The following is a 72,089-nucleotide window of genomic DNA, read 5'->3' as shown; positions in this document are numbered from 1 at the left end:
CAGCTAAGTCAACAGTAAGCTAATATGAGTGCAGAGCACGAATGACGGTGGCCGAGAGTCGGACTGAAAAATAGAAAAAGGAAAAAATTCAGAATATTCTTCTCTCGCCTGGTATCATTGAGGATGCGCTAGGACGTGTACACGTCCTTTGAACGCGTCGGTTGGAATCCCTAGGACGTGTGGACACGTCGGATGGACGGAACCAGTTAATGATGCGTTGCTCGCGGAGTTAGTTTCAGTCGGATATACTCGAGGGGGTTCATGTTGTGTTCAAAGGCGCATACTATACTCAATGGGTTAATATGCTGCATTACTATGTGGGCGTATAAGTGTGTGCAAGACCCACACGTCATTCGCTGACGTGGCAGTCAGCTGACCAATTGGGCGGGCTACTTAAGCTCACTAGACTGCATGCTCTTCCTGCCTTTCTTCTGCATATGGTTCCTGGTTGTTATGCACTGATTGCTCCCACCACCACCAGTGGGCTCTGTTAATTATGTCCCCCATAGGGGTGTTATTGTATATCTATCTCCCTGCTCTTAATGTTTAATGATGGTGTTTAATCGTGCCGAGCAGGGAGAAAATGCAGCAGAGCCGAACGCCAAGATTATATATCATATGCACACTTGTATTCTCATTCTACAATAAATGTTGGTAAATCTATTCGTGAGTTGTCCGACTGATCCGGACCCCACTTAGGGTCCGGGTCCATAAGAAAAGAAAGAAACCAAACTTCAGGGGCCCATTTTAGTTCAGGTGCGTTTTTGGACCGGTTGCAGTCATTTATCGACTCTAGAATGAAAACCTTCAACATTTCAACTGTGTTTATATGGCAAAAAAAAAAGTTATATTGTATTATGTGACTGCAGTCACATGTGACTGTATTATACAACTGCAGTCACATAATACAGCACAAATCTTGCATGGGAAATTGGGGCCGTTCACGTGATCGGAAATCTGGGCTGATCACTTCATTTTCAAATGATCTTAATCGGATCGGGAGCAAAGAAACATGATCGGGGACATCCCTAGTATCAATATTATATCCATATCATCATATTAGACTGGATATCATCTGTGATTTGGGATATTGTACTATTATATGGCATAAAAATCAAAATATCGGGACCGGGAAGAATCTATATCGGCAGATACTCAAAATCGGAATCGGATCGGGAGGGAAAAAAGGTGATCCCTAGTCCTTGGCATGAAAAAGACTGAGAACGAATCACTGCTCTATGGCGTCCTCAGAGAAGATGATGAACCTCTGGTGGATGCGGCGTTTCTAGATGAGCATCTCTTGCCCGGAAGTCTGCTGAAAAGAAATAAAGATAGCTCACCCATGCGCCAAGGTTCTGCTGTTCAAAATGAAGCCAATGTGGAAGTGAAAATGCTGCTCCAAAATCCATGATCTCGACCGCGGTCGAGATCACGGATTTCACAATGCCACGCCAGACTTCCCGGTCCTTCATTGTCAGGCAGGATTCCAGAGAAGAAGGGAAGATATAACCTCATGAGAAGCTCTGTAGCAGCTGGCCAGCAAACGGTGTTCTTCTGGATCGGACTAAACACGAGGAAGGTTGCCGTGTATTAGAGAAGTCGATGGATGGGTGGCTCTTCCAAGAGAGATTTTGCGCTTTCATTAGAAGGCCATCGAGCCATCGAGCCGCTTCTCCAATTTCTTTGAATGTCTCGGAGCCATAGAGTAGAATCAGCTCGACGGTCGTCCTAAATATTTTTTACTTTGTATTTACTTTGTATTTTTTTTTACTTTTTACTTGGTTCTCAGTACTGGCCCAGCAGGTGGTGCTATTTTTTGCAGCTAAAAAATGGGAATGTAATGGGACTTTACAATTGATTTCATTAGCTTGGTAAACCTTTTCATGAAGACCTTTTATTTGTAAATTATAGTCCCAGTAATTTTTGAAATTGATGATAAAGGGGTATGCTTTGGGGGCGAGGCTATGTTGTGATTGACAAGGATACCGGGATTCTAATGAGCGAAAACGCACCCCTCGCACCTCTTCCCACCCACTAACATCCCACTCACAGCCAGTTTTCGCTGAACTAGAGGCTTGAAAACTGCCCGGGTGTGTATCCCTCAATCCCTCACTACCTGGACTTTTCCACGTAGAAGATGGAACTCTCTAGGCTGGGAGGGGCATTGCAAGGATATGGCTGGCTCTGTCCTAAACTAAACACCTGCACAATCGTGATAGACCTCTGGAACTTCTCTGTAACAGAGGTTACTGGCGGGGACGTGAACTGAAAACACTGCATACATATAGAGACGCACTGTATAAAAGCCCCTGTGCCTCAATCTATCTCAGGATTGTGGGCCACAGGCCAGGGATATGCCGACACTAAGGGAATGGGTAGAATAACTAATAATAGTTATGCAGATCAGATACCAGTAGAGAAAGATCAGTGGCCTAGCTTTCGGTCAATGGCCTTAATGGGTACACCTAATGGGTCAACAAGTGTTCTGTCTATGAAGTCCTCACGTGCTCCTCAATCTATAAGGGCAGTGACTTCAATACGGTCATGACAACCTTGGCCGCTCATCTCAAGTCTTCCATAGCTAGTCAGTATGCCCCCCGGTCTTTTGGCCGTATGGGGCACACGGACAAGAAATGTCCATCCTCGCCGCAATAGAGGCAGCAACGACTTGCCATACGTCTATTCCTTTCGTCCGGGGTTAATCGGGTTGAAGCGGTCTGCATAGGCCGATGGTCAGGTTCGGGTCGCAGGCTGGCTTTTGTAAACCTGCCATCCCCTAGGGGGCTTGTTACTTGGGCATACTGTTGGGCAAAGTCTTTTGGCCGTATGGGGCACGTGGCCAAGAAATGACCCTTGTCGCCGCAATAAAGGCAGCTAAAACTTGTCATACGTCTATCCCTCTCATCTGCGGTTAATTGGCTCGGACCTATCTGAATAGGCCCGAGTTCAGGCTCGGGTTGCTGGTAGGTTCTGGTGCACTGGCCGCCACCACCCCCCGTTACTCGGGAATACTGGCGCGCATTGTCTTTTGGCCGTACCGGGCACGCGGCCAAGAAATGACCCTTCTCACCGCAATAAAGGCAGCTACAACTTGAAATACGTCTACTCCTTTCTTCTGGGATCAATTTGGCTCTGGTACACCTACCACTCCCCAAGGGGCGGGTTACTGCTCTGGAAAGATGCTCAGCACGCCACTGCAGAGAAACCTGGTCTGAAATTCTAATTGCTAAATTGATACATTCCTCCAACGACCCTAGTTCCTCTTTGAGAGCCAACTCATCGCCAACCCCCCTGTTAAGCCCAGTCTGGAAAGCGGTGATGAGGGCATTATCATTCCAGCCAGACTCTGCCGCCAAGCCGCAGAATCTGTCTGCATACTCACGAACGCTGAGCCTACCCTGCCGCAGTTTCATTAACTGTTGGCCTGCCTGTTGCCCCCGTACAGGGTGCTCATGAATGCGCCCGAGTTCCGCTGCAAAGGCTCCCGGCGAAGAGGCAATGGCCTCCCTGTTGCCGAGCTGTTCAACGCGGGGAGCGGCCAAAGTGGCAGAGAGATTACATAACTGGCCCACGGCAGTTTGCAGGGCCTGCTGCCCCCGTACAGGGTGGAGGTCATAAACATGCCTCAGCGGTTCGACTGCGATGGATCTTGGTGACGAGGTTATTGCTTCCGTGTTGCTGGGTTGTTTAACTGCAAAGGCTTTTGGTGAAGAGGCCATTGCGTTCATGTTGTTGGATTGTTTGACGCGGGGAGTGGGCATTGTGGCGGAGATGTTACTCAGGTGGTCCACGACAGTTTGCAGCGTCTGCTCGTAGCGATCCAAGCGCTGCTCCTGGTTGATGATCGTCCGTCTCAGGACGTCGGGGTCTGCTGGGCGGTCCATGGTGTGGGGAGGAGGTACTATCATAAGAACCATAACCAGACTCGCAAACAGGAAACTACTCCTTACTAGAAGAATATCAAGATGGGGTACAAAACTTGACTACACCAAAGAACTGATCACTCGGAAGCAACAGGAAACTAGAACAACTGAGACTCCGAGACTAATAAACTTTTCTTCTCACCGGGAAGTTTGTTAAAAGGATTACGCTGACAGCATATATAGGCCACTTATGACGTCATGCCGATTTTATTTTTTTAAACGCCAATCTGACCGATACATAAAGAGGGCATATATCCGGTCATTCAGCGGTTATATGGGAATAAATCTGGGCATAGATCGATGACATCAGGGAACTCCATAATATGGGACGAGGACAGGCAGATACAGAGATTGCCACATGGCCATAGAAAGGATGGAGATCTCCATGTATGGGCATAAAAGGGACAGACATATGATGTGATATGATATAGTACTTTATTGTCAGTTCACACTGACATTTGTCTTGCGATCCAGCAGCCATGTATGCAGAACATACACACATACATTTGACATAGCACAAAGAACAAAACAATACTACATACATAAAGACATGAAGACAAGAGCAATGTCCACCGCCTAGATTACCCCATGGCTACTACAACTCCCGATTAAGCCTCAAAGTCGACTGGTGGACAAAGAACCTCTTTAGTCTGACCTTACTGTAGACAGACAGACAATGTACGGTGGGTAATCCGAACAGGTACAAAATGGGTGTTGCATATCCAGAGGGGCATGCGTTTTGGTTTTCATTCGTGTCCCTTTTATGTCTCATATATGGAGATCCATGAAGTCATCATGATGACATCCTGATGTCATCAACATGAGCCTATAAGAGCACATAGGAGTGCTTGTTGACGCAACGAAATTCGAAGGACTTCTCTTGCCATCAAGAGTCATTCTAAACAAGACATAGCCCCATATCACCGAAATGTCCCAAGCCACCAAACGCAAATATGTCATCAGGGAGCTCCTGGAGGAATTTGTCGTTCCCACGGACAACCAACAGATCGTGAAGGTCACCAGAGGCTGCGGCAACAACCTCCACGAGGTCGTCACCGACCAGGGGGGGGCGGGGTTCCTGGTGAGCATGCCCACAAAGTTCCGCAAGAACGTGTGGATAAAGAGAGGGGACTACGTGGTGGTGGAACCCATCGAGGAAGGAGACAAGGTCAAGGCCGAGATCACGGCCATCCTCCGCCGAGACCACATTCGGCACCTGAAACAGAACGAGCTCTGGCCACACGGCTTCGCCGACGAGACCGCGTGTCCAGAGAAGACGGACGGACGGGAGACGGACGGACAGACTGAGGAGGAGGAGGAGGAGGAAGACAGTGACTCTGAGGAGGATGATGAAGATGATTACAGTGACCTGTTTGTCAACACTAATCACTCTAATAATTACTGTGGTGATGATGATGATGATGATGACGACGATGATGATGATGAATGATGGAAGGAAGGAAGTTCATATAGCCTACTGATATACATTTAACAGGGAACTTAACAGGGATATCGTTATGAATAAAGGCGCACAAGTGCCAAGCAGAGTGAGGGAGATTTACTCTGAAAACCATTTCCATTTCCCCCCAAAACAGGGAGGTGAAATCTTCCATTACTACTACATCGCCAGCTACATTAGAAGCGTTCGTATGCTAACCGAGATGTATGAAGTCAGAAATTAGGACATCGCCATTATGATCAATCCGCGCGGAGGCAGCATAGATTCAGAGAAAACGGGGAGGTTTGTCGGTGCCGAGCAAGGCATTGCCTAGCAACGGCCGCTGTCAAAACATGGATTTTAGTGATCACGTTTTATATATCGTTAAAAAGGAACTAAATACGAGCCCACGCGTCCTCAACCTCCTACAGGTGTAATTATGAACACGCCATCAGAAGTGTTCATACGCAAATCCCCAAATATGGTCGTATGAGGTGTCCAACCGAAAAACCTCAAACTCGAACCGAGGGAGTACGGACGGTAGCCAGTATGAAGGAGTTGGATCGGCGGTTCTCCAGAACCGCAGACAGATACATATTATGCCCCATAATATGGTCGGATCAGTGGTTGGGATCTCCATATATGGGCATAAAAGCGACACAGGCAGACAGATACAAAGATCTCCACATATCGACATAAAGACAGACTGACCTACAGACACAATGGCTACTCTGCCCATATACGGGCATATACTAATAACCTTCAGAAATCTCCATACTGTACACTGTACGGACTGACAGATACAGAGATCTCCATATATGGGCATGAAGGAGTCGGAAGCTTATGTTATTTATAATTTTCCTTGGAGATGTAAATATTGTACTTTTACTCCACTACAATTGAAAACTTGAGTTACTTTGTAGATTTTGATTATTATTACAAAACATGCAGTACTTTCGTTTGAACTGTACCCATTCTACAGAGTGTGAATAAGAATGTCAATCAATCAAACCACTTCAGCACTATATACAGTACATTTCGGCCATTTGAAAATAGCCAATCTGCTATTATATATTTGAAAACGTATGATACTTATGAGACATTATGCATAATGCGTCCGTACTTTAAGTATTTTGATACCAATACTTTGGTACCTTTACTCATGTAAATGTCTAATTCCAGGAATTTTACTTGTAACATATTGATACTTTCTACTTAGGTAAAACATTTGAGTACTTTTATGGAGTTATGGAGATGACTGACGTCACACAGTACCGACGTCATAGTCGGAACTGCGACTCTGAACTGCGATTCTGCACCAGTAACGTCTATTCCAGTTTTGTGTCGGTTATGCTTTTCGATAGGTCAGGGCGACTGTGGCTCAGGAGGTAGAGCAGGTCGTCCAATGATCCATGGGTCGGCAGTTCGAATCCCGGCTCCTCCTGTCTACATGTCGAAGTGTCCTTGGGCAAGACACTGAACCCCAATTTGCTCCCGATGTGCTGGTTGGTACCTTGCATGGCTTCCGCCGCAATCGGTGTGTGAATGGGTGAATGTAATGCACAATCTATGTAAGGCGCCATATAAATGCACCATTTACCAAAAATACGATTAGCTTACCGCCAACAACGGAACTAGCATAAAAATGCAAATTTTCCTGTGCAAATTGGCCTCGTCAGGCACGCTTTGTATCGGGTGTGTGACATCAGACCAGAGCTCTGAAGAAAGTCTATGTAAGGTAAAGAGAGTGACAGGACACGAACAGAGATACAAGTACAGTAAAGAGAACGCTGGGTCACCTTTACGCCGGCACTATGAACGCGACCACCAAACCGTCAAGAAACTAGAAACAGGCCTCTCGGCGGCACGTCTCGGACATGGCGCTGCTTTTGAGAACACTGACCCGGCGGCGGGGCGTCCGTCTCTCCGGTCCACCGTGCCGTGGCGTACCACACACACATTCAGCCCCGAGGGGAACCACCGCGCAGGAGGAGATGGACAAGTTCTGGGCCACGAACAAAGCTCTAAAAAGACCCATGTCTCCTCACCTCACCGTCTACAGGTGGTCCGTGCCCATGGCGATGTCCATCGCGCACAGGGTAACGGGCGTCGGAATGAGCGCGGCCATCTCGGCCTTTGCCGCGGCGGCCCTGGTGGCATCGCCGGGCGGTTGTTACCCGTACTACCTGGACCTGATCCACTCTCTCCCCGCGGGCCCCTATCTCATCGGCCTGGCCAAGTTCGGAATCGCCCTCCCTCTGTCCTACCACACCTACAACGGCGTCCGCCACCTGTGGTGGGACGCGACGGGCAAAGGCTTGAAGATGCCCCAGGTGTATCGTACGGGCTACGCCATCGTGGCTCTGTCCGTCGTTACTTCCTTCGCCGCCGCTTTGCTCTGAGCCCGAGACGAGGGGACTATAGGCGAAGGGGAAGAGGAGAGTCGAGGTGATGAAGAGGAGATCCAAGGATTATGGACAATTCGAGGGGGAAACACGTGCAGAAAGGACTATTTGAATAATAATAAAAATAAAAATAATAATAAAGTATAAAAATAATACAGTATAAAAATAATAATATAATTGTTTATACTGTATACGTTCTTCTCTGGCCTTAATGGTCCACAACTTTAACCCATTTTGGGCGGGAACCCCTTTTGGTGTTTTAAACATTGTTATAATTTAGCTATTGAAAAATAGCAGATCTACAAGCTCATAGCGCGCCACCGAGTGGCGCGCTACGAGCTTGTAGGTCTGCTATTTTTGAAAAATCGTGAAAATATATATTTCAGAAAACTGGAGGATTTAGAAGATTTTTCTTTTTAAATGTTGAGGGTTAATGCACTCTGCCGAGGGGGCCAACTTGCGCCTTGCACACAAGTAGGCCATACATGGCCAATAAGGGACCACCATTTTTACCCGGACATTTTAGTTATAGAGAGAAAGTATAATGTTTTAAGGCATAGGCCTACTTGTCTTATTAGCCATGCAGGGTTCATGCACTAGGCCTACTATAAAAACATACTCAACTGCTCCACCTGCTGGTTGATTTCGGAACTAATTTTCCAATATGTGCAAAAGGAAAAGAGCAGCTAAATGAAAAGGGACAAGACCACATTGGCACCCGACTGTACATACATACAGCCGATGACCAAATGTACCTTAGTTACGACGGAGTCCACCGACATGCGATTGACATACACAGCCGATTACAGTACTTGCCGCTCTGCTTGCGCAAGTAATACATTAATGAAGATTAAGTTAAACAATGAGAGTTATAATGCTAGACTTTTAATACTACAGTTACTTTTAATAATAATAGACTTAAAAGTCTATTATTGATACTACATGACGCTACATTATGAGATTGATGAGCGATGTGACCATAATTATACAGTGCTACAAAATGTTGCAGATTCATTATAGACATGGGCTTCATAGACAAAACAAAAAAATAAAAATAATAATATTTGCTGCCCAGTACAACTGGAAATTTGACAAAGATCCACCCAATTATTTTGAACGCTGAAAATAAGTTTCACTTATCTTTGGGCATTTATTGTTCCAAAATCCAAATAAAGATAACTTTAGTGGAGTCCAATAATTTCACTTTGAGAGGACAAAGAATAGGTAAAATAATTGGTTACTCAATCTCTAAGAGAAGTATCTGCAGTTAAGATGTGTCAGAGGATCAAAGAAATGCACCGTATTAAACTAAATGTTTCCCAAAGAGACAAGTTCAGACTGACAGACTGAGTTCTGAGGGCTAAGCACAATCTCTCTCCAACACAGACTGGCAAAAGCAGATGGAGACGGAGGGGTACGGTAGGTTACATAATGGACGATGGAGGGCACAGGGCACCGCTCAAACACCTAAACCAAATGGATAACATTTAGTTAAATGTCCAAAAAAAAGTTAAATGTCCAAAAGAAATCACACCCGTGTGAAGTGAGTGGTGCAACTCCGTGTGGGGGTTCCGGGGGGGGGTGTCCAGACCCACAGGAAGGCACCCAGGGTGCCGGCCCGGTTCCGGCGAGCCGCCCGTGTCCGAAACGTCCTCTACTGTACCCTCTACTGTACTGTACTGTATACTGTACTGTCACACCCGAAATCATCATATATACAGTTAATATGTGCGTGGGTGTGTTTGTGTGTGTTAGGTTGCGCACAGGTGGTGAAAACATGCTGTTTTCGTGCTCATACCTAGCCAGGCAGGCACACACCCACCCACCCAGCCAGCCAGCCAGCCACCCACACACACACATAGCTCCGTAAGGGAGTGGTTGCACCACTCAAAAACAGGTGAATACGAATGCGTCCAAAGGCTGAGGGGACCACGAAAGGCTGCGTATACTACAACCGAGTTTGTGCTGACTTTGTGGATGCTTATATGTGTGCATAAGTGCACGTGTACGTGTGCTTGGCGTGCACGAGCATGTGCGGTGCGTGTACTCGTATAACGAATGTCAGGAAGGGTAAATCTGTCAGCATCTATTATTCTGTAGGTCGAGGAAATCGAGGAAATCCCTGGGCCGGCGTACGCATGCAAGAGCTGCCCTCCACGAGAAGTGGTCAACTGCCATTATATATGTCTCTGCTGTCGGGAGGAAACCTCATAACTCCAAAATGAACATTTTTCAGGAAATTAAAAATATATACATTTTTCAGGAAATTAAGAAAACCTTATATGTTTTAAAACAAAGCAATACTGCCTCATCAAAGTTGGTGTTGTAACTTTATATATTGTCAATTACTTCCATGAGAGGGAGAGAAGTGGTGGAGTTAGTTGCTTTAGCAGACAGTTTGAGGGTCCAATGGAGTTAAGAGGTTTTGCCCAAAGCACTTTTTACTACTTTCCATTGGTTCAATATTTTCTAAACAACACACAGACGTAAAGGGTACGTGTTCAATAGCACTGATTTATGCCAAAAAAAATCAAAAAAAAGAAATGGAGTTATGAGGTTTCCTCCCGACAGCAACGATATGTGGTTTCAGCGACCACCAACATGATCATGATTCTCTGCCTTGTTTTGTCCCTATACCACACGTGACATGGTGCCGTGCAAACTGCAGAGGTACGGTAGAGATTCACATTATTCATATTCATTTAACTTGGATATATATATAGGTCGTTTTGATCCATTGTTATGCTCCAGGGTATATTAACATTCTGGATGGGAACCCCTTTTGGTGTTTTTTTAAGCCTTATGTTATACTTTAGCTGTTGAAAAATAGCTCGTAGCTTGTAGATCTGCCATTTCTTCGTGAAAAAAAAAAAATCGTGAAAATGTGCCTCAAATATTTGAATATACAGGTATATTCTTTCAGAGTGAACGTTTTGAACTCAAATCTTTGCTTCTGGGGGCGTCCCTCCTGGAACAACATATTTTCAGATGGGGGTCCGCAGCAAAATACAGATGATTCTGGGGGTCCTTGACACGATAAATGTTGAGCACCACTGACACAGAAACAGAGGTTTTTCAGAAGAATGTCTGGATTTAGAAGCCCTTTTATTTTTTTGAATCTGTATTTGCAATATGCCAAAGTACAAAAAGGGCCAACGGCAGACTAATTAATTTGATTCAGTCGATTAAGAATCTGTTTTGTCACTCAAACAATTATATATATATTTAAAAAAAAATAAACGTGCTTCTCGATGATTTGATGAATCGGAAAAAAGTCAAGAATAAGCGCTATAAGAAGTTAATCTACAGTTGCAGCCTTAACCCATTTTGACCTGATTCTACAAATGTCTTCTTCATCCTGACAGTTTTCTGAAAAACCCACGTTTCTATGTCAGTGGTTCTCAAACATTTTCATGTCAATGACACCCAAAAATATATGTAATTGGCCGCCGACCCCCATCTGAAAATATATTGTTCCAGGGACCTCCCAGTAGCAAAGATTTGAGTTAAAAACGTTCGCTCTGAAATAATATAATTATATTCAAAGAGTTGTGCCACATTTTCACGATATTTCAAAAATAGCAGACCTATACAAGCTTGTGGTGCGCTATGAGCTTGTAGATCTGCTATTTGGGTTCCCGCCCAAAATGGGTTAATCGCGGTCATCTTTCCGTCACAATAAGGGGCAAGCACAGTTCAGTTTAATTGTTCTGTTGAGAGGCGTCAGCGGTACAGAGGGAGGTCGTGCGTGTCATCACACACAGTGACGCACGCGGGGACATTCCTCTGGTATAAAACGGAGGGAAAAAAGACAATAATAGATTGTTAAATACATATCATTTGGCTGGCTGCGATCCACGACTTCAAGCAAAGGAGGGCAAACCATACCAGAGTGCATGGCATCGTTTGGCCTTTGATATACCAACGAGTTGGTCGAAAGCAGCACACATACGCACACACACCTCTTTCCATTTCCTCTGGAAAGCCCATCAAAGGTTGTTTGACTTTTTCAAAAAAAAAATCTAAGTACAGACTGAAAAAACGATAGCATTATTATTGTCCTGTTGTTTTCTCAGTGGAGGTGCAGAGGGCACACATGTCGCCCTCCCCCTCCCACACCCACACACACACTGTCCTGCCCCGTTCCCCTCCCCGAGTCCTCGCCCAGGAACCCAGGCGTGAACCCATCTCCAATGGAAAGTATGCACACGCTTCGTTGCGTGCGATATGGAAAGGAACGTCGTCGTCAACTGTCTGACGCTTAGAGAGCGGCCAAAGACACGAGCATCATCAGGACTGAATGTACTTTAAAAAACTGTCCATTGCCTGCCTGTCTGCAATGGTTTTAACCCATTTTGAGAGGGAACCCCTTTTGGTGTTACATACATTATGTTATAATTTAGCTATTGAAAAATAGCAGATCTACAAGCTCATAGCGCGGCACCGAGTGTCGCGCTATGAACTTGTAGGTCTGCTATTTTTGAAAAATCGTTAAAATGTGCCTCAAATCTTTCAGAAATTTGTCATGATTTAGATGACATTTTTTTTAATTTTGACGTCATGCCTGAATGGGTTAATGCGCGTTGATTTGATGTAGGCTACTTCAACGGGTTTTACTTACATTACACCCAATTACCCCCTCGTTTTGTGTGAGCGTACGTGCGTGCGTGCGTACAGTACATGCGCGTGGGTGTTTTAGGCAGACAGGACGCAGGCTGTTATTGACTGTTGTTCATGAGCCTGATGGAAAAAGACATCCAGCTGGTTGGAAGGTCAAGAGGTCAGTCAGTGAGGTCAAAGTTCACCATGCAGAGTCATGTCAAAGTCATAACACCACATAAAAGCTCAAACGTTTACATTTCTATGGAGTAAACAAAATATTATGAGAGCCGAATAAGAGCTGAATACAGTACATGTAATTGACCTTGACATGAAAAAGATTGAGCATCACTGATTAAGCAACCGGTTTTTCAGAAAACCGATTTAGAATTTGTAGAATCCGCCTCGGGTCTTAATGGGTTAACCATTTAAAGCCTCTAGACTTAATAAAGTGGACCCGAACTGGTTTTGTACGTGGAATGCTTTTCCCATCTTCAACAAATCTCTTGCCCCAAAATAGCGAATCTTCAAGCTCTCAACGCCTCACATTGCGAGATGTCATGAGCTTGTAGATCTGTCATTTTTGTAGGGGCGCTAGCCCCTCCTATATACAGCTTTTGTCCCCACAAAATGTCCGCAACACAAACATTAAATGCCATTGACAACGAAGGGAAAACGTCATCTTCTCCCCACATATTGTCTCATATTTTCCATCAACAATGAAAGGAGAAATTAGGTCAAATGTATGACGTAAATGTGTGGCAACAGGCATTCTGATTGGCCAGTACGAGCTGATGCATGATGATGTACGATGATAAGAGCGCCCCTCACTTCACATGGGTGTGATTTTTTGCTGATGTTCCCTCAGAATATGGATACTGGGGGTTCAAAAGTGTTAAGAAGACAAATGGTGCAATACAAACGCTTTTTTTCCGCCGCATTGGCTTATTTTTCTCTCAACATGAAAAATCCAATAACAAATTCACTGTATACTGACTGAGCACCCTCCAACCCATGCATACATACAGTCCTGTTTATATGAGTGGGAAACTTTTCCAGTCTTCCTCCAACCTGTGCCTGCAGGGGTGTGTGTGTGTGTGCGTGCGTGCGTGCGTGCGTGCGTGCGTGCGTGCGTGCGTGCGTGCGTGCGCGCGTGCGTGCGTGCGTGCATGCTTCGATCATGTAATTGTGTGTTGTTTCAGGGGATAGAACCACAGGGTGTGCCATGTTTGATGTCTGATTGATCTTAAACGCCTGCTTACCCTCCCTGCATCTTAACATTGACCGGCTGAATGTGTGTGTGTGTGTGTGTGTGTGTGTGTGTGTGTGTGTGTCTTGTCAGCATCCCTAAAGCTGGTAATAGGAGTCGTCAATATGCCTGCATGTATGCGTGTTCATGTATGTGTGGCGCGCTATAGGAACATATGTGCCTGCATGTGTTGTGTGCGTGTGATGATTGTGTCTGCCATGTTTGCTTAAAGCTGATAATAAGAGGGTTGCAATATGTCCGTGTGTGTGTGTGTGTGTGTGTCTGCGTGCGCCGTGCGTGCACAGTGACCTGGGGGAACACTGCAGGAACACATGCCTCCTGTTCATGTCCAAAAAGGTCCTTGTGAAGGACAATTTAATCAATCGTTTGTTAGTTCCCTGTAGTAGTGGCGCTTAGCTGTTGCTTTCATGTATACTAGTAGGCCTACCACGAAGGTTGCCAATGTAAGGATAACGCTATCAAGACATAATCTTTGATAATTAATACTCCATGAGTTATGGAATATTAACACTCCGATTGCCCAGGGTTTTTTAATCCATTAAATCAGGGGTGCCCAGACTTTTTTGACTTAAGAGCTACTTTAAAAATGACCAGCTCAACAAGATCTACCCACAAAGAAGTATGATCTCATTGCTGAAAATAGTAAAAACAAATGTACCTGAGGGGGCGAAATGGAAATAGTTTTTGTATGTCTAACTTTGTAATGCTACCGTTTTTTTCAAATTATATATTTTTTTAATTTAAATTATATATGTTTTATAGGGGCATGTGATCATGTGAGCCTTTGTGATCTACTGGTAGATCGTGATCTACCTTTTGGGCACCCCTGCATTAAATCATAGCGACCAATCGATTTATAGCAGCGGAGCAATTTTACAGACGGACCGGATGTTATCCCGGATGTGGATGTAGCAGCTAAATGTAGCCAAAAACACTCTAGAGACGATCGACAACAACGGGAGGTATAAGATTAATTCTACCGCGGCTAGCGACTGGACAGCGGGGGGTTGGCGTCTAACACATGTTTTTTTCTTAGAATCGGACGGGATGATTTAGATCGCGAGTTATTAACGTTTTAAGATTTTCGTTCTCGTCGGCTAAACAGGGGGGGGGGGGGGGGGACATTTTCGATGACGTCCCACAACATTGAGGATTGCGCAACAGGCGCTCCTACAGCCTCCTAGGCTGTGGAGCGATGCGATCGGTTTTCATATCAATAAACTTCGTCTTTTGGACATTAGCCAAACCGAGCCAAACTACAAGCTTGCGAGATTTGGTGTAGACTGTAGACAGGAAAAAGCAGTGCAGACAACTCCAAGTGGAATAGTAAGAGAGTGGCGACACGCTTTGATCTCGCCGCAAAGCGGGTGCCTATATGGGCTATAGTTCCAAACATTGGAACTATCCCATTGAGATAGAATGAGCACTTCCGCATTCCATTAATTGTTACAATGGGAGTCAACGCTAGTGTCGCCACTCTCTTGCTAGATTACTCTAAGGCTGAGCTCACACCTTTCATGCAATTCTGTGCTCGTTGGATGCTCGTTGGATGCATGTTGTGTTGTGTCATGGCCGCCCAATGTATTGCCAATGGAGGTCACATGGTTTGACTCAACATTGTGTTGGGTGAGGGGGAGGGGCACATTCGCTGCGCCCCTCCCCCTCACACAACACAATGTTGGGTCAAACCATGTGACCTCCATTGGCAATACATTGGGCGGCCATGACACTACCCAACGAGCATCCAACGAGCACGAGAATTGCATGAAAGGTGTGAGCTCAGCCTAAGGCTGAGCTCACACCTTTCATGCAATTCTCTGCTCGTTGGATGCTCGTTGGATGCTCGTTGGGTAGTGTCATGGCCGCCCAATGTATTACCAATGGGAGTCACGTGCTTTGACCCAACATTGTGTTGTATGAGGGGGAGGGGGGGCAGTCAACACACAGCCAACCATATATCTATGCATACAACAGCTTGTAGGCGCAACATCCACCCAACGTCCACCCAACACAGAGGGTGGGGTTAACCACCAACCAATAGGAGAGAAGGGCTGTTTTGTATCCCAATGGGCGGAGTTTAGTTGTAGTCTCCTGAGCCCCGCAGAAAAGTCCGACTGGAGAGTGACAGAGCTTTTGAGAAATGATGATGTCACCGCTTATTAGCGCATATCATTTTTACTATAATTAGGTGAGAAATGCAGCTTGTGCCTGCATGGAAACTACACAGATATCTATCCAAGTGTTCATGTTTATATATCACTGTTAACAACTTTAAAACGTATTATGTTGCATCAACTGCAGTGAGCAAAGGCTCTGCTCTGCTGCATCCAATAATAAATATATCAGCCTACTAGTCCAGTGCGGACTATTTCATTTGCATTGGTGCCGAGTGCTAAGCACAACCGATTGTTTTAATTCAAAGTGGTATATATTCTGTGAAATGTTTATCGTCATTCCGTGTATCTACAAGCTCCAAGTGTTGCGTCCACATGCAGCGCGTTCCAAGCAGAGGTCCTCAAGTATATGTAAAACGGTCACCAGAGATTTCGACCCAGGACGATTCGACCCGGACCATTCGACCCGCTCTCGACCCGCTTGGACCTGACTTTTCGACCCGGACCGCGAGAGAGAGAGACAGAGAGAGACATAGAGAGAGAGAGAGAGACAGAGACATAATAATAATAATATGTACATTGATTTACCAAACAATTATTGTGTTGGTGTTTTTATTTACCAAACAATTACAAAGCTAATGGAGGCTAATTATAACTATTTTTGATAACTTGTTTTTCTATGACTGAAATAGTGCACATTCAATCAGACTCAGCCTTTTTGTAATATACATTTTATTTCAATTGTTTTTGTATATACTACTATTTTTGACTTGAAATTGTTTTACACTGCCCTGTTTTGTCAAATAAAATAACAGTTACGTTAATTCATTTCACCTCTTTTGTGTGAGGACTGCGGATGAAAATTAGCATCTTTGCTAATCCCGGTGTATTTACGTTCATGTGACGTTCATTAATATGCTCTGTCCTGTCTAAATAAACAAATAAAGTAAAGTAAAGTAAAGATAATTCGACCCGGTAAAAACGGGTCGAACGGACTCGAATTTGCGGTTGGGCGAGTTGTCCTGGGTCGAAATCTCTGGTGACCTGTAAAACACTGCCAGTCCTCAGCGCAATGGCCCGTTGCGCAAAAAAGTTGAGATTTTACTTGTGTGATATTCAGATAATCTTCAACCGATTGTTATAATTCGAAGTGGTATATATTCTGTGAAGTTTATATTTTCATTGGGTGTACAAGTCATGTTTTTAATATGCCTTTATCAAATGATATAGAGATGGGTAGTGCCCAAGTCCTGTTAGCCATGCAGCCTATATGATCTGTGGTGCAGGCCTATACACTCTCTCAATTAGGGATTTTCCCAGAGGTTAATTTCACTGATGTGTACAACCTTTATTCAAATAGTTTAATTTGTATTGGAGTGCGAAGCTTGAACAATAGGTTCATTGCGGACCGCTACGGATAAACTGTGGATATTAACCTACCAATAAGCACCCAGGCCAAATGCCATTGCGCAGTAGCCTACACCAACAAGTCTATGCGTGGTGTGTGCATAGCCGCATGTGAAACTATATCGTGCTGTATTTTGCTCTCCATTTCATGGTCATGGTCATGCGAGGAGAGAGAGAGAGAGAGAGAGGGTGCAGAGAGAGAGAGAGGTGTGAATGGAATCGCATCGTGCGTATATGGCACATCTCTCATGTTTAGGTAATTAAGGGCGCACCATTGAATGCATGTCACTGTGCCTACATGCTGACAATGTGCGCGCGTGAACTTGTATTAGCCAGCCTACACATTATAACGTGACATTTATTATACAGCTCGAAAATATAGCCACTCTACAAGCTCACAACTTGTTACTTCTATAGGTCTGACTCTGCTATTAATTTATGTGCAGGACTTGCCAAGTCGCCAGAGCAATGGTAAAGTGTCTATCATTTTTAAATTGAGAAAAGTCGAGAGTCGGGATTTTGCACATAGTGTGACATGCTGACAGACAATGAAAGAAACATGTTCCACTTCCACTCACAATTTAGGTGGCTTTTAAAATGCGGTACTTATTCCTTCATTAAAAAATATGATTGGCACCTCATAAGTGTAAATATAAAAGCAAGTATAATATAGCCTACAATTGAAACCTGCTACTGCAGTGATTTTATCCTGTGTTCAATGCGTTTCTGCGTTTGGGTGTGGACATGATGATGATGATGAAATGACGCACGGCTGTCTCCAGTCATTTCAACAATCAGTACCAGATTTAAAGGCACTGATTCTGTGTGTTGGCTTGTTCAGAAGAGGATGACGTCTTTCGAAGAAAGTTTGATTCATTTAGCAAGCCAGTGCCCCATTCTGTATGTAAAAAGCCATCCGTTTTATTATGACAGTGTACAACTACACATATCGCCGTATTGGTCACCAAAAACTACACGCAGATAAACGTGGGTCTGTTGTTTTCCGCATTCCGCTCTAGCGCACCGCCCACTTCCCGCAAAACCTTGTGGGAAATGGATGCATCTAGGGAGGGACGGCCATGACACTACCCAACGAGCATCCAACGAGCATCCAACGAGCAGAGAATTGCATGAAAGGTGTGAGCTCAGCCTAAGGCTGAGCTCACACCTTTCATGCAATTCTCTGTGCTCGTTGGGTGTTGTGTCATGGCCGCCCAGCGGCCCAATGCATTTCCAATGGAGGTCACATGGTTTGACCCAACATTGTGTTGTGTGAGGGGGAGGGGCGCAGTCATCCGCCCCTCCCCCTCACACAACACAATGTTGGGTCAAACCATGTGACCTCCATTGGAAATGCATTGGGCCGCTGGGCGGCCATGACACAACACCCAACGAGCACAGAGAATTGCATGAAAGGTGTGAGCTCAGCCTAAGACAACTCAGGTCCACTTTGTAAGTAGTGGTTTAAGTGGTTACAAGTTACAACCTGTGTTATAGTAAATGTATACGAGTTGTTTCAACTTGTAAGATGTGTGTCATTGATGATTATTGAGTCTCAAAAATAAGGAACAAAGTGTGTCCCTTATCAATTCAATAAGGGACACGTCTCTTAGTTTCCAAATTAGGGATGATTTCTTATTCCAATGGATGGTTGGCAACCCTATACATACTAGCAGTGGTGGAAAAAGTACTCAATTGTTTTACTTAAGTAAAAGTACCAATACTGCAATTTAGAACTACTTCGTTACAAGTAAAAGTACGGAATTAAAAATGTACTTGAGTAAAAGTACAAAAGTATCGGCATCAAAATGTACTTAAAGTACTGAAAGTAAAAGTATTCATATTGCAGAATGTCCCATTTCACAAGTTCAAAATGTGTAGATCTACAAGCAACGCGACGCATTGAGAGCTTGTAGCTATTTTCAAATGGCCGAAATGTATAGGGTTAAAGTGGTTAATGTATTCTAATCAAAATTAAAATCGCCAAAGTAACTAGTAACTAAAGTTTTCAAATAATTGTAGTGGAGTAAAAGTACAAATTTTGTCTCCGAGATGTAGTGGGGTAGAAGTAAACGTACTGGAAATTGGAAATACTCAAGTAAAGTACAAATACCTCAAAATTGTACTTAAGTACAGTACTTAAGTAAAAGTACTTCCACCACTGCATACTAGCATCACTAATTCTCATGTAGAAATGCTAGTAATTCTAAATGGTTTCAAGTAAGGCTATACTATACAACTATTACCAGTGGCGGCTGGCAGGGATTTTGGGTGGGGGGGCTATAAGACATCCATTATGGGGTGCATACTAGCGGGGGGAGGAGGGGCGCCCCCATGACGATTATTAAAAAAAATCGTCTCTGACTACAGGCCTATACTTTGTTACAGCAAGTGCTCCACAACAACATAAGTGTGTGCCCACAACTGAACACAGCCCTCTATAGGCCTATCTCACAGCATTTCCCCGCCCCCCTTTTACGCCCCCTTTTGTTGATAGTGGTGTTATTTTGTTTGCGGTCCATAGGCTTCCATGTTAAAAGAGGTATTTTCACAAGCCACAAACTACCGTTTTGTAAAGGTAAGGTTTATTCTACTTATTTGAGTTGTTATACCATTGTGTTTTCTTCATATTATTATCGGTCTTTGACATTTTAACATTAGGAAATGTACTTAGATTCTCCAGAGAAAAAAAGTGGTAATGCCTAATGTTAAATGACACCACTATCTACCGGAAGTGGGCGTGGAAAGGGGGCTGTGAGATAGGCCTATTGGCTCTGGGGCTGAGAGATTTTAGCCCCAATGGCAAGTAAACCAAGCAGGCGCGTCTTGTCAGCTGTCAATCATTCAACGCAATGAAAGCCAATGGAAGCCTTTTGGGCTGTAACAAATCAGCCCATTTTGACCTGTTTTGTGTTTTTCTTGTAACCATTTGATGCTGTTGCTGCTTTAGATTATACCAGAATATAAAAGTATCTATTCTAAAACATTTTAATCTTTACTCCATAAGATAGGGAGGGCTGAGCCCCACTTGCCCATTGATACTATGCTATTATTAAACATCTGTAAGCTAGCAGCCACATCTTTCTCCTTGCTTAACCTCTGTGCACCCCCCTCCCTCCAATGTGCGCGCGCACACACACACACACACACACACACACACACACACACACACACACACACACACACACACACACACACACACACACACACACACACACACACACACGCACACACGCGCACACGCACGCACACAGATGTCTGAATGCCAAAGACATTGATAACTGATGCCAATGTGCACAGACACACACACACACACACACACACACACACACACACACACGCGCACACGCACACGCACGTGTGCACACGCACGTACATACACACACCACAATTTTGTATACCCCAAACCTCCAAGATCATCGCGGCGCTTTTCCATGGCATCTAGTCTCATCCAAAGTGACCTACAATAAATTAGCACGTGGGGAATTCCACTGTCTTGCCCAAGGACACTTTGTGTGAGGACACACAGTTTGCACTGGGGATTGAACCTGTGACCTTACCTTTCCCATTACGGGACGGTCACTCTAAGCACCCGTAAGCGCACCCCCCCCCCCCCCCCTCCCCCCACTAGATTTCATCAGCTTGCCCCCGAAAATAAACCCCCCTAAAACGAGAGGAAACTTACACCGAAGGACCCGAATGGAAACAAGACCGCAAGGTCTTTCTTCGGTGCTGTCCTTTTGGACCAATGCTGTGCTTGACTGTACCCTGTACTGTTTGCATCTAATTGTCTAATAAAATTATCAATCAATCAATCAAAACACCTTGAAGGAAGTATATAGCCTACCGTAACGTAGAACTTATAACACTATATCGCTTTTGATTTCATTTAACTTTTAATGAAAACACATTTCATTAAACAACGAAACAATGATAATTCCCTAGAATTATCCTTGGTCTTTGGACGAGATGATATCACTTACTAATGCATGCATACTATTTCACGCATGCACGCGCACATGCACACACACACACACACACACACACACACACACACACACACACACACACACACACACACACACACACACACACACACACACACACACACACACACACACACACACACACACACACACAGTGATGTGTAATGAAGATGACCTGATCTGTGAAAGACATGAGTTGATGTTGACAGTCATTACCTCCACTTAAAACAACTGATACTCAACACATAATAAACATGGACAGCAGTCCACCTCTGTTCGTATAGTCTTAAAACACAATCTCACGCACACATGCATGCACGCTCTCACACACACACACACACACACACACACACACACACACACACACACACACACACACACACACACAAGCGTGCGTGCGCACGCACACACACAGGAATCTACTATGAGATTATAGGTATAATAAATTGAGAGCTCAGTGAAACACTGGAAGATTAACAAGAACAGATTTAAAAGATTAGACAGAGCAGAAGAAAGAGAGAGAGAGAGAGAGAGAGAGAGAGAGAGAGAGAGAGAGAGAGAGAGAGAGAGAGAGGGGGGGGGATGGGGGGGGACAGAGATGCAGAGTGAGAGTGAAAGCAAGGAAGAGAGATTTAGAGCTAGAGAGAGAACTGAAGAAACAAGGAAAAGAGAGAGAGAGAGAGAGAGAGGGAGAGAGAGAGAGAGAGAGAGAGACAGATGGGGAAGCGCGGAGATAAAGAGAGACATGTGTAGCACTTGTAAGGACATGGATTTAGTGTCTTAATACACTTCCATGTCTCCCAAGGGAACCAAACGGATTAGATATGGTCATTTCATCACACCGGATGACGGAGGGGAAAGATTAGGGAAATAAAGGACTCATGGGTGGAGAGAGCTGGGAGGGTGGATGGACAGACAGACAGACAGACAGACAGACAGACAGACAGACAGACAGACAGACAGACAGACAGACAGACAGACAGACAGACAGACAGACAGACAGACAGACAGACAGACAGACAGATAGATAGATAGATAGATAGATAGATAGATAGATAGAATTATTTCTACACAAATATTGTGTAGAAATGTCCCATCGGACAAAATATTATCGGAGAGGCCAATATCATATGAATTTGGGGGTCCTTGACAAGAAAACCTTTTACTGGTCGACAGCAGTGGTTCAAGGACCCCCAAATTGACACTCATTATAGCCCACGGACCCCCGTTTGAAAATACATGCCAAGACCCCCCCATGGGAGAAGATATTTTTACGGCTCTATAGCTCAACCCGTTTCATTTCAAGGACCCCCAGTTTCACATGCATTAGTCTATATATACACGGACCCCCATTTAAACGCATTTCTATCGGGGACCCCCAATTGATCAAAGTTTAATTTAACTCTGTGTACAAATGGAACCAGTTACCGGTTCCATTTGTACACTCTCTGAGTTCCAGACCCAGGTTAATTTGGTTCCAAACCATATCATTTAGCTGGGGGACCCCCTGGAACTCCCTCAAGGACCCCCCCGGACCCCACTTTGGGAACCACTGGTCTACAGTGTATAGAGCTCACATGGACAACATAAGAGGATTTGCAAACGTCTCACCGTGTGTCCTCAACTGTCCGGGCAGTGGTAAATACGTGCACTTTGTGTTGACTCTCAGTTTCCCCGCAGGGCCAAAAACCCAATCATTTAATACCTACATCATTAAGGCCTCCCACAGGGTACGCTGTGGCTGAGCACGCTATACGCTGACTGGGCACGGTTGCCACGCGGACATACATTTTTTCACATGTTTTAACCGTGCTGAGAACTATCCTATATGGTGCAGAAAAAGGGCTAATTGCGAACGCTGTGAGCACTAACTATGAGACCTATAGCAGAACATGTCTGTGTCTGTCTGTCTGTCTGTCTGTCTGTCTGTCTGTCTGTCTGTCTGTCTGTCTGTCTGTGTCTGTGTGTCACGCTGTAACACCACCCGCCCACCACCAGAGGGCGGGTTAAAATAACCTAAAATAAAAACGTAAAGAAAAAAAAACACACGCACACTAAACAAAATAACTTAAAAAAAAAACTTAACTTAAAAAAACTTTAAAAAACCACTAAAAAAATAAAATTAAGAGAACTTAAAAAAACCTTTAAAAAGTACGTAATTTATTCTAATTGTTGTTATTGCAATTTACGAGCTGCGTTCGCTACCCGCGTTCGCGCATTGTGCTGTTTACTTTCTATGTAGTGACTTAGACTTGTGACTTCCATTCCCAATGGAAGTCACATGGTTTGTAGTCCACATTTTGGACTACAAGCTGTTGTATGGCTTTTGGCTGTGTTTCGACTGCGCCCCTCCCCCTCATACAACACAAATGTTGTGTCAAACCATGTGACTCCCATTGGAAATGCATTGGGGCGGCCATGACACTACACAACATTCATCCAACAAGCATACAGCAATACAGTAAAGGTCTGAGTGAGGCCGTAGAGTGGCTGAATGGTAACCGCAAGGTTGCCAGTTCGAACCCGGGCTCCCCCAGAGTTAGTGTCGAAGTGTCCCAATTGAGCATGAGACACTGAACCCCAAATTTGCTCCCGATGTGCTGGTTGGTGCCTTGCATGGTTTCCCCCGCCATCGGTGTATGAATGTGTGTGTGAATGGGTGAATGTAATGCACAATTATCTATGTAAAGCACCTTGGATAAAGGCGCTATATAAATGCACCATGTTTACCAAATAAATGTAATGGAGAAAAAGTACAATATTTTCCTCTGAGATGTAGTGGAGTAGAAGTAAAAGTATTGGAAATACTCAAGTAAAGTACAAATACCCCCAAGTTGTACTTTCCACCAGCGCCATGATTTGATGAGATTTAACCTCCGCCGTTTTGGTTATTGTTGGATGAGAACGTGGATTAAAAACCACAAATCCATGCTGTATTGATGCGGTATACCATTAGGAGTAGATGGCAGGCAAACGTTGTAATGCAGATGTTTGGGCGGGAACCCCTTTTGGTGTTAGCATTATGTTATGCTTTAGCTATTCAAAAATAGCAGATCTACAAGCTCATAGCGCGCCACCGAGTGGCGCGCTACGAGCTTGTAGGTCTGCTATTTTTGAAAAATCGAAGAACGACTGACATAGAAACATAGCTTTTTCAGAAAACTGTCAGGATGTAGAAGACATTTTTAGAATCTGATCTCAGGTCAAAATGGGTTAACAATAATCTAACTCTCGAGAGCGTATAATGAAACCATGGTTTCATTTTAAATGCTCACGAGTTCAAGATCTGATTAGGGTCCATTTGGTTAAACCCCCTCAAGGGCCACTGCTGGTCCCCGGACCACTGGTTGAGAACCACTGGGACGGACGGACGTACGGGCGGACGGGCGGACCGACGGATGGACGGACGGGCGGACGGACGGACGGACGGACACCGAATAGGAATTGTACAGAGAGGTGAAGAGGGAAAAAAAGCCTAAAGAAGTCTAAGGCTATCTTCCAACAGGGTCAGTGCACTGCCAGCTGTCCTCACACAGGAGACTCTCTCTATCTCACACACACACACACACACACACGCACACGCGCACACACACACACACACACACACTATGTGGCAGATGAGCATGCCCATTCCTAAGACCCAAGCTCATGAAGAGAGGGAGAGAGAGAGAGAGAGAGAGAGAGAGAGAGATGGAGGAGAGACAAGGAGCAGAGAGCCAGAAAGGCCATGGCTCAGCACCCTCAGACATATGGCTGTCTTCTTCTTGATTACACTTCAACTGGCTGGAAGATTACCAGCACTGACTGTGCGTGCGTGTGTGTGTGTGTGTGTGTGTGTGTGTGTGTGTGTGTGTGTGTGTGTGTGTGTGTGTGTGTGTGTGTGTGCGTGCGTGCGTGCTTGCACTTGGTGTGTGTACTTGGTGCGTATATTTGTGCGACTGCATATGTAACCCTGACACTTCTTCAGCGGATCTTGGGCAGATTACTGGCACATTGAGTGTGTGTACGCATGTGTGTGTGTGTGTGTGTGTGTGTGTGTGTGTGTGTGTATCAAGATTACTCCAAGTGAGTAGATTGAGCTGGCGGATGAGAAGATGTTTAATCTCACACTATATATACCCTGGCTGCTACTATGCGTTTCCGCTCGCTCGCATGCGCACGCGTGTGTTGATGCGTCCTGTGTATCCATTATGTATCTTACATAGTATGTGTGTACATACTATGTTCAATTCCTGTTTGTTTGTGTCCGAGTGCGTGCGTGCGTGTGTGCGCACGTGCGCGTTTGTGCGTGTGTCCGCGCGTGCGTGCGTGTGTGTGTGTGTGGTCTCATCTGGCCGAGCTTTTCTTGGAAGGAAGCGAGTCCATATGCTAGAAGACGACCGCCTGTGTGACCTCACACCACGGACCTTCTGCAGAATGACAATACAGAGAGAGAGAGAGAGAGAGAGAGAGAGAGAGAGAGAGAGGGAGAGCGAGAGAGGGGGGGGGGGGGGGAGAGAGGGGGGGGAGAGAAACAGACATACATGGAGATAGAGATTAAGCTTTCTGTGAACACTCAGCGCAATTGCCGTACAATAAATGAATTATACAACGTATAATTGAATGTGGACTAGAAGACATCCTGCCCATCTACACTGCAAATATACATTAGTTTAATATTTATCTCTGAGAGAGTATACAAATGGAACCAAACTCAAGTCGAAACCAATTCATTTTCTTTCTTTCAATTCACTGCAATCTGTGTGTGACATTTGAAACAGATAGATAGATAGATAGATAGATAGATAGATAGATAGATAGATAGATAGATAGATAGATAGATAGATAGATAGATAGATAGATAGATAGATAGATCGTCCATAAAACAGTGGTACCGAAAAGGTGAAGGCAGAAGCCGAGGCTTATTGCGCCTACCCCTTTTTAACCCATTTTGGGCGGGAGCCCCTTTTGGTGTTTTAACTAAGCATCATGTTATACAACGCGTTGCGCTGCGACGCGTTGTGAGCTTGTAGAACTGCCATTTTCAGCAAGTGCAAAATCAGTCATCACGACGTCACCAAGGCCCGCCAAAACACATTTTAGTCGACTAAATCAACAGTAGATTTAGTCGACTAAAATCTTGTCTAAAACTAGACTAACACTAAATCATTCCAGGTGACTAAAATGTGAAAAAATATTCAAAAGACTAAAACTAACAAACAAATTTTGCTGCCAAAAACAACACTGGCGCGAGCAAGCATTATATAACTCATCGGGGCTTAAAGATGAAAGCCGTGTCAATGTGTGTGTGTATGCACGCATAGGGTGTTGAAAGTAGCTCTGAATGTTTGACTATCATTTGAATGTAACTCGACCAGATCATGGCGCTATGCTCATAATACCATGTGAAAGGCGAGCCGGCTCTATTGGTTCAACGCATTTCAACAGCGGAGGCTGCTTTACATGAAACATTAACACAGTTTGGGCGGGAACCCCTTTTGGTGTTAGCATTATGCTATGTTTTAGCTATTGAAAAATAGCAGATCTACAAGCTCATAGCGCGCCACCGAGTGGCGCGCTACGAGCTTGTAGGTCTGCTATTTTTGAAAAATCGAAGAACGACTGAAATAGAAACAGCTTTTTCAGAAAACTGTCAGGATGAAGAAGACCTTTTTAGAATCTGATCTCAGGTCAACATGGGTTAAGCGGAGGAAACCCATCGTGAGTGAGAGATCATTTGAATTCAAAAACAAAACCTCCTTAGGCTTAAACACCTATTCAGGAAAATGAGCAGAAAGAAACGCAATATATACTTATACGGTATATATAGCTAACAAAAACATGCACCTCAAAAGAATTATTAACAGGGAGAATGCATGCAGTAATTTCAAGAAAACGAAAAAAATAACAGTGTACGTGGTTGCGTGCGTGCGTGCGTGCGTGCGTGCGTGCGTGCCTACTCCAGGGAGGTATATAGACACAGCTAAGGTTTAATGTCAGTGGACACTAATGGGTCAAGGTTGGTTCATTTACTGTTTTCCAAGCATACATAAATGTCATTACAGACCACCGCTGTTGATGTCCAAGGAACAACCGCCCTGGAAAACACTCACATAGCCTGGGGACACGGACACACACACACACACACACACACACACACACACACACACACACGCACGTGCGCGCATTTGTGTGTGTGCGTGCGTGTGTGCGTGGTATCACAGCCCCCCTGCAATCAACTACATCTTCATTATCTGCATATTTAAAAATATACCCCTAAAGAATGCATAATGTGTGCGCTCGCGCGTGCAGTGCAGTGCGTGCGTATATTATGTGTGCCATGGGGCTCTTATATAGCCAGTGGCATTGTTGTGCCTGAGAAAGCAGTCATATTTATTTTAGTTGGTTAGTTTGTTTTGTTCCTTCGGTCCTGACTGTTGTCGGTCTTTTGATAAACCACGTCTCATAAACACAGAGGCATGCATAGAAATACATTTACAATATCCATGGTGGGCTGCATTGGACAAGCCTAGTCTGCTCAACACAGTAGTTTGGTCTGTAGGTGAGTGTCTGTGTACATATGTGACCGTTTCTGACCGAGGCTAAGCCATTGATTTTATTTTAATTTCCGTTTTTGAAAGCAGGGAATCATAGCTTCAAATTGACATACTGGTTGTTCAGTTTGACCCACCAGTTTTGGAGATGTGGCTTATAGAGTAATGTCTTGCAGAGAAACAGCGAGTTGAGAAAACAGGCTTGAAAGGTTCACTTCTGTGGATGACTCTAACATTACACCTGCAGTAGCTACATGTTTAAGCATTTATTTCATATTTACGATGTCGATTTCAGCTCTGATGCTCTGGTATGTGAAGAGTCTGCCTCTGCCTATTAACTCATTGTGGATCAAATAAAACAAAAATCTGTTTTTCTCCTCTCTCTGTATCAAAAAGAGTCACATATTACACGTATACATGATGTACAGTAGTCCAGTACACAGAGGTAGGCCATGTCATGCATTCCATGTGGGTTCAATTAAACAATTGTTTACAATGTCAACCCTTTAAGCCTGTTTTACGCTGTCGCACACCGGAAATGGCAGATCTACAAGCTCACAGGCAGCGCATAGCAGTGCGGCACGTTGTGAGCGCTGTGTGAATGGCACAATGTTGCAAGAAAGTACAAATCGGGCATTGGGGAATCCTACATGACCCGGATCAACAAAGCATACACAACCTTCATAAGACTTAAGCAAATCTGGAAATCAAAACAATACAGCACAAAACTCCGGATTTACCAAAGCTGCGTACTCTCAACACTACTGTACGGTGCAGAATGCTGGAAAACAACAGAAAACGACATCCATAAACTATCCACTTTCCACACATCATGCCTGCGAAAGATCCTGCACATATTCTGGCCCAAGACCATCTCAAACAAAAACCTCCTCAACATCACCCAACAAGACAACATGAACAGTATAGTCAATAAACGCAGGTGGACCTGGATTGGACATGTGCTCAGAATGGACATCAACGCTATACCAAGAGTCGCACTACACTGGACCCCAGAAGGAAAGAGAAAGAAAGGCAGGCCCAAAATGACATGGCGTAGGACGATCGAGAAGGAGCTCCAGCAACAACATCAGAGCTGGGGGACCATAGAGAAGATGGCCAAAGACAGATGCAAGTGGAGGAACTTTGTTGCTGCCCTATGCGCCAGCCGGCGTAATGGGGATAAGTAAGTAAGTAAACATGACCTGGATGCTTGGACGGTGCATTCATTGGCAAAGTATAGCTGCCCCAGCACTGCGGAGTCAATTGGCATAACAACTAACACTGTGTGAAAAGAGGAGTTAACGGGCTATTATGGGCACTGTATTTTGCCCGTAAACCTCAAGTTTAGCAGCATATACAGTTAATATACGGTAATATACAGGTGTGATGGTACAATTCCGGAGTTTACCGGAGTTTGTTGGAAAGTTTTAACGGGAGTTTCCTGTAATATACACATCCGTATTCCATGCTTTTTGCGCAGTGTAAACTGCAATCAGAACTGCAGCATCACTCCCAATCTTCCGCCGTAGTCTGAAGACCCACCTTTTCAGACTCCATCATGGCCCATAGCACTTATCCTACCCCCTTAGATAGCACTTTTTAGACTTAGATAGCATTTGAAACAGACTTATAGCATGTCATGTAGACAGCACAATAATTGCATTGTATATAGTCATAGCACATCATAGTACATATGTATAGCATAGTATAGTATATATGTATAGTTAATATGTATAGTGTCATTATATAGATATGTTCTAGTTACGTTCTTAGCTTATGCATGTTTCTTGATAAATGCATTTTATATATGTGATGTATTCCCATACTTTTGTTCCTGCTTAATGTAAGTCGCTCTGGATTAAGAGCGTCTGCTAAATGCCTAAATTGTAAAATTGTAATTGTAAATTGGGAGGAAAACAAATATTTTACGTGACAGAAGAACGCATGCGACATGGCTACCGAAAAGGTATCGTAGAAGAAGAGGGGACTACAGATTTTAACATAATATGCAAAGTTGCAAACACGTGTGGAGGGAGTGGAGACAGGTGTGTAACATTATAGGCAGTGTGGAAGTGGCCGAGCGAAGAGACAAGAAACGGAGCCAGAGGCAGAGAACAGGAAAAGAGACCTAGAGCAAAGGGTTCTCAAACTCTTTAAAAAGGGATATTTCACTTTCAAAAAAGATTTGGGTAATTTTATCGTCTGTTTGTGTCTAGGTAGACGTTTTTTCCAGGAAAAAAAAAGTCTGGGACCGAGTCCACTTCAATTCGGCATAGAGTAGCGCAAACGTCGATCACTCTCTGCTGATTTCTGATCGTCTGCACCTTTGTTAAATTGACCCACACACGTACACACACACATTCCTCTCTCTCTGTTGCTCTAATTAATTAGTCTCATGTCGCGCAGCTGCGTCTAGATTCTCCCGGCGGATCCTGCCGGGAGCAGCCTATGCCATAGAAAGCATAGGTAGGTGGACCCTGCGGGCTAGTGTCCGGGTAGCTCAGTCGGGTTCGATCCCGGGAACCGCCAACTCAGCGTATATGAGGAGCACGGCTTGTAGATCTGCTATTTTCCAATAGCTGAAGTATAACATAATGCTTTAAACATACATAATGCTAATTTTCAGCAAGTGTAAAATCAGCCATTACGACGGTATCAAGGCCCGCCAAAATACATCTTAGTCTTAAAACTAAAACATTCCAGGTGACTAAAATATGACTAAAACTAAATTAAGTTTCATTCCAAAGACTATGACTAAAACTAAAATAGAAATGTGCACTGTTTTCAACGTGCAGGATAGCGCAGTAGATTTCTATATAACTGCTCAGATATGGAAATCAGTCCCAAGACTTCTTTTAGCAACTACAACAAAAAAGCCAACGGACAGTCAACAGAAAACACAGAATTAAATGTCCAATGGTTTGTAAAAAAAAAAGAGAGACATATGGACTGCATGGCGAGTGTCGAGGGAGGAAGGGGATAATAGTGAGGGCGAGAGAGAGAGAGAGAGAGAGAGAGAGAGAGAGAGGGAGGGAGGGAGGGAGAGAATGAGGCGTGTTGTCATGAAAAGTGTTTAGTAAAATATTTGCACAGCAGCCACTGTGGATGAGAAAGATAACCTCAAAGCCTGAACTCAATGCCCCGACACTGGAAACAACAGACAACCGTTCTCTCTCTCTGTCTGATCTATTTCTCTTACGGTCTCTCTACCCTCTCTCTCCCAGTCAGATATGCTCTCTCTCTCTCTCTCTCTCTCTCTCTCTCTCTCTCTCTCTGACTCACTCACTTTCTCTCTTTCTCTGTCTGTCTGCACCCATACCTCTCTCTCTCTCTCTCTCTCACCTGTACACCTCTCTCCTCTCTCTCTCTACGAGTGTCCCTCGTTTGTCCTCTAATTTATTCATCTCTGTTCTCTCCCACTGAGGTCTCTCTCTCCCTGTCCAATACACTATTATTAGCGTGCACCCAACATTGTGTGGGCATATGTGTGCGTGCGTGCGACCGTGCGTGCGTGCGTGCGTGCGTGCGTGCGTGTGCGTGAGTGAAAGCATTCATTAGATGCAGAACTCGAGTCGTCGTGCTGCCTTGTTCGATTTGCAGAACAGCATGTCTCCCAGAGTGCTTATCAATAGAACAGAGAAATAAATTAGATAAATGTTGAGAGAGTGAAGAGAAGTAGAGATATACTGCAGGGGATGGACGATGTGACAGAGTGAGGAATGAAAGGCAAGAGACACAGCAGGGCTTTGAAGAGAGAGAGACAATAAGAGGATAATAATAAGATGGATATCGTATCGGCATCAAAATGTACTTAAAGTACTAAAAGTAAAAGTATTCATATTGCAGAATGTCCCATTTCACAAGTTCAAAATGTGTAGAAGATCTATTGAAAATAGCCGATCTGCAAGCTCACAATGCGTCGCGTCAGCTATTTTCAAATGGCCGAAATGTATAGGGTTGAAGTGGTTAATGTATGTTTTCTAATCAAAATCTGCAAAGTGACTATAGTAACTAAAGTTTTCAAATAATTGTAGTGAAGTAAAAAAATTTGGCTCTGAGTTGTAGTGGAGTAGAAGTAAAAGTACTGTACAGTACTTAAGTAAAAGTACTTAGTTACTTTCCAGAGGAGAGGAGAGGAGAGGAGAGGAGAGGAGAGGAGAGGAGAGGAGAGAAGAGAAGAGAAGAGAAGAGAAGAGAAGAGAAGAGAAGAGAAGAGAAGAGAAGAGAAGAGAAGAGAAGAGAAGAGAAGAGAAGAGGATGCTTGGGGGAGTGAGAGAAGAAAGGCAGTGGAAAAAGAATTACAAAAATAAACAAACAAGGGATAGAGAGAGATGGATGGTTGGATGGAAGGAGGGAGGGAGGGAGAGAGGGATGGAGGGAGGGAGGGAGGGAGGGATGGAGGGAGGGAGGGAGGGATGAAAGGACAGGGTATGTGCAGAGCAGGGCTGTTGGCAGTGCAGGTTGTTAATCCTCCGCCGGTGTGAACGATTAGCATATACGCTAAACACTCCAATTCTATCAGCTAACACTGAGAGGCTGAGATAACTGAGGTACCTCCAACACTCATCTGCGCCGCTCTCCTTCTCTCTCTCCATCTCTTTTGCCCCCCCCCCCTCCACTATGTCACTCGCACTCCCCGTCTGTCTCTCTCTAGCCGTCATCCTCTCTCTCCCTCTCTCTCTCTCTCTGAATGGCATGTATGGGATTTCCGAGGCAACTTTTGAGGGGAGCGCTCGTTTCGGTTCATGCAATGTCCCCGTGCAACGTTTTGGTTACAACAAATACGTGACTTTACAGAAAATTACTTGAGAATTGAGAACAAAAGGCATGGTGCACAGACAGAGCGACCACAGGCCTTGTGTGTCTCGACAAGCGCACCATCTCACCACCATGGCCATTTGTATAGGGCAACGGATCAATTTTGATTGATGTGATTTGAGAGTCATTATGGGTGGAGTTAAGTACCTATTGTCACACCCACTTCTGGCCAGTTCAAGGTGTTGAAATGTTCTGAATTTTCAACGGGGCCTTTTCTCAGCTATAAGGCTATTTTGGTCCAACCAGTTTAAAATTGGCCATATCTCCTTCATATATTTTCCAATTTCATTGAATGATACATCATATGAAAGTTTACATGCTGTACTTTAAAGGTATATTCAGTGATTTCACTTCATTCAAATATCACTTATTTTTTCTTTTTTTTGGGATAATCCTCCCTACTATAGAGTGTGCTGACCATATAAGGAGTTCCTCCCTGTCCCCAGTGAGCCCCTGGGGTCAAAAAACCCTAGTTTCAGTTTTGGTGGCTGGTGGCAAAGCCTTCATCCAATCAGGATGAGAGGGGCCTTCCTCCAATCATGATCGAGTGTGGGTGGGCCTTGGTGCACATGCTGTTGGCCTGTTGCACTTCCCCCCACTGTAGAGCGTGCATGTGCACATTTTGTTATCGGGGCGGACTGGGTGGTTTTCCAAATCACCCAAATCACTGAATGCTCCTTTAATAATCTGTAAAAAAAAAAAGAAGAAGAAGAAAAACACAAAAATTACTCTGGTGAATTGAGTCCCTATTTGCCAGCCTCAGTCACATTCTTGTAACGAGTATGTCATCATCATCATCATCAATCTTTATTTATACTCGGAAATACAGTTGAGGGCAAGCCCTCATTTTCAATGTAGCCGAGGTTACAATACACAAATACAGTCAAAACAATACATCAACACAACATTATAAATCAGGATGAATTACAAAGGAACTTAAATGCAGAACAACCAGTAAAATAAATCATGACTAGGTCGCTATACTACGCGATTGGCTACACGAGTTTCAGACTATACCGTTGGCTTAGGGGGCAGCCAATCATGACTAGGTCGTGATTGGCTACACGAGTTTCAGACATTGGCTTAGGGTAGGGTTACCATGTTCTGAATGACCAAAAAGAGGACACATGCACGTGCGCGTGCTTCGATGGGGAATAGGGATGGGTGCCATCCCCTGATGAGGCTCTTATCAAAGGATGGAACGTATCCCTATACCATCAAAGTTGGCTACCATGGTTTCCCGGCAACAACAGTGGCGCTACTTCTTGCAGGAGATCGGGTTGGATCCCAAGCAACTGAAGAAAAGCCACTGGGGAGATTTAAAGCAGTACGTGGCTCTCAAAGGTGTGTCTGCTTCTCATTTGGTCAGTCACAAAGCTATAGAATACAGTATAGCCTACTTTTTCTGCATGTCAATGATGAGATAGTTCTTTGGCATTTCAAGTAGGGATGTCCCGATACACTTTTTTTCACTTCCGATCCGATCCCGATACCTCGATTTCGGTGTAAGCCGATACAGATACCAAATACAGATACCAGTGTCGTGATCTCATGTTGTGTTTATAGCTATCTAGCTATATATCTCGTGTTGTGTTATATCTCGTGTTGTGTTCATATAGCAGACTCCTCACTCAAATGTGCACTTGCAGTTTGGGCAACTCCAAAGCAAACTCCACATGCCCCAACATTTTATTTACCTGCCATAGTGTCAACCCCTTACCCCTGTGTCGGATCGGTGGTTAGACTGGCATATTCACCGATACCGATATGACCCGATATGACAAACAAGGGCCGATCCGATACTTTTCCCGATACCGATACAGTATCGGGACATCTCTAATTTCAAGCTTTCCTCACGGAGAGCAGACAACACAACAGTCTTATCTGCAAGACAGCCGGAGCAGCCAGCGAGCCTTTCTCTGATCTGCTGTCGGGACCAGTGCTGTCAGCGCGCATGCAGAGTTATGAATAATACACATTCCGGGGTTCAGGCTGAAAGTCCGCCCCCAACAGTGCTTTTCCACTATGAACCACTGAACGTGCATTTGTAATACACATTGGTCTGAATGGTCTGTGAGCGTACAGATACGTGTAAAACCCCGGACATTTGAAAGAATTTATAAAACCCCCCCGGACAGCCCCCCAAAAGAGGACTTGTCCGGGCAAAAGAGGACGTATGGTAAGCCTATAGCTTAGGGGGCAGTCAATGATGACTAGGTCGCTACTACGCGATTGGCTACACGAGTTTCAGACTATACCATTGGCTTAGGCGGCAGTGAATCATCGACTAGGTCAGTGATAAAAACGGGCCTGTTATATGTCAGACAAAGAAACCTCAGGCAACAAAGTATATGCTCCCCCCCCCCCCCCCCAAGGTGGAAACAATGATCAATGACAAAACATTTAATCACCTGACAAAACATTGAATCACCTGACAAAACATTGAATCACCTAAACCCTGTCTACTTCGTTGCATTTGCAATGGCGTATTGATATAGGCTATTTTTGCTTATTTTATTTTATTTTTTCACCACTGATCACACACTCGAGGAGGTGTAAAAGGAGCCCACAGAACACTAGCTGTGTTTGCACAGGGTGCTAGAGAAACACAATAGGCCTCTTCAGGTGCCATTCAAATGCAAAATGAACGCACGCGCATACGCAAGCATGTACACAGGCATGAACGCGCGCACGCACGCACACGTCCACTTGTCTGTCGCTGCCCACACACTCAACTCATTATCACATACACTTAGAACACATACACACCTGTGAGTCATTGTGTGGTACAGAGAGACAGGGTTGATAGGGAGTGGGAGGGGGGGTAACTGAAATAAAGAAAATGGGTGTAAGGAAGAGAGGGAAAGAAAGTGAGAGTGTGAGAGTGAGAGAGATATACCCAAACAGAGACAAGGACGGAGGCAGTGACAGAGAGATAGGCCTATGGAGAGAAAGAGATACAGAGATACAGAGAGAGAGAGAGAGAGAGAGAGAGAGAGAGAGAGAGAGAGAGAGAGAGAGAGAGAGAGAGAGAGAGAGAGAGAGAGAGAGAGAGATAGGCCTACGGGGAGAAAGAGATAGAGATAGAGATAGAGATAGAGAGAGAGAGAGAGAGAGAGAGAGAGAGAGAGAGAGAGAGAGAGAGAGAGAGAGGCCTACGGAGAGAAAGAGATAGAGAGAGAGAGAGAGAGAGAGAGAGAGAGAGAGAGAGAGAGAGAGAGAGAGAGAGAGAGAGAGAGAGAGGCCTACGGAGAGAGAAGAGAGAGAGAGAGAGAGAGAGAGAGAGAGAGAGAGAGAGAGAGAGGCCTACGGAGAGAAAAAGAGAGAGAGAGAGAGAGAGAGAGAGAGAGAGAGAGAGAGATGATGTAATGCTTAAACAAACTGAAAAGTGAAATGACAATGACTGGAGACCGACTGCTGTGGTTGGGGGTCCGCGTCCAATCGAGAGGAGACATTTTGCCCTATTCAAGGCTGACAGACAGTGTATCAGACAGAAGAATACAGTACATCTATTCTCTCTGTGTCCTCCTGCGTGTCTGGAAGGTGTTGGTTCTTTTCACACTCTAGTGAAACGTGTCTGCTAGATGCCTGTATGGCTGCATCTAACAACATTGTGTGGGTTTAACCCATACCAGCTTCATGTCTGCCATACAATACTGGTCGTTACATTTTTTTAAAGGGTATAAGGAATCAGACCGTTATTCGTTAAAGCTGCTATAAGCAATAAAAATGCTGAATGACCTTTTTATTTTGTAGGTATTCAGACAGCCAGCAATGGGTAGAACGCTCCCAAAAATAAATGTCTCTGTGACACATCTAGCGGCCACAATCGGCATTCAAAGATTTTCCTAGAAGCTTTGTCATTGGTCGATTTGCCTGTCTGCTTCCTGATTGGTTAATCACTGCGACCAGGTTTTTTTGAACCAATGACAAAGCTTCTAGGAACATCTTTGAATGCAGATTACGGCCCCTAGATGTGTCACAGAGACTACATTTTTTTGGGATTGTTCTACCCATTGCTGGCTGTCTGAATACCAACAAAATAAAAAGGTCATTAATATTTTGACATATTATTGCTTATAGCAGCTTTAAGGAGTCGGAATTGTTAAAATCCTAGTCTGTAACTCTTGACAGGATACAAATGGAACCAAATGTACCCCATAGCAGTTCCATTTGACGCCATTTGTATCGTGGGTTATTAACGCGGGTCCTGAAATTGAAAAGTTGGAGAATTACCTCATAGCGGGGCACCGAGTGCCGCGCTACGAGCTTGTAGGTCTGCTATTTTTGAAAAAATCGTGAAAATGTGGTGCAAATCTTTGAATATATATTCTTTCAGAGCGAGCATTTTTAACTCAAATCTTTGCTAATGGGGGAGGTCCCTGAAACAACATATTTTCAGATGGAGGTCGGCGGCCAATTACATATTCGTTTTTGGGGTCCTTGACATTAAAAACTTCGAGAACCACTAACACAGAAACACAGGTTTTCATAGAATTGTCCTCAGATCTAAATGGGTTAAGAGCGTTTGCTAAAATGCCTAAATAAATTGTAAATTGTCCTAAAAGGATCCCGGTTGTCTTTCCCATACACTCACTCCCCCGTCTCTGTTTCATGTCTCCCTCTCTATAGAGGGTATGCGCGTGACATCATCATCAAACCAGGAAGTTATGCAGGAACGCCTACTGAGTGGCAAAAAACTACTTTCTGGCCTTGACAGCCCCTACATCCACACAGAAAAGTCATATCTGATTGCATTAAACAACATTAAACGATGTTAAACTCACTTTGCCTGTTGCTTTGCCACTCGATTTGCCATGAAGTCAGACGAGCAAATATAGCGTTTGTCGTCGGCTCCTGTCCTTCCAGACGGATATACCCATCCCTGCCATCTTTTATTCACCCTGCACGACACAAGCCCCCCTCCTCCCCCCGTCTGGAGGAGCCCTGGGCTTGGGCCGTGGCTGAATAAAACATGGCGCCTCTAGGCCAGCCCCGGGCCTTCGCTCCCAGCAAGGCATCACGCTCCACCCCTGCCCCTGGACACACACCACTCGCACAGTGCACGCCCACGTCATTGTCCACACACACACGCACAGTTTGCACGCACCTGCATGGATGCTATTACATCCAGCGCGCACGCACGCGCACGCACACACACACACACACACACATGGGCATAGGTATGTACCTACAGTAAAAAAATGCATACACATAAACCGCACACACACGTGCGCGCACGGCACACGCGGGAGTGCATGGTGTCAGCGGCAGGGCCAGTTGTGTAGCCGTCACGTGGCCTTTGTTTTGTATTCATGTAACTATAGTTATTCATTTAATTGTTGTTCTTTTATTTATCACTGGAGACTAGTAGGAGAGGCTTGTATGAAGGCTGAAGACCTAACAATGACAGCCAGTGGATATGGGCCCCAAGGCCACAGAAAAACTGAGAAAACTTCCTTTGTGTGTGTGTGCGTGCGTGCGTGCGTGCGTGCGTGCGTGCGTGCGTGCGTGCGTGCGTGCGTGCGTGCGTGCGTGCGTGCGAGCGTGCGTGCGAGCGTGCGTGCGTGCGTGCGTGCGTGCGTGCGTGCGAGAGAGAGAGAGAGAGAAGGAAGTGTGAACTGTGCTAGCTTAAATATTCATATTGACTTCCCGTTTACGTTATTGTCGGTTGTTACAGCCTCTCTCTCTAATTCTATCTCTTCTTTCTTTCTTTCTTTCTTTCTTTCTTTCTTTCTTTCTTTCTTTCTTTCTTTCTCTTTCTTACTCTCTTTAATTTTATCGGTATGAGCTGTTACGCCTGTTACTTGCTCGGTGTGTGTGCGTGTGCGTGTGTGTGTGCGTTCGACAAGCAAGCTGTTTAGCTCTGGACTGGTTCCAGACAGGAAGACCTAGGTTTGGGTGTTGAGAAGTACTTCTGGGTCACCGCAGGGTCAATGGAGGGACCACAGGAAGTGGTAACTGGACAGATGTGTCCATCCATCCTGCTAAAGACATGCACGCACGCGCGCGCGCGCAGACACGCGCGGACACACACACACACGCACGCACGCATGCACACACACACACACACACACACACACACACACACACACACACACACACACACACACACACACACACACACACACACACACACACACACACACACACACACACACACACACAGTGCCCAGGGGACAGCGAGGAGCCTCTCCGTCTATGACACGCGTCCTGTTTTTGCAGCATGGCACAGCGAAAGAAACGAGGAGAGAGAGAGACACAGACACACACAGAGAGAGAGGAGGAGAGAGAGAGACACAGACACACAGAGAGAGAGAGGAGAGATTAACGAGGAGTACAAAGAAGCCAGGGAGAGAATGACGGGGAGTCAAGATGTGGCGTTTTTTTTCTGGTGCTACCAGATTTTTTTTTTTTTAAATAATCTCTCTCCTGTACCTCCCCTGCCCACCACGGAGGTTGTGGGTTCAAATATAGCCTGCATGGCGCAGCCAGCCTTCACCGGCCTGCACTGCATATTGCCCCCTACTGTATATGAGGCTCGTTCAAGTCTTTGTCGGGCGTCTATGCAAACGCAATTAGCCTGTGTTCAGGGCAGTGTTGATTTCGTCGACTAATACTGAGACGAAAAATGTCCGTCGACTACCTTTTTTTCACTGACGGAAGCTAAATGGAAACGAAGCTATGATGACTAAAACTAAGACCAAGTATACTGACGATTTCGTCAACAAATAAAAACTAGACTAAAATGTTAGGAAGGGACTAGTGGACAAGAGATCCAGTATAAGTCATTTTACACTTGGTTGCATTCTGAAAATAGCCGATCTACAAGCTCACAAGGCGTCGCGCGTCGACTAAATCAACTGTAGATTTAGTCGACTAAAATCACATGACACTAAATGAAGTTTCAGTCCAAAGACTATGACTAAAACTAAAATAGAAATTTGCTGCCAAAAACAAACACTGGTTCAGGGGAGGGAAGCCACGCTATGATTGGCCTGTCTTAATGGCTCATTATCTCCCCCTAATAATAATGCATTGCAATTTTATAGCGCTTTTCCACGTACTCAAAGCGCTTTACAATGGTCCATTCATCCATACATTGGGAGGTGAAGCAGCGAACAGTCGACGGCAGCGTCCTCACTTCCCACATTCACTCACCAATGGTGGCGAGTTCACACCGACCGACTCATTGGAGGCAATATAGGGTTCAGTCAGTGTGCCCAAGGACACTTGAGACATGTGGACAGGAGGAGCCGGGATTTGAACCGCCGACCCAGGGATCATTGGACGACCTGCTCTACCTCCTGAGCCACAGCCACCCTAATACATACAGGGTAGGCCTACCCCCTGAGACTATACATTTATGAAAGCATGCGTTATTGCTTACACAATGTTATGGGACATAATATGCTATGTGGTTAATGGTTGCTTAAACGTTACATAGTGCTGCCGTTATTGAGATTACATTAGTACGTTATATTTAACTCTTTTACCGTCAAGATCGCCTTTTAACGCATATTTTAATATAAATCGATTACGGTTCACAACTGTATGTTCTCTACAGTGGTGAAAAGTAACTAAGTACTTTTACTTAAGTACTGTACTTAAGTACAATTTTGAGGTATTTGTACTTTACTTGAGTATTTCCAATTTCCAGTACTTTTACTTCTACTCCACTACATCTCAGAGCCAAAATTTGTACTATTTCACTAATTATTTGAAGACTTAAGTTACTAGTTACTTTGGAGATTTTAATTTTGATTAGAAAACATACATTAACCATGGCACTTAAATCTACTAATTTTATTCAAGGGATCCATAGAGGTGGTTTAGAACACTTTCATTATATGCAGATGAGCTATTATTATTTAAATCTGACCCGCTAACCGTTATACCCCAGACAGTTGAACTATTGAACAGATTTGGATCATTTTCTGGTTATAAACTGAACCTCTCAAAGAGGGAATGCTTCCTGATAAACAATTTGGCTCTTCAAATCCCAGAAACGTCTCTTCCCTTTAAAATTGACTAAAAACTATTTTAAATATTTAGGAGTGAATATCTGTAGTCAATTATCAGACCTTTACAAATATAATTTCCCACCTTTAATTGACAAGCTTAACCCATTTTGAGCGGGAACCCCTTTTGGTGGTTACATACATTATGTTATAATTTAGGTATTGAAAAATAGCAGCTCATACAAGCTCACCGAGTGGCGCGCTCATTGGAGCTGTATGTGGCGCGCTCATTGGAGCTGTATGTACAAGCTCATAGCGCGCCGGTCTGCTATTTTTGAAAAATCGTTGAAATGTGCCTCAAATTTTTCTGAAATTTTTCATGATTTAGAAAACAAATTTCGACGTCAGGCCTAAATGGGTTAAATTGGACCTGGAAAGGTGGAAGAGTTTACATATAACCCTAGCTGGGAAAGTAAACTGCATCAAAATGAATGTGCTTCCACGCTTTCTATATCTCTTTCAAAGCCTGCCAGTCTTTTTACCAGAATCCTTTTTTGAATGGTAGACAAACTCATCTCATCATTTTTATGGAACGGCAAAACACCTAGAATAAGAAAGGAGTTCCTACAGCGACATAGTTCGGAAGGTGGTTTAGCTTTGCCTAACCTCTTAGAACGTATTATTGGGCAGCCAATAGACACAAAATGATACTCTGGATACAGGAACCGACGCTAGCTTGGTGTGAACTTGAAACTAGGTCATGTCCTACCACCTCACTTTTAGCCTTGTAAGTTGCCTATTCAACCTAAAAAGAACTCTCAACTAATCCAATTGTTGTCTCCACTCTAAGAATTTGGTCTCAATTCAGAGTTGCCCTTGGACTCAGAGGAATGTCTAACCATAGTCCTATTCATAACAACCACCTTTATCCCCAAACCAAGATTTGATGCAGCCTTTTCTCTGTGGCAAAGATCAGGCCTTGTTAGGTTAACCCATTTTGGACTGATGGCGATAAAAAAAGGCTTCTAAATCCTAATAGTTTTCTGAAAAACCCATGTTTCTATGTCAGTTATGCTCAACCTTTTTCATGTCAAGGACCCCCAGAATTATCTCTATAGGGCCACGGACCCCCATCTCAAAATATGTTGTTCCAGTGACCCGCCAGAAGCAAATATTTTAGTAAAAAATGTTCGCTCTGAAATTTATATTCAAAGATTTGCAGCACATTTTAACGACTTTTCAAAAATAGCAGACCTACAAGCTCGTAGCGCGGTAGATCTGCTATTTTTCAATAGCTAAAGCATAGCATAATGCTTGGTTCCCGCCCACAGATCAGGCCTTGTTAGGTTAAGGGACCTATGAATAAGACTGGAAAGTTTGGTGTATGTGAGTGCAACTGAAGTGGAGATTCTTTGTCCCAGGTATGAGGAAAACTCATTTCGAGGAAACAGCCTTTAAAGATTTGTATTGTAAAATGCCAAAACGTTTTATTTGAAGCCACTATTTTGAGACAAAATATCTCACCCAAACCTTGGCAACAACATATAATGCCATATATCATTGGATCTTACCATGAATCTTACCATTTTTCTGAAAACCCCATGTTTCTATGTCAGTGGTGCTCAACCTTTTTCATCTCAAGGACCCCCATGAATTATCGCTATTGGGCCACGGACCCCCATCTCAAAATATGTAGTTCCAGGGAACCCCAGAAGCCAATGTTTTAGTAAAAAATGTTATATATTCAAAGATTTGCGCCACATTTTCACGACTTTTCAAAAATAGCAGACCTACAAGCTCGTAGCGCGCCACTCGGTGGTGCGCTATGAGCTTGTAGATCAGCTATTTTTCAATAGCTAAAGCATAACATAATGTTTAAAACACCAAAAGGGGTTCCCGCCCAAAATGGGTTAAATAACATTTGCGCGTTACATAACGATAATTCCTGACTCTCGGTTTCTGAGTGAAACAGCTTTCAAACTAATTCCGTGTCCCCAACATAAAATGACCGGCTGGCGGCCCTACAGTACACAATTCAGACACCAGATGGGAGTGTTGTGCCGGTAAGCGAGTTAAAATAATAATCCAAATCGTAACGTCGGCTATAGTCGTCACCTATACGGAGCGCACAGCAACAGTATAGAAAGAAGGCATGTGGAATAATGCACGGGATCATGTCCAAACCGTGACAAGGAGAGGTTTGTAATCATTCTATGCAGGGCTGGCATGCAGAGATTTTGAATTCTCACTCGCTACGTACTCTGCTGATTAAAACCCATTTAGACCTGAGGACGATTCTACGAATGCCTTCTGAATCCTGACAGTTTTCTGAAAAAGCCTATGTTTCTATAGTGAGTCGTTCTCAAACATTTTCATGTCAAGGAACCCCAGAATTATATGTAGGCTAATTGGTCACCGACCCCCCCATGTTCCTGCAAGGACCTCCCTATGCAGAACCAAAGATTTGAGTTAAAAATGTTCCCTCCGAAAGAACATAATATTCAAAGATTTGCGCCACATGTTCACGATTTTTAAAAAATAGCACCAAGTGCCGCACTACGTTGGGCGGAAATGCAGCCCCAACAGAAACCAATCTAAATGCACAGAAGGGTGTGTATTTGCTGTATACGGAAAGAAACAGTATACAGTTGTAACTCAAATCCAGTTTGCTGAGACAAGTAGGATATAGTTAAAAATGGCCTTAAAGATGGAGTGCCATGAATTTTTTCCCCACCGTAAAACATGATCATCAGGTCTTATGGTTACAAAAGGAGGAAGAAGTTTTTCAAAAAAGTGTACAGTATTTGTTAAAATGTCGTTTTTATGTGGGCACGCCCACCAGTATGCCTGGTTTGCCTGGTGGGTGGTGATGGGTGGTGATCCACCTGAACTTAAGCCGCACCCACAGCTGTAGTTGTATGATAAAGGGGGAGGGGTTAGGGGAGGGGCTGATGATGTGATGTCACTATATTACTGTTTTTTTCATTGGCCCGTTTGACTGTCAAGGGTTCAGCCTCCAGGAAGAAACCCTAAATACAAAGGGAATACACCATTGCACATACAAACGACTCCAGGGTGTCTAATGAAGTACTGTCACCTCATAGACGCATGAAAAACTGGAAAAATACAAAAATTGTGGCACTCCATCTTTAATATTGGAGTAAAGAAAGTTATATGATCGGAACGAGATGATAACATTTCAGATAGTGTTTATATGGCAACATCGACGTTTCAGTCACCCATGCATATTCATCCTCAAGGAGTCTTACTGTACAGTAAGTACCTACTGTACGTAGCCATATTTATATAACTACATGATTAACCCATTTTGGGTGGGAACCCCTTTTGGTGTTAGCATTATGTTGTGCTTTAGCTATTGAAAAATAGCAGACCTACAAGCTCATAGCGCGCCACCGAGTGGCGCGCTACGAGCTTGTGGGTCTGCTATTTTTGAAAAATCGAAGAATGACAAAGAAACATAGCTTTTTCAGAAAACTGTCAGGATGTAGAATACATTTATAGAATCTGATGTCAGGTCAAAATGGGTTAAATGTGTACTCCCATCTGTGTGTGTGTGTGTGTGTGTGTCTGTGTGTGTGTGTGTGTGTGTGTGTGTGTGTGTGTGTGTGTGTGTGTGTGTGTGCGTGCGTGCGTATGTGCGTGTGTGCATGCAAGAGTCTTGAGGACAGACAGTCATTGTGTTTTCTTTTCCGGCGGTGAACATATGGTTTGTGTCTCTGCAGTTCCATACCGTCTGTCTATACAACACAATGGCAGCCAAGAAAGACGTCCTTTAAAGTGCGACTGAAGTCCTGTTTGAAGGAGAGGCAATGGAAGAGCATTAGTTGGGGGGGAGAAACAAGTTCGTTTTTTTCCCTGGCTCACAGCTCTGGACTCCACAGACCCAAGATGATTTGGATTTGTTTTTTATTAAAAAAGTTAAAGCTGGATTCAATTTAAAGAGAAGAAGTATAATGAAAGTTTTGCGCTCTCTCTTTCTTGAGTCGTTATTTATAGTATGCAAGGAACAATGCAAACGTGCCGTGGGACCCGGCGCTTGGGGGATAGAGCTGTCCAACAGTTTCATTTGTGTCGGTTTCTTTTTTTAGGAAGTCATATAGAGAAGAAACCTGAGTTTCCTCTCTCTCTCTCTCTCTCTCATTGTGATACTGGGTCGAGTGGAAAAATCCTGTGAGGGTAGGGGCGAGGGCGTTTGTTTTTTTATGGCAGGAGATGAAAGGAGAAAAGAGATGAGGAGAGGAGAGATAATGGGAGAGGAGGGGAGAGGAGAGATGGTAGCGGGCTAGCGGCTCATGCATTCATGTTCCTTTCTAATTTTGCGGTCAAGCCAATTCCCAATTTTGCTGGGTACTGCCTTAACCCATCGTGGGCGGGAACCCCTTTTGGTGTTAGCATTATGTTATGCTTTAGCTATTGAAAAATAGCAGATCTACAAGCTCGTAGCGCGCCACCGAGCGGCGCGCTACGAGCTTGTAGGTCTGCTATTTTCGAAAAATCGAAGAACCACTGACATAGAAACATAGCTTTTTCAGAAAACTGTCAGGATGTTAGAAGATATTTTTAGAATCTGATCTCGGGTCAAAGTGGGTTAATAATAGCGCCCACTGCTCCGAATAGTTCAAAAGGGTAAAACCGTGTACAGTATATGTGCTAAAGAATTGCTCCAAGGGCCCATACAGTGGGATTCCCTTGGTCTATTCCGGGCTGACATTGGTAGGTACCTACAGATGTCTTTCAGGCCAGAGGTACCTCTGGTAGCCACACCTCTGATGGGTGGGGTTTAGCCTTAAGGGGTGTGTTTTTTTCACCCACTGTGTAATATAATAAATGGACAGTAGGTGGCAGTAGGACAGACCCCAGGTCCGGGCGGGTGGCGTAGTTGTCTGCATGTATGGGCACCTTGGCTGGTAATCCAGTCTGGCAGTGTGCCGCGGGTTCGACTCCCGATCCCGACGGCCTTTGCTGCGTGTCACCCCCTCCCCATCTCTCTCCCCATTTCCTGTCAGCCTAAACCGCATACCGTATATCCCTCTATTAATAAAATAAAGGCAAGGCCACAAAAAATATCTTAAAAAAAGGGCCCATATAGAGTCCCCCCCTACCATGGACCAGGAAATGAATCCCAATGCATTTTTCCCATAGACATTTCAAAAAGTATTTATTTAAAGACGGTTACGCCGCGGACAACGCCAACTCGAGTCGTGACAACTCATGACAACACAAACAATATTTTGGACCAAACAAATAATTACAAAGAAGAAAAACAACAAAAAAAGTGTTGTAACCTGCCGTTTTTTTCTTCTTTCTAATTATTTGTTCGGCCCCAAAAATTGTGTTTGTTGTCATGATTTGTCACGACTCGAGTTGGCTTTGTCCGCGGCGTTAACGTCTTTAAATAAATACTTTCTGAAATGTCTGAGGAAAATGAACGGAGAATCATTTCCTGGGCCATGGTAGGGGGCGGGTCTGCGACGCTCTATATTCCCCCAAAGGAATAATAATGACTATAAAAATAACCGTAATGTTAAACATGTGAGGAGCATCCATTTGCAGACAAGGCACTTGCATGGAGGGCCCTGAATGGCATGGGCAGTGTATGGAACTCCAACCTCCCCCCGACAAATCAAACTCAGCTTCTTCTACGCGACGGTAGAATCTGTTCTCCTATATGGCAGTGAATGCTGGACCCTGAAGCCAACTCTGCAGAAGGCTCTAGACGGGTGCTACACCAGAATGTTACGTGTAGTGCTCAACATCAGCAAGAGTACACATGTTACCAACGAGAATCTGTATGCCGGAATATTCAGGGTGAGCGACAAAATAGCAGCCAGGAAGAATGAGACTTGCAGGACACTGCCAAAGACACCAAGAGCTCCCAGCCAGCAGACTGGTGCTGTGTGGGAACCAACACATGGGCACCGGTCACGAGGACGTCCCATACTAACATATGTGGATGTATACTCAAGAAAGATGCAGGAGAGCTCAGCTGGATGCATCCCCTGCATCCAGCTTCCCAACCGCAAAACATGGCCACGTTGCAGAGAAAGCAGGTAGGGATGTAGCTCTGGTCCATAGCCTTACTCGTGGACCAGAGCTACATCCCTACCTGCTTTCTCTGCACCATTTAAGGCCGTTTCCAAATGTTAAAATGTAAAAGACCAATATTATAAAATGAACAAGATGTTAAGACCGCTAAACCGTTAAACCAAATAGAATAAAGTTTACCTTCAGAAAAAGCATTGTTTATGGCTTCTGAATGTAGGTCTTTTAACATGTAATGTCTATGGACTGACGTCACGTCAACACCACTAGGTCTGGAAAGGGGGCGTGGAAAGGGGGCGGTGAAGTGCTGTGAGATAGGCCTATAAGGGCCTTTCTCGGCCCCACCCCTCTCCCATTTGTTTATATTGTGTTAAGGATCCAAGATGCCACCGGCACCAGGAGGGGGCGGGGTGCGGGGTCGACCTATGCCCTTACTGGGCTGCGTTCACACATTCAAGACACCTGTCTATAGTGTTTGTCTTGTGTCTAATGTGTTTAATGGCCGCCCCCATGCATTTCCAATGGAAGGCCATATGGTTTGACCAAACATTTTGTTTGATGGGGGGAGGGGGGCCGAACACATCCATCAAAGCTGTGTTCAGACACAAGTCAGGTGTCAGACACAAGGCGAGTGTCTTGAACGCAGCTCAGTAAGGGCATATGTCGACCCCGCCCGCTCACCTCCGCCCCACCCCCCCCTGGTGCTGCGGCCATCTTGGATCCTAAACACAGTATAAACAAATGGGAGAGGGGTGGGGACGAGAAAGGCCCTTATTGTGTTCCATGGAGCGCCAGCCGTGCCAGAGGCACCGTTCAGGATTTGAACACCCGTGTTCACAATCACAATCGGTCCGTATCGTCCCATGGGGATATTCCGTTTCCCGTGTGTCTGTTCAACAGAAAACACATAACATTCTAACAAATATACAACGCACACAGCATAAAGACAAAACATAGCGTCTCCAGACACTATGGATATAGTGTTGGATGCTTGCACATACTGTATGCACACATGACATCAACGCATGGTGTTGTGTGCTGGCACACTATACACTCTGTCTTTCTTTTATCTGTATTGTGTTGCATTGTATTGTACTGTATGTGTCATTGTATGTTTAGTTTTACTACCATTTTAAGAGCCTGCTCAGGGACTACAGATGTAAATTAGCTTATGGCTAACTCTGGCACATTTACATGGAAGTGAAAACTGAAATGTTGATTAATGAGCATAAATAAATAATAAATAAAAAAAACAGCAGCATATCAGTTTAGTGGACAAAACTCCTACTAAAATGAACCTTTCCCCCCCCCCATTTCAAAGTTCTGTGTCCTCAGCCCAGATGGCATGGATTGTAAAGTCACTGTTGAGGGGATGATCGGTGACATTTTCCATAGTTTGAGTGCTAAAAACGTATGATGGCTTTTATCGTTCATATCTGAAAGTGTGGGTGTGGGTGTGGGATGGCCAATAATCTAAGAAGTAATGTTTGTTTGCTTTGTTTTTGACAAATATGGCCAATGACTAGAAAACTATACAGTATCTATATAAAGAAAAGATTGGTTAATATTAGTGATGCACCAAATATTCGGCCGCAGAACATATTCGGCAGAAAATGGCTAAAAATGCATTTCCGGCCTATTCGGTTTCGGCCTGAATAGGCAGAAAATATATCACAGAATAGTGTATGCAATTAATGCATTCAAAAGAACTGAATAAATGTTTCATGGACCCATAATAGTGATATTATTTAAGTAAAGTTTTGCCATAACCATTTATTTTGTCATAAATCAGGTTGCTTTAAGGTACGGCCATGACAGCAATGGTAAGAAAAAAGATATAACATATTAATCATATTCGGGTATTCGGTTTTCGGCCAACTGTTTCCTATATTCGGTATTCGGTTTCGGCCAAGAATTTCCCTTTCGATGCATCCCTAGTTAATATACTAGCAGGTCGTCACATCAGAATAGTGGCCACAAAGAAACACATTGGATAATAAATGGAAAAAGCACAGTGGCAGCAGAGACACAGCAGAGGAGAAGGGGTGTCGAGTATAAGGATGAGTCCCAGGGGCTGACAAGAACAAACAGATGGCTTAATCCCCTGCAAAGAGGAGGAGAGGAGAGAGGGACGAGTACAGCCAAGGAGAGAACCAGAGGAAACGTTAGCGTTTGATTGCTGTTCGTCTTAATAGGCGACACTCCTGGCACTGTGAGGGATGTCCCCGAAATGCAAACACATCTCGCACGCACGCACGCACGCACGCACGCACGCACGCACGCACGTACGCACGCACGCAGTCCATCAAGTCCATGGACAAACTTGGTGTTTGAAGTAGTAATCCTACTGTAGGCTGAGTGTTGGGAAAAGCTTGAAATGATTGCGCTTGACATACAATCTGACGTATACGTATTTTATGAACGTAACTCGGATTCACTTCGTCCAGGAAGGGACATGGAGGGGAAAATGTGAAAGTAATAATAACTAGAAACAAATTTCAGGAAATTTGACTGGGTGCCTACAGCTCGCCAAGTCTGTGCAGCATTTGAGCCACGGACCACCATTTGATGACATTTAGCCTCTCAGACCCTGTAAGGGTCCATTTGGTTGACTTTCAATGGGGTATTTTGTCTAAGTTTATTGCACATTACGTTGCCACCAACATTCTAATGCTAACATGCTAACATGCTAATACTAACATGCTAATGCTAACATGCTAATGCTAACATGCTAAAATGCTAATGCTAACATGCTAATGCTAATATACTAATGCTAACATGCTAATATGCTAATGCTAACATGCTAATGCTAACATGCTAATGCTAACATGATAATGCTAACATGCTAACATGCTAATGCTAACATGCTAATGCTAACATGCTAATGCTAACATGCTAATATGCTAATGCTAACATGCTAATGCAAACATGCTAACATGCTAATGCTAACATGCTAATGCTAACATGCTAAGGCTAACGCTAACATGCTAACATGCTAATGCTAACATGCTAATGCTAACATGCTAAGGGGTCCATTTGGTTTCGCTCAGGGGGGCGGCCCGGTTCTGGCGAGCCGCCCCGCATCCGAAACGGTTGAGAAATGACAGAGTTACGTGTTTCCCCGAATTTCTCTATTGACTTTCAATGTGTGTGTGCGTGCACATGTGTGCATGTGCGTGCATGTGCATGTGTGCGCGCGTGTGTGAGAGTTGGTCAGGTGACCTTGAATCATTAACAAAGTATCATTTTCACCTGGGCTAGTCTATGCAAATGCAAACAGTATTGCAAGTTAAAAGCCCACTGACTCTCTATGAGAGAACGTATGTCCGAACAAATTGCTCTATCGCAAAAAGTAAAAGTCGAATGCGATTTTTGTTTTCGCCGTGAGTGACCCGAGGCATTGAGGTACGCCGTGTGCGATCGTGGTATTGGTACGATAAAAAACGTGGTTATAAGAGCGAGTTAAGAATTGTGCTTGTGATGAAAAAATTGCTGACTCATTCAGGCATTTAACATGGAGTTTATGACACATTATGATGGTACACCTGTCGCTTTCAGGGCTGTAGTTCACGTACTGTATGTATCTGGGCTATGGTTGTGACATTGGGTGAAAGAGGACGAGTGTGGCTACAAAATTACCGAAACCCATGCGTGTAAAGTGAATATTTTGGCCGTGAGGACGATTTGTTCGGAGAATTTCGGTATAGTCTTCACATTGGCTTCTCACTCTGATCCGCTCTCTCTCTGGGCGTGCGACACTCTGAGTCGAGAATATTGCTCAGACCACACACACTTTGAACTGCGATAGCGGGCAAACCGTGCAACGTATTCGAATTCCGTCTGAACCACCACAAAGTCGATGGCCTCGTGTGCTGTTTGACGTTTAAATCGTGTTTCTACGTACCAGTATGCCAGAGCAATGTGGCTCCAAAGTAACGTGTCGTTTTCTGTTTTCACCCGCGTCTCCCCATCGACTTTGAATGGGGCATTTTTCGCGTCGTTTATTGCGAATTACGTCGGCACGGTAACACGAATCGGAAAGAAAAGCACAAGCACACCATTCCCGGCCGAGCTGCACGTTTTGATGTATATATTGCGGGGCTTTGGCAAACCGTGCGGCCGGCCATAGACGTCGAAGTTTCGCGTATTGATTATTATTACGATTAAGTATGCGTTTTAGATTTCAACCTGTGTTTCTGCCATTGCATGGCAGGCACCCAGAATAAAAAGCAAAAAAAACAAAAAAACATGCCGTATTATATTGTATTAAGGACCCCCCTCGAAAATGAAATGAGGCATCTCTACGGGTTTATCGTTCCAATAAAAGGTGGGTGCTGCTATTATGTGCATTCGAGGTCAGTGAGCACCTGCTACATTTTGCCGGACAGGTACCGGAGCTCGGCTCCATTCAGCTCCGTCACAACTTAACCCATTCTGGAAGGGAACCCCTTTTGGTGTTTTAAGAATTACGTTATACTTTAGCTATTGAAAAATAGCAGATCTGCACGCTCATAGCGCGGCACCGAGTGCTGCGCTACGAGCTTGTAGACTTGTAGAAATCGTGAACATGTGGCTCCCATCTTTGAATATATATTCTTTCAGAGCGAACGTTTTCAACTCAAATCTTTGCTTCTAGGGGGATTCCTGGAACAACATATTTTCAGATGGGGGTCCGCGGCCAAATACAGATAATTCTGGGGGTCCTTGACATGAAAAAGGTTGAGCACCACATAGAAACATAGGTTTTTCAGAAAACCTTTAGGATTTAGAAGACATTTTCTTGTTAGAATCGGCCTAAATGGGTAAAGCCCTGCTCACAGTGTGCAACATCTTAGTTGTATGCATGTTGTATCTCCCTCACAGCGCTGCGCCCATCTGTAGGGAGACCTCTCTTCACCACACTTCAAAGACAACATGCTAGTCACTTAGCTCCCTGCAAAGGTCTCACTCACACGCACGCACACACACATATACTGTACCAATGAAACAGGCACACACGCACGCACACACACATATACTGTACCAATGAAACATACTTCTGCATACAAACAGGCACACACGCAAACAACAACAAATGCACGCATGCACTCACATGCACACAAACTGTACCAATGAAACATACTTACAAACAGGCACGCACGGACGCACGCACGCTCGCACGCACGCACGCACGCACGCACGCACACAGACTCAATCACACACACACACACACACACACACACACACACACACACACACACACACACACACACACACACACACACACACACACACACACACACACACACACACACACACAGTGTGCCTGATTCAGTGTGCACCACACAAACTGAATTGGTTGAATGTATTAAAGTCAGGACAGTCTTTTATCTATTATAAAGTATAGACAAGACAAATAGACAACGTAAAGGGAACAAGAGAGTGAACAGAATGGGAAAAGTTAGTGTTTTACAATGTACGCCGTATCTCATTAACCCTTGTACAGTACACATCATAAACAGAGACAGTATATTCCAGTCACCTGCCTGCTCTTCATGAGAAGTTAAGGGTTCCGTGTCGTATACAAATGACAAAATGTGTATTATTTATTTCACATTTTGGATGCAAGCTCCTGCCCCTCTCTGTCGTTTTGTGTGTGGTGCATGAGATGGTATTGGTTTGGTGTTGTTCGCCCATATGAAAAAGGCACAGGGAAATATTTCTTTCTTTCTTTTTTAAATCAGATTTACTTGCCATATGCTATACTGCCTGTATGATTTGTGATGGAAGACTAGTTTTTATCTGTTGACGAAATTGTATATTTATTTAGTCTTAGTTTTAGTCATCATAACTTAGTTTTTATTTAGCTTTTATTTTGTTTTGTCAGTGATAAAAAGGTAGCCGACAAACATGTATCATAGTTTTAGTAGACGAAATCAAATGGTGCAGACTTCCCCTTCCTTCTCCTGGGAGAAGAAAGCACATGTACACATTTCATCATTTACAGTTTGTAATAGTAGTATTTACATGACAAATAGTTGCATGTAAATAAAAGAAATCGCTCTTATCATCGTACATCATCCATTCATTGTCAATTAATCTTTGTGTGGGACAAAAATAGCCAATTTGCTCGTCTGCATATAACGTAAATTCTCCATTCATTGTCAATGGGAATTTAATGTTTGTGTAAGACAAAAATCTACACTATAGCTGAATATAGGAGGGTCAAAAACAATCTTAAAAGTACTTGTGTCAGCTCTAGTGACCTGATCTGAGCGCTACAGAAATGTAAAAATCACACCCATGGGCAGGCTGCTCAACAACACTGCTGGCTTGCTGCAGTTATAGTTACTAGAACTGTGCCTGTCGGTCACCAGCCTACTTGGGAACGATGCAAGTTGGGAACCTAGTTTTTTTTTTAAATTGAAATTCTTTATTTGGAATACCCCTTGAGATACAATATCTCGTTTTCGAGATGGTCCTCACGTATACAGTCAATACAAGTTAATTAAAAAACAAAAACAAAACACAAAACAAACAGTTACAAAACAACACAAAACAACACAAAACAACACAAAAACAGGGTATTACACTTGACAAGCAAAGTAGCAACAAGATGGATCATTTGTTCCGGACCGTCATATATCATTGTCATTAACATAGGTCAGCATTAAGATACAGTTAATTTGGTTTAGGTCAGCATTGGAGTACTTTGATACAAAGAAATATTTAGTTAATATCATTGCTTATATGTTCGTTGTTTATCAGAGAGTATACAATATAGTAATAGTGTATGAATGTACAGTATTAATAAAATGGAGTGAGATGGTCATGGGCATGTACTGTACAAGAGGTCGTAATATAAGAAGACAGTGAACATATTAAAAGATGAAATGGTTCGAATATGAATATGATCTACAAGCTCAAAACGCGTCACAGTGCGACGCGTTTTGAGCTTGTAGATCAGCTATTTTTGCTATATTTTAATTGAAATCCTGAATAATGATTTTTGCTATTCTTGAATTGGAATCCTGAAAGGTTTAAATTATTTTTATTTTATTTCAAATGCATTTAGTTATAGGCTACTTATGTTAACTTTATGAACTTAAATGCAAATACATTGGACGTAAAAAAAAAAGACAATGAAATTATAATACTAGTTAAACCAGCTACTAATATAGACTGAAGTAATTAAAGCGGGTCATGTTTACATGTTTGGAATTGTAACAGCTGAAATCAATAATATATCAGTATTCTAATATTAACATGAGGGCCACATTAAGTGAAGGTGGGGGGCATGTGGCCCCCGGGCCGCCAGTTGCCCATTTATGTGGCAGAGTAGGTTAATGCAATATAATTTATACAATCTGTATGTTATACAGTTGGAGGCCATCGATATTGTCCTTTTCTTTTTGCTGAGGTTTGCGTGATCTGCGCAAAAGGACAGTTAACCCATTTTGGGCGGGAACCCCTTTTGGTGTTTTAAACATTATGTTATAATTTAGCTATTGAAAAATAGCAGATCTACAAGCTCGTAGCGCGCCACCGAGTGGCGCGCTACGAGCTTGTAGGTCTGCTATTTTTGAAAAATCGTGAAAATATTTATTTCAGAAAACTGGAGGATTTAGAAGGATTTTTTAAAATTTTGAGGTCAGGCCTAAATGGGTCAAATGATAAGGGACAATATCAGTGGCACCCAACTGTAACTGTGGTGGTTGTATTTTGTCTCCCTGTTCTTCTATTGAGACATGTACATCGTGTCAAAGGTCATGTCTCACTCAGACACAGGATCTGACACGAATTCTGACCTCATGGTCAAGATTTAATTTATCCCCTGAGCAAGCAGCTGGCCGGCTCTATCAGCTCAATGGTAAGAATGTCAGCGCTTGTGCAGGAAACCAGGTTCAAATCCAGGGTAGAAGAGAAACGTTGCATATAGTAGTGCTGCTTTAACTGGAAGAAACCTCAGGCAGAAATAGACTCTATAAAACGGGTGTAATATTTAACATACTGACCGGTTCTCAGCGTCATATAAAATGTCATAACTTTTAATGTCTTAAACGTGGGAGTCAAAGTTTATGCAACTAAACTCAAATACCACTGACGTTGTGTGGTAGATCATGTTTATTTGATTTTCCAAATCATTTCTATACATAGATTTCTTTCTTTCAGATCTGTCATTTCAACAGAACTCAAAGGTAAATATGCCTAGTATCTACACACTAAATAAAACAATAATTACATATGGAAAAAGTACAACAGTAAAAGTATCATATATGTCTCGTACATAAGTGCCCCATAACAAATTTATAGTAGGCCTAATAATAGCCATCCATTGATTAATATTACATTTTATACTGTTGATAGTTTCATCATCATCATCATCGTCATCATCATCATCATCACGTGTGTGTGTGTGTGTGTGTGTGTGTGTGTGTGTGTGTGTGTGTGTGTCAGCTTGTCTCTGATTAGGCATGCACCGAATGGGACACTGAATATGATTAATATTATATATCATTCATTGTTTTACCAGTTTTGGTACCATTGCTGTCATGGCCGTAACTTTGTTATAGAGCTACATGATAATGGCAAAAGACATGATTACATTTTGATCACGTCATGCATCACCACAATAAAATATGTTACGGAAGGTAAGCCTGGTTCTTTGGCTATTCAGTTTCGGCTATAAAATCAACCGAACCGAATACCGCCGAATATATTTTTTAAACAATTAAGTCGAATAGTTTCGGTGGCCGATTATTGGGTGCATCCATAACTCTGATCTTCTGAGGTTTCTGCTCCACTAAGAGACCAGTGGTCTCTGAGGAGGACATATTTATTTACCTTCATAAAGCTGTATTAGTCAGTGTTGAGCTCCACTGGAGACCCTCCTCTGAAAAGACTCTGCTAACACAGTCACACCCACAGTTGCCAGTTTGTCGCACCCTTAAAACTCCCTCCTGCCCCCCTCCAGTGGAACTGGTTAAATGCCGTGCTGTGAGCTTGTACATCTTTCTATGTTTGACCATTTTCAAATACATCTTGAAAGTGTGAGAATTACTGATATAGAAGGCATTTGTAGAATCCAGTGTTGTTTTTGGCAACACATTTCTATTTTAGTTTTAGTCATAGTCTTCGGAATGAAACTTCATTTGGTTTTAGTCACATTTTAGTCAACTGGAATGTTTTAGTGTTAGTCTACTTTTAGTCGACTAAATGTCATGCGGTTTTAGTCGACTAAATCTACAGGTGATTTAGTCGACTAAAATGTATTTTGGCGGGCATTGATGCCGTCGTAATGACTAATGATTTTACACTTGCTGAAAATAGCCGATCTACAAGCTCACAACGCGTTGTGAGCTTGTAGATCTGCTATTTTCAGCATGCAACCAAGTGTAACATGACTTATATTGGATCTCTTGTCCACTAGTCCCTTCCTAACATTTAAGTCTAGTTTTTAATTGTTGACAAAATTGTCAATATATTTAGTCTTAGTCATCATAGCTTAGTTTTCATTTAGGTTCCATGTAGTTTTCGTCAGTGAAAAAAGGTAATCGACGGACATATTTCGCCGTAGTATTAGTCGACAAAATCAACACTGGTAGAATCTGCTTCAGGTCTCAACGGGTTAATTTTTTTATTAATTAATTAATTAATCTAAACCCCAATATTATAACAACATCCATTGCCATTAACATGGTCAGTAATTATTAATGTTAACATTATTACAATTATTGATTGATCAAGATATGCTCTATCAATCTATCATTTATCATCATCATACAATTATCGTCTTTGTCTTCATCATCATCATCATCATGTCTATGGTACATTGTCCAGAGTTAGACAGATCTTGGTAAGATCTTCAGAGTACCACCAGGAACAATGTAAAAGAATGGAAAGAGTGTGTCAGTGAACCTGTGTGTGAAGGTGTGTATGTGTGTGTTAGTAGCAGGATCACAGAATGACAGCTTTCCTTCATTCCAGTCCAGCTGGACTCTGATCCTCTGAGCTTTCTGCTTCACTGAGAGAACAGTGGTTGACCCTGATAATGCTGTGTATTTACCGTCACGTAACCATATACTCAAGAATGGACCCGCTGTGAGTCCCTTCCTCTGAAAGGACTCTGCTAACACACCTACTCCCCAGTGTGTATTGTCTCCAACCTCAACATCCCAGCTGTGACTCCCTGAGTTAAAGCCCTCATAACCAAGGACGAAAAAATAGTAGTCAAATCTCTCTGGATTGTCTGGAAGCTTCTGTTCCCCTCCACGTCTCACGCTGGTCAGATCATCAGACAGGGTGTATACTGGTCTGGCAGTGTTGGGGTCCAGAATGACAGGAGTGTAGGAAACAATGTCCTTCATCTTTTCCCAGACTCTGAAGGCCAGGTTGCCCAGGTGTTTGGCCATGTCTATCAGTGCTCCTGAGTGCTGTGGGTCCTGCAGTGTGAGCTGGACTCTCTCCATCGTGGTCTTGTAGTTCTGAAGGAATGAGATGTGTTCAGCTCTCAGCTCCTCCTCTATGGCTCTGATCGTGTGTGAAATGGTTGATATGTCTCTGTTCAGATCCTCAATCTTCTCCTTCATCATCTGACTCTTTTGCTGCTCTTCCTCCCTCAGTTCGGTGATCCTGGCCTCCTCTTCATCATGTAGAAACTGATGAAGCTTCTTAAACTGATCCTTCATCTGCGTCTCTGCGTGCCGAGTCTGGAACGTAATGTGTTCTGCTGTTTCGTCATAGTTTGTTTTAGTTTCATTAAAGACCTTCAGTTTGTCCTGTAAAGGCTTCAGTGATTTCTGGACTTCCTCCTTGTGATCCAGAGCAACTTCATCGACGGGCCTGATTCTGTGGCCGGTGTGTTTTTTAGAATCTCGACACACAAAACACACTGGCTGTTGACATTCCAGACAGAACAGTTTGAGTTTCTCAGCATGCCGACCGCAGAGAACCTCAACCTCAGACCCTGATGACGTTCTCTGCTGTCTCTCCTGTAGGAAGGCCTCACACAGGTTCCTCAGAGCCATATTACAGGGTGGAAACGGCATTGAATGTCTCTTCTTACAAACTGGACACTCCTTTATTTCCTTCCCTCTCCACCATTCCTGTAGACAGTCTTTGCAGAAGCTGTGGCTACACGACAGGAGAACAGGATCTTTAAAGACGTCGTGACACACAGGACAGGAAAAGTCCTCTTCCGAAAGAGACACCTTGGCAGCCATTTTGCCTTTTCAGTAAGGCTACAAACACTCAAGACAGGAAATCCAGCCAGTCAGTTGTGGTAACACTCTGTCTTCTAGAATGTTCCCTGAAGTTTAATGTGAATCGTGCAGGCTCTTGTTAAAGTCCATTCAGTTGACAGAGTCAGCAGCAGGTTGTTCCAGTGGTCTGGGTCACTATTCCCTCCTGTAGCTGTGGATGGAAAGACAGTCTGTCCTCCTCACTGGAAGTTGTGCGTTTGATCCAAAGTGCAATCTTACCGTCTCAGATGAGTCAGGTGGGGGGTGGAGCTTTGACAGACCTGTTGCAAAGTTGGTAGTGAAGCATATTTTTCTTACTAAAAGGTCTTGTCTTATCTACTTCTCCTGTGATTTATTATGTGCTATATAGTTATAGTGTTACAGTTCAACTTAGGTGGCTATACCGCATGATGATGCTGTTGGCTGGCACACACACACACACACACACACACACACACACACACACACACACACACACACACACACACACACACACACACACACACACACACACACACACACACACACACACACACACACACACACACACACACACACACACTTCTACAAAGTCATCCGTTGTTGGCAAAGGTTCACACAACGACAACTAGAATATTCCAATAGATAACGTTTGAGCTGGTGTACGCTACTACTGATAGGTGATCAAATATACATAGGACACACGCACGTACGCACACACACACACACACACACACACACACACACACACACACAAACACACACACACACATGGAGCTGATACACTGCGGTAGTGGATTCACCAGGGAGTTGATTGTTGGGTTGCCATAATATACAACTATAATTAACATCCAGGAAAAAGTTTGAAGGAAGCGCGTTCCAAACTGCCGTGCGTGCACTACACTACACCACACGGCCCGCGTGGACACACCACAGCCTGGCCCCACGGGCAGGACGGTCGGACACGCTTTCGGCCGGGAGGGGCGGGCTGGGGGGGGGTCGCTGCCATCTCTTGACTTCATTTTTTACCCCTTTGTCAAAGTACAGTGTCCAGCAGCGTAAAGGAGAAGAAAAAAAAAGGGGGGGGGGGGGGGGGGGAAGGGGGGTAGAGAGACAGCGGGAGAGACTGGGAGAAAGTGAAGAGAGAGAGAGAGAGGGGAGTTTTTTGTTACTCCTGCGGCGGTCCGTGGAGTCATTTATCATCGGTCGAAGAGATCAAAACCTTCTTGAACTGCCCCGCACACACGCACACACACACACACACACACGCACACATACATATACAGTACACACACACACACACACACACACGCACACACCTCCCACTATTGTAACCACCGCCCCCACCCTGTTCCCTTTACCTCCCTCCTAGGCTCCTACCCCCATGTCTTTAGCGTGCGCACACACACACACACACACACACACACACACACACACACAATGTATAAATATACACACTGCGTCTGTCAGGCCATAACACTTGTCAGCGGACTACTGTACTGTAACTGTCCCCTAGATAAAAATACAGCATCACACACACACACACACACACACACACACACACACACACACACACACACACACACACACACACACACACACACACACACACACACACACACACACACACACACACACACACACACACACACACACACTCTTCACTGTCGCTATATACCTTGTCCCCCGCTGACTCCCTCTGATCTCGTTCTCTTTCCATCCATCACTCCATCTCGCCCTTTCGCTGCCACCGCATCAATCACCCGCTCTCCTTTCTTCTTCTCCACACCACTCCTCCTCATCCATCCATCCATCCATCCATCCCCCCCCCCCCCCTGTTTCCTCCATCCTTCCCACCTATCTCTTCATCCATCAGTGGGGGTGTAGTGCGTGTGTTGTGACAAGGGCACGGACGTCGGACGAGCCCATACATCATGGCCGCCGGCCGTACCCTTGTGTGTGTTTCTTTCTGTGTGTGTGTGTGTGTGTGTGTGTGTGTGTGTGTGTGTGTGTGTGTGTGTGTGTGTGTGTGGCTCTGTGAAAGGATTTATCTGCCCCCTCGATTCCCCCCACCGCCGTCGTCTCTGATTTCAGGTGGATGTTGTAATCCGCACGCAACCGACGTCGCCTTGAGCAGTTGGTGGTTCCCCCAAAAATAAATTCACGTCAAGGACCCCCGAATTGACACCAATTAGCCCGCGGACTCCCATTTGAAAAGATATGCCAGGGTCGCCCATATATAGGGTGTTCATATAGCACGGATTTATGCAAAAACATAAAAAAACACTAAAATGGAGGTTACCTCCCGATAGCAACGATATATATATTTCTCTGTTATCTGTAATAAGCGAGAATGTGTCGCGCAGTGCTGCCTGGTGTCGTCATGCTCTAGACAGCACAATAATTGCATTGTATGTAGTCATAGCACTTCATAGTACATATAGTATAGCATATATGTATTTTATATATGTGATGTACGTTCTTGCCTAATGTAAGTCGCTCTGGATTAAGCTGCTAAATGCCTAAATTGTAAATTGTATGTTCTCCGCCATGCGTCTCAGCAGAATTCTCACCCCACAACCCCTTGTTTAGATGGACTCACGATCGAGGGACCGCTTTTGGTCAACCAAAACAGACAGAGCCATCCATGTATATAATGTCTTCGGGGATGACGTTTGATCAAATCGATTATTGGCCCCAATTCGACTCTCTTTTACATGAAAATTAAAACGTGTGGCTCTGGAGTTTTCCGCCGTCCCGGTTTTGACGCGTCCGCTGCGTCTATATCTACAGGTATATAGCAGCTCAACTCGTTCAAACAGCTCGGCGAACTCCCAACTACTTCTAGCTCATTCACCAGACACAGTCAGAGAAAAGAAGCATAATTATGGTCTCCCTCTGCTCCTGGAGGGCTCTCTCTTTCCCCTCGTCCGCCCGTCCCTCGCTCACGCCCCTTCATCACCCCTTCATCTTCCGCTGCCCTCGCGTCTCCCCCCGCTCCGCTCCTTTCTTCCCATCAGCCCCTGCGAGCGTCACCTCCTTAACCCATTCTGACCTGAGATCAGATTCGAAAAATGTCTTCTACATCCTGACAGTTTTCTGAAAAAGCTATGTTTCTATGTCAGTCGTTCTTCGATTTTTCAAAAATAGCAGACCTACAAGCTCGTAGCGCGCCACTCGGTGGCGCGCTATGAGCTTGTAGATCTGCTATTTTTCAATAGCTAAAGCATAACATAATGCTAACACAAGGGGTTCCCGCCCAGAATGGGTTAATCTCGCGTGTCTCCTTCTCGCTCATTTTCTCCGTCACCTCTGTGCCTTCTCTCGTGTTCTGAGGAGGCTCTCCAGCATGTGCGCCCCGCGCGCGTGCATGCCCTCATGTACTGTACGCGCGTGCGCGCACGCACACAAAAAGAAAGCACACAGACATGCACTGGACAATACTTGTGCGCACACATGTAGTAGATGCATGCACACACGCACGCACACACACACACACACACACACACACACACACACACACACACACACTTGCTCGCACGCGCAGGCAGGCAGGCAGGCATTTAACAGGGTAATGGAGGATGATTAGGGGTGAGGAGAGGTCATGGCTAAGACATGACCTCACAACTCAAGTAAGCACTCAGAGCACGGCGTTCGCATGAACCACGGCGACCGCCCACGAGAGCTTGATTACCCACCCCACCCCCGGAGGAGCCGCGTGCGTGTGCGTGCGTGCGTTCGTTCGTGCACGGTTTTCGGTACGAGCGAGGGATGCAGACGGAAGGAAAACTCGGCTCATGAACAAGAAAGTACCATTAGCCCATTTTGGGAGGGAACCCCTTTTGGTGTTTTTTAAAGCATTATGTTATACTTTAGCTATTGAAAAATAGCAGATCTACAAGCTCATAGAGCGGCACCGAGTGCCGCGCTATGAGCTTGTAGGTCTGCTATTTTTGAAAAATCGTGAAAATGTGCCTCAAATCTTTGAATATATATTCTTTCAGAGTTTTAGTTTTTAACTCAAATCTTTGCATCTGGTGGGTCCCTGGAAGCAACATATTTTCAGATGGGGGTCGGCGGCCAAATACATATAAATGTTGGGGTCCTTGACATGAAATATTGAGAACCACTGATACAGAAACATGAGTTTTTTCAGAAAAAAAAAAGACATTTTAAAAATATTTTTTTTAAATGTCGACGTCAGGCCTAAATGGGTTAGACAGCAGGCCACGCACTAAAGGAGATACAGAGGCAGGAAGAGATAGAGAGGCAGTGAGAGAGTACAGTACTTAGCGGAAAAAACCTTGATGGGAGCCAATTGCCCATTGCACCTTTTACCTGAAGAGAGAGCACTTGTAGAAAGCACAGAGATGGATTAGAAATGTAATTGTGTGCACCTTTTTTCTCTTCCTGCGTGAGTGTCGTGTGTGTGTGTGTGTGTGTGTGTGTGTGTGTGTGTGTGTGTGTGTGTGTGTGTGTGTGTGTATGTGTGTGTGTGTGTGTGTGTGTGTGTGGTGTGCATGAGTGTGTGCGTGCGGACCAGGACTGTGAGGAGCCAGTGAGTATGAATTGTATGACCCTCATACTGGACAGTATAGAGATGTCCCGTTACTGTCGGAATCGGGAACAAAAGGATCGGATCGGCCCTTATTTGGTCATATCGGGTCATATCGGTATTGGCGAATATGCCAGTCTGACTATAGCCACAGATCCGACACAGGGGGGTAAGGGGTTGACACTATGGCAGGAAAATATAATGTTGGGGCATGTGGAGTTTGCTTTGGAGTTGCCCCAAACTGCAAGTGCACATTTGAGTGAGGAGTCTGCTATAAACACAACACGAGATATATAGCTAGATATCTATTAAAGTTGTAGTGAAATGAAAAATACGTTTTTCACACTTTTAGACCATATCCTGGTCTAAAAGTATAAAGTTAATTTAAAGTAAATTAAATGAAATTAATCAGATAAAAAAAATTGAACGCACTTAATCCATGCTTGGATGACCCTCCCCATATACATCCCATAATCCAATCCACTCCAGCACTATCTAACCCTATCTGGATGGCAATAACCAACATATGTCGGTTATTGCCATAAAAGGACTGCATAATTTACATAGACAGAGGCTCGAATCACATAGCACGACAACGGTGTGAGAGCCAGAGACACCATCCTGCCACACTTTGTATAAAGAATGTAAACATACCGTATGTTAAATGTATATGATTGATTGATTGAAATATGTATTAACAGTTTGCAGAATTACAGTACATTTCAAGCACAAACTCAATACAAAGGCTGTTAACTGTGAGTGGACGACCCAATTAAGCATTACACTTGTTTCCAATAGGGTCCACCATGTTCAATTCATCAGAGACGTACAAATAGACACTTCTATATAGACAAAGAACAGAACAGGAATTCATCATAATGGAGGTAAAAAGGGAAAAGAAACATATACAGTGAGGGAAAAAAAGGGGTGGGCGGTGGGGGGGATTCACGTTCAGCTCCGTTCATTTGTTTGTTTTCCTTGGAGGAGCTGCGTTGGGTCCCCAAGTCGGCTCTGTGGCCGTACCTTGAGTTGGCTGTGTGGCCGTGACCGTCTCTTGTGTTGTCCTTGCGTTGGGTCCCCAAGTCGGCTCCGTGGCCGTACCTTCTGTCATTTATCTTTCCATCCAATATACAGAACAATAACAATATACAGAAAAAACATGCCGGGGAATGCGTAACCCGCGTTCCCCGCTATTTGTGTCGGCGCTGCGTAACACGCCAGTATAGGCGTACACCTGTACACGGTGTACACCTGGTGTACACCGTGTGTACACCTGGTGTACACCGTGTACACCCAATTTTGGATGTACACCGCGTTGATAAATAAGGGCCTATTTCTCTAAAATGCATATAAACAAGGAAAATGCATGGGCCGAGAAACACGCTTATGGGCTGTTTATATACTTATCGTACTGTTGGCACTATATGGCTTCGCCACTTGTGAGTCCTATTTGCTGTTCCCTAGCTGGACCAAAGCCAAAACTAATTGCCAATAAAATCAATCGGAACAGTTCACAGAGGGAATTGCGACAAAAGATAAGAGAGACGACGATGCACGGGGGAGAGATTGCAGGAGTTGCAAGACAAGGAGAAAAAAAGACAGGTCAGGGGAGGAAGAATAAAGGAGGGAGGAGAGGAGGAGGAGAAAGGCAAGGTGAGCGAAAGGAGACCGCGAGGAAGGGAAAGAAAAAGTAAGGCGGTGTATAGAGCGCGGTGGCGAGGGAGGGATGGCGAGGGGAGGATAGATGGGAGGAGCGATAGCGTGTGGACGCCTGAAGGACGCGTGTACTTCGATAAGAGATAGCCATCAGAGGCCAACGCTATATCTCTCCTCCTATCGCACAATACCACGCACCTTTAATGGACGGCAAATGGGAGAACGGTTGCATGCTTGTGTGTGTGTGTGTGTGTGTGTGTGTGTGTGTGTGTGTGTGTGTGTGTGTGTGTGTGTGTGTGTGTGTGTGTGTGTGTGCGTGCGCGTTCATCTGTGCATTGTGATATATATGGAAAAACACAAATGTGACTTCCATATACAGCGTGCCGTGTGCGTGTGTTGATTCCATCCCCGACCCCACTCAGCGATGAGGACGGCGTCCAACATGGTTCCTCTTCTGGCCTTCTAAGCCATTACGCTGCTATTACATGACAAATGACTCACTCCAGTGTGTGTGAGAGAGAGGGAGAGAGAGAGAGAGAGAGGGGGGGGGGGGGGGGGGGGGGGGGGTGGAATTAGTGTAATTGAATGGAATCAATCCTCTAAGTTGGCAAACTGGTTCAAGTGCTATTACATTGTTCATGGACAAGCCCAAATTAGCTCTCCGCCTCGCCTGGAAAAGGTTGCTTTTTGGGAGGGGCGTGTGTGTGCGTGCGTGTGTGTGTGTGTGTGGGCGGGGGGGGGGGGAGCGTTGATGGAAGGAAATTACCATTATTGCGACCGTAGGTTGCATTTACTATGAAAACCTCATCTCCCGTCCGTCCGTCCGTCCGTCCACCCGTTTAGTCACAAGCGAAACGACTCACGTGAAGCAGTGTTGTTTTCGTCGACTAAAACGAAGACTAAAAATGTTCGCCGATTACCTTTTTTCACTGACTAAAACTAAATAGAAACTAAATAAAAACAAATCTATGATGACTAAAACTAAGACTACATATATTGACAATTTCGTCAACAAATAAAAACTAGACTGTTAGGGAGGGACTAGTGGACAATTTCGTTGTGAGCTTGTAGATCTGCTATTTTCAGCATGCAACCAAAGTGTAAAATCTGCCACTACGACGACATCCAGGCCTGTCAAAACACATTTTAGTCGACTAAATCGACTGTAGATTTAAACTAGACTAACACTAGAACATTTCAGGTGACTAAAATGTGACTAAAACTCAATGAAAAGACTATGACTGAAACTAAAATCAAAATGTACTGTCAAAAACGACAACGACATGAAGTGTCCGAGACAGCTAGGCTGTATATTTCATGTCATTGTCAGATGTCACCTGTGTGGACAAAATACGTTTTATACTGTATACTGTTCATTTCAAATCATTTGGATTTTGTCACGACCTTACGAGGGACCTCTCTCTCTCTCTCTCTCGGTCTCTCTCTGTCAGTCCAGTGTCCTTTCACAATATTCTAATAGAATTTCGATCGATCACACAAACTGTCTGACTGCTATAGGCGATCAAGCAAACGTGATACTTAACCCCTAAATCCTGACGGTTTTCTGGTGTTATTTCATGTCAAGGACCCCCAGAATTATGTGTATTTGGCCGCCGACCCCCAGAAGCAAAGATTTGAGTTGAAACGTTCGCTCTGAAAGAATATATTCAAAGATTTGCGCCACATTTGTACAATTTTTCAAAAATAGCAGACCTATATCTGTTATTCTTCAATAGCTAAAAGTCTGACGTAATGTTAAAACACCAAAAGGGGGTTCCCGCCACAATACGGGTTAATATTTATTTAACAGTTACAGCAAACAACAATCAGCTGCTCGTTTTACTTTGAAAACCCAGTCCTTTGGGTTGCAGGGCAGACTGTTGTCGGTGATTTCCTATAGTGTTTAATTAAAATGAGATATTCCTCTAAATCTGGGTAGAAAAAAAATTGAGGTGCCTTTTCAAAATTCCAGCCCCCATGCCTTTCAAATTCCCTGCAGTGCACATCACTGTCTCTGACCTGGCTGACCCTCTCTCTCTCTCTGTCCACACACACACGCACGCACGCACGCACACACACACACACACACGCACACGCACACTCACACACACGCAGCTTCTTCATATTGATTTGGTCTGTTACTTGCAATGCCCATCTATGATAAGTGCCATTCAGTGCTTGAATTACTTTGTTATCCAATTGATTTTTAAGAGCACGCACACGCGCGCGCACACACACACACACACACACACACACACACACACGCACCACACACACGCACACCACACACACGAGCGGCACAGTCGGTGGTCATGGGTATAATGGATAACAAATTCAACCAGTGTGAATGACAGAGGGAGACCGAGTGTTTTCTTCTTGTCACATGTGCACTATATGTGTGCGTGTTCCTCCATCCCTTTATAATCATCTTCCTCCAATTTCCTCCTCTCTCTCTCTCTCTCTCTCTCTCTCTCTCTCATTGTGTCCCTATTTGAAATGTCTAATTCATAGTCTGTTCCGTTTAATTCAGTGCCTTTACCTTCTCTCTCTCGCGCCGCCGTCTTTCTCCGCGCCGTCGTGCCTGATAATTAACCCATTTTGGGCGGGAACCCCTTTTGGTGGCTTTAAGCATTATGTTATACTTTGGCTATTGAAAAATAGCAGATCTACAAGCTCATAGCGCAGCACCGAGTGCCACGCTACGAGCTTGTAGGTCTGCTATTTTTTTTTTTTAAAACGCGAAAAGTCCCTGGAACGACATATTTTCAGATGGCGGCCCGGCGGCCAAATACAGATAATTTTGTAGGGGGTCCTTGACATGGAAATGTTTGAGAACCACTGACATTTGATTGATTGAAAAATGTATTAACAGTTTGCAGAATTACAGTACATGCGGTTTTTCAGAAAACTGTCAGGATTCAGAAGACATTTTGTAGAATCGTCCTCAGGCAGCGGTGGCAGCGGTGGCCGAACGGATTGCGGAGCGGTCTTGATACCGGAAGGTCGCCAGTTCGAATCAGCGGTCCGACACGTTAAAATGACCACCGCTGAACAAGGCATTGAACCACTACGATGAAATGTTCTATGAGCAGGGCCTGGCTGGAAACAAGTTCTTGAGCTTAGCCCAGATACCCTGGGTAAATATAGTAATCATTTCATTTCATTTCATTTCATTTCAGGTCTAAATGGCTTAACCCATTTAGGCCTGACGTCGAAATAAAAAAAAAGTATACTGAAAGAATATATATTCAAAGATTTGTGCCACATTTTTACAATTTTTCAAAAATAGCAGACCTACAAGCTCATAGCGCGCCACTCGGTGGCGCGCTATGAGCTTGTAGATCTGCTATTTTTCAATAGCTAAAGTATAACATAATGCTTAGTTAAAACACCAAAAGGGGTTCCCGCCCAAAATGGCTTAAAGAGTGCTGATATATAATTACCGTGCATATTTACCTCAAGTCCCTTCTGCGGTGAATGGTGGAGGCCGCTCCCCCGTTCTTTTGTCGCGGCGCGCACATTATCAAATGTTATTATTTGCATGCCCGTTCTGCTTCTCTCATGCCCCGTCCACTCATTAAGTCCCCTGCAGGCTTCGAGAAAATTAACGACCTCAAATGCAAATTGAAAGGGAAAGAAGGAAAAAAGGGGGGCACGCACGTCACTGAAGCATGGACGCTTTGGTGCCTTGTGCCTTTTTTTGGGGAGCCTATTCCAATAGGGACACTAGTCAAGGAAACTTATATTCATAACGTCATAATGGTTAACCCATTTTGGGGCGGGAACCCCCTTTGGTGTTTTAAGCGTGCTTTAGCTATTGAAAAATATCAGATCTACAAGCTCATAGCGCGCCACCGAGTGGCGCGCTACGAGCTTGTAGGTCTGCTATTTTTGTTCAGAGCGAACATTTTTAACTAAAATATTTGCTTCTGGGGGGTCCCTGGAACTACATATTTTGAGATGGGGGTCTGTGGCCCAATAGAGATAATTCTGGAGGCCCTTGACATGAAAAAGGTTGAGCACAACTGACATAGAAACATGGGTTTTTCAGAAAACTATTAGGATTTAGAAGCCTTTTTTTAAATCGCCATCAGTCCAAAATGGGTTAAGCGCAGAATACTCTTTTTTTATGAATATGCTCTTCGGTGGGGGACAACGAGACAGGACCAGATAGTAATATAGAGCCATAGAGCATTACAACCTAGTATATATAGTTTATATATATAGTTTTGCAGTCGCTGTACCGCACTGTTGTGACGAAAAGAGAGTTGAGCCAGAAGGCAAAGCTCTCTGTCTACCGAGCAATCTTCATTCCTACTCTCACCTATTGTCATGAAGTGTGGGTCATGACCGAAAGGATAAGGTCGCAAATACAAGCGGCCGAAATGAGTTTTCTTCGACGGGTGGCTGGCATCTCCCTTAGAGATAGGGTGAGAGGTTCAGTCACACGAGAGAGACTCGGAGTAGAACCGCTGCTCCTTCGCCTGGAAAGGAGTCAGCTGAGGTGGTTCGGGCATCTGGTTAGGATGCCTCTCGGGCGCCTCCCTAGGGAGGTCCTCGACGCACGTCCCACTGGGAGGAGACCCCCGGGGCAGACCAAGGCGCAGTTGGAGGAAACACATCGACTCACTGGCCTTGGAACGTCTCGGAATCCCCCCCCAGGAGGAAGTCACTAATGTTGCTCTGGAGAGGGAAGTCTGGAGCACTCTGGTGGAGCTGTTGCCCCCGCGACCCGACTACGGATAAGCGGTTGTAGATGGATGGATGGATGGATGGATGGATATATATAGTTTTGTCCTTCTTCTGGTAATGCCATGCATGAAGATACCGTGATGACATTCGCCTGCTGATTATGTTGATGCATAGTGTTTCTGTGCCTCTGCCTCTTGCCGACGCAATCGACCCCGCTGTCGTGTTCCGTGACCTGAGCACAAGCACTATACTTTGTTAACCCATTTAGGCCTGACGTCGAAATTAAAAAAAAATGGCTTTTTAAAATGTCTTTTCTGAAAAACCTCATGTTTCTATATCAGTGGTTCTCAATATTTCAAAATATGTTGTTCCAGGGACACCCCAGAAGCAAAGATTTGAGTTAAAAACTGAAACTCTGAAAGAATATATATTCAAAGATTTCAGGCACATTTTCACGATTTTTCAAAAATAGCAGACCTACAAGTTCGTAGCGCGCCACTCGGTGCCGCGCTATGAGCTTGTAGATCTGCTATTTTTCAATAGCTAAAGTATAACATAATGCTTAAAACACCAAATGGGGTTCCCGCCAAAAATGGGTTAAGAAAGAAAAAGAAAAAAGATGGCTAATGAGCGTGAACCGAGAAAAACAAAAAAAGGAGAAAACGAATAAATCATGCTGATTTTGAGTTGCCGCAGTTATTCTGTTATTATCCCCCACCCCCCCACTGATATATGCTCTAATCCAAGTGGCTCCCAAAGTGGGGTCCGGGGACCCCCAGGGGGTCCTTGAGGGAGTTACCCGGGGTCCCCAGCTAAATGATAGCGTGGAGCCAAATGGACCCTTATGGGTCTGTAACCAAATGGACCCGTTGGTTCCATTTGTACACTCTGAGTTAAATTAACATTGATATAAATTGGGGTCCCATAGATAATCTATCCTGACGGCGTGGCCTATATGGGACATGCGTCATGACCCAAGGAATCCAGGGAAAGTGAAATTTTGATTTTACGACCTACGGTTAAAGAGTTATAAGGCGAAATGTAAAGTGGGCTGTTATAGCGCCACCATGAGGCCGACTGATTATTATTTATTACATTAATTTTAACAATTATTATGAACCTCCCCTCAACGTGTTGTGACTGTAGCTCCGACGGTTTCTGAGAGAAAAATACTTGACGTGAGCTTTCGCATTTTCCCATGTAAGTGGATGGGTAATTTGAATGCACTAATACATTAATTATGAATCGTTAATTTGTAAAAATTCGGCTTCGTTAAGACCTCCATATTATTATGGTCAATGCCTGTGTGAAAAGTGGGAGTGATTGGTGCAGGCAGTGAGGAGCTACGGAAGTGTTTCTGACACACACACATTCAGACATTTGGTTAATTATAGTTTGATGATGATGATGACTAGCCCTTACCCGTTGTGAGATATTGCACCCCCCCCCCCCCCCCCCCCCCTTGTGGCCGCCGGGGGTACTGTGCCCTGGGTGCGTTTTTAATTCACTAATAAATTCATTATTAATCATTAATGTGTAAAATCAAAAAAAGGGCTTCGTTAAGACCTCCATATTATTATGGTCAATGCCTGTGTGAAAAGTGGGAGCGATTGGTGCAGGTGGTGAGGAGATACGGCGGTTTTTCTGACACACATTCATTCATTCATTCAGACAGACAGACATTGACTGAATTATAGTATGATGATGATGATGATAAAAAACAGACACTGATATACTCTACTCGTCTATAGAAAAAGCAAAATATTGTACAAATGTTGAAGCACCATTATGGATGGCACCCTGCTACGTGTGCGGAGATAGGTCTCTCTCTCTCTCTCTCTCTCCATCTGCTCTGGAGGACACCCAAGTCACACTCCTATGACCCACAATCCTCCAGTCCAGTCCAGTCCAGTTAAGAGTGTGTGTGTGTGTGTGTGTGTGTGTGCGTGCGTGCGTGCGTGCGTGCGTGCGTGCGTGCGTGCGTGCGTGCGTGCGTGCGTGCGTGCGTGTGTGCAAGTTATTCATCAACAGCTATCTTTCCGTTTACCTGTTTCTATACCCGTTTGTCTCACTTTCACCACACACTCAACTTACTCCACCCTCCAGCACAACTCCCCCTCCTTTCTTATTCTACTCCTCTCTCTCTCTCTCTCTCTCTCTCTCTCTCTCTCTCTCTCTCTCTCTCTCTCTCTCTCTCTCTCTCTCTCTCTCTCTCTCTCTCTCTCTCTCTCTCTCCCCATTGCCTTCCTCCACCTGCACCTTCCTTCTGTCTCCACTTCACGTCACATTCTTTCATCTCTCGTACACCCTCTCCTATCTTTCTCCATCAACCACCTTTCCTTCGTTTTTTTCCCCCACTCTCTCGCCCTGATTCTCGCCATCACTTTCATGCCTTTCTTTCCCTCCTGTCTGCCTCGTCAATGTTCTCTTTTCTTTCTCTCCTAATTAGTTCTTATCCTTGTTCCTCTCTCTCTCTCTCTCTCTCTCTCTCTCTCTCTCTCTCTCTCTCTCTCTTCCCCCCCCCCCCAGCAGCTGTGATGGACACAGAGAGGGCATCTTTCTTGAGAGGCTATGTGTGAAGTGGAGGTTGTCATACACGTGGTAATAATGACCGGGCCGGGGGACAAAAGGCCCCGCCGTCATCAGTATGGTGATGTATGCACTCGGTTTTGTCTTGTCTGTCTGCTATCCGCCTGTGTGTGTGTGTGTGTGTGTGTGTGTGTCTCATACCCCCGTCTCCCTGTTCCATCCATCCATCCATTCATCCATCAATTTGAAAATAGAGCCGATCTATACTGAATTTTCAAAAGAAATTCTTAAGAAAAAAAGTTATATTTTTTTTTACTTTCAGGGCTTTAATCCATTTTGGTCTGACGTCGAAATAAAAAAAAAGTCTTCTGAAAGAATATATATATATATTATATTCAAAGATTTGTGCAGCATTTTAACGATTTTTCAATAATAGCAGACCGACAAGCTCGTAGCGCGCCACCCGGTGGCGCACTATGAGCTTGTAGATCTGCTATTTTTAAATAGCTAAAGTATAACATACCCAAAAGGGGTTCCCGTCCAGAATGGGTTAAATTAATATATCCAATATACCGAGGCTGCCAGGTTTGTTTAAATACCTTTGGAGCATATAACGCCGAAGTATTTGCGCCTTTGATCCATATAAAAGTCCGCTTGAAAACACTCCAATGATTTGTTATTGAGCCGACAAAAAAAGCCACTTCCTTGATCCGGGTCTTACTCAAAGAGAAAAGCGAGCTAAGATTGTCCCTATACACCCTCGTTCACTTTGCATTGGACTCAGTTTCCCAGAAGCCCTTGCAAGCCGGGCCTCGTCACCAGGTCCGCGACAACCAAAATGGCGAATTAAACACATACAACAAATAGCGGGTTTAGTGCATTACGCAGAACATGGATTAAATAGCGTGTAAAACGGGTTATGCAGTAGACATGTTAAACAGG

General features: G+C 44.3%; 3 protein-coding genes across 3 annotated transcripts; 2 read left to right on the top strand and 1 right to left on the bottom strand.

Moving 5' to 3' along the window:
- Positions 1-4,851: 4,851 nt before the first annotated feature.
- On the top strand, positions 4,852-5,373 carry LOC306917598 (putative RNA-binding protein EIF1AD; the record flags this gene model as incomplete). The annotated part of the gene is made up of 1 exon (XM_079495894.1): positions 4,852-5,373. The coding sequence occupies one exon, from the start codon at positions 4,852-4,854 to the stop codon at positions 5,371-5,373; it is 522 nt and encodes a 173-aa protein (XP_079352020.1).
- Positions 5,374-7,238: 1,865 nt separating this feature from the next.
- sdhc (succinate dehydrogenase complex, subunit C, integral membrane protein) lies at positions 7,239-7,763 on the top strand (the record flags this gene model as incomplete). The annotated part of the gene is made up of 1 exon (XM_079495893.1): positions 7,239-7,763. The coding sequence occupies one exon, from the start codon at positions 7,239-7,241 to the stop codon at positions 7,761-7,763; it is 525 nt and encodes a 174-aa protein (XP_079352019.1).
- A 29,629-nt stretch (positions 7,764-37,392) lies between these two features.
- Positions 37,393-57,718, bottom strand: LOC306917596 (E3 ubiquitin-protein ligase TRIM35-like; the record flags this gene model as incomplete). The annotated part of the gene is made up of 2 exons (XM_079495892.1): positions 37,393-37,532; positions 56,635-57,718. The coding sequence occupies 2 exons, from the start codon at positions 57,716-57,718 to the stop codon at positions 37,393-37,395; spliced, it is 1,224 nt and encodes a 407-aa protein (XP_079352018.1).
- Positions 57,719-72,089: the final 14,371 nt, after the last annotated feature.

This window comes from Electrona antarctica (assembly GCF_951216825.1).
Source record: "Electrona antarctica genome assembly, chromosome: 24".
Classification (NCBI taxonomy): Eukaryota; Metazoa; Chordata; class Actinopteri; order Myctophiformes; family Myctophidae; genus Electrona; species Electrona antarctica.
This window is presented reverse-complemented; position numbering and strand designations above follow the sequence as displayed.